Source organism: Oncorhynchus keta, chromosome 12, assembly GCF_023373465.1.
Source record: "Oncorhynchus keta strain PuntledgeMale-10-30-2019 chromosome 12, Oket_V2, whole genome shotgun sequence".
NCBI classification, from domain to species: domain Eukaryota; kingdom Metazoa; phylum Chordata; class Actinopteri; order Salmoniformes; family Salmonidae; genus Oncorhynchus; species Oncorhynchus keta.
The window spans coordinates 35,184,539-35,256,627 of record NC_068432.1 but is presented as its reverse complement, the minus strand read 5'-3'; the positions used below and the strand labels follow the sequence as shown (position 1 = coordinate 35,256,627).

The 72,089-nt window shown below is 42.0% G+C and overlaps 2 protein-coding genes across 50 annotated transcripts; both read right to left on the bottom strand.

The window, feature by feature from the left end:
• Window positions 1–1,153: 1,153 nt before the first annotated feature.
• Window positions 1,154–9,373, bottom strand: LOC127906340 (uncharacterized). 49 transcript variants are annotated; one of them, XR_008060925.1, is made up of 6 exons: window positions 5,033–9,373; window positions 4,745–4,960; window positions 4,531–4,602; window positions 3,961–4,459; window positions 3,243–3,888; window positions 2,095–2,243 (listed from the first exon to the last, which is right to left on the bottom strand). XR_008060925.1 is itself a non-coding variant. In XM_052458099.1 (4 exons), the coding sequence occupies exons 1-4, from the start codon at window positions 3,790–3,792 to the stop codon at window positions 1,863–1,865; spliced, it is 1,149 nt and encodes a 382-aa protein (XP_052314059.1). In that variant the 3' UTR covers window positions 1,154–1,862. The 49 variants fall into 49 exon arrangements, 45 of the variants coding, with proteins under 45 accessions (XP_052314059.1, XP_052314069.1, XP_052314081.1 ...); XR_008060926.1 differs by lacking the exon at window positions 2,095–2,243 and adding an exon at window positions 2,446–2,594; XR_008060923.1 differs by lacking the exon at window positions 2,095–2,243 and adding an exon at window positions 2,446–2,594 and having other exon boundaries at window positions 3,027–3,888; window positions 5,033–9,372.
• A 6,774-nt stretch (window positions 9,374–16,147) lies between these two features.
• LOC118391717 (melanopsin-B-like) lies at window positions 16,148–58,668 on the bottom strand. Its single transcript, XM_035783218.2, has 10 exons — window positions 58,545–58,668; window positions 53,279–53,426; window positions 34,076–34,209; window positions 33,652–33,855; window positions 33,088–33,259; window positions 24,708–24,869; window positions 22,536–22,643; window positions 21,892–22,066; window positions 18,614–18,745; window positions 16,148–17,628 (listed from the first exon to the last, which is right to left on the bottom strand). The coding sequence occupies exons 2-10, from the start codon at window positions 53,422–53,424 to the stop codon at window positions 17,305–17,307; spliced, it is 1,557 nt and encodes a 518-aa protein (XP_035639111.2). The 5' UTR covers window positions 53,425–53,426; window positions 58,545–58,668; the 3' UTR covers window positions 16,148–17,304.
• Window positions 58,669–72,089: the final 13,421 nt, after the last annotated feature.

Here is a 72,089-nt window from a genome sequence, read left to right as displayed (position 1 = left end):
CAAAGCTTGCTCGGGAAAGGCAGCAGACAGGTGTGAGTGCATCTGCATGCACAGTGAGGCGAAGACTTTTGAAAGATGGCCTGGTGTCAAGAGGGAGAGCAAAGAAGCCACTTCTCTCCAGGAAAAACATCAGGGACAGACTGATATTCTGCAAAAGGTACAGGGATCGGACTGCTGAGGACTGGGGAAAAGTCATTTTCTCTGATGAATCCCCTTTCTGATTGTTTGGGGCATCCGGAAAAAAGCTTGCCCGGAGAAGACAAGGTGAACGCAACCATCAGTCCTGTATCGTTCCAACAGTAAACATCCTGAGACCATTCATGTGTGGGGTTGCTTCTCAGCCAAGGGAGTGGGCTCACTCACAATTTTGCCTAAGAACACAGCCATGGATAAAGAATGGACCAACACATCCTCCGAGAGCAACTTCTCCCAACCATCCAGGAACAGTTTTTATATCTGGAGTACTTCTCCTGTCCTATTCGGTGTCCTGTGTGAATCTAAGTGTGCGTTCTCTAATTCTCTCCTTCTCTCTTTCTTTCTCTCTCTCGGAGGACCTGAGCCCTAGGACCATGCCCCAGGACTACCTGACATGATGACTCCTTGCTGTCCCCAGTCCACCTGGCCATGCTGCTGCTCCAGTTTCAACTGGCCTGGGTCCTAGGACCATGTCCCAGGACTACCTGACATGATGACTCCTTGCTGTCCCCAGTCCACCTGGCCATGCTGCTGCTCCAGTTTCAACTGTTCTGCCTTACTATTATTCAACCATGCTGGTCATTTATGAACATTTGAACATCTTGGCCACGTTCTGTTATAATCTCCACCCGGCACAGCCAGAAGAGGACTGGCCACCCCACATATGCTCTCTCTAATTCTCTCTTTCTTTCTCTCTCTCGGAGGACCTGAGCCCTAGGACCGTGCCCCAGGACTACCTGACATGATGACTCCTTGCTGTCCCCAGTCCACCTGACTGTGCTGCTGCTCCAGTTTCAACTGTTCTGCCTTATTATTATTCGACCATGCTGGTCATTTATGAACATTTGAACATCTTGGTCATGTTCTGTTATAATCTCTACCCGGCACAGCCAGAAGAGGACTGGCCACCCCACATAGCCCGGTTCCTCTCTAGGTTTCTTCCTAGGTTTTGGCCTTTCTAGGGAGTTTTTCCTAGCCACCGTGCTTTTACACCTGCATTGTTTGCTGTTTGGGGTTTTAGGCTGGGTTTCTGTACAGCACTTTGAGATATCAGCTGATGTACGAAGGGCTATATAAATACATTTGATTTGATTTGATTTGTGACGAACAATATCTTTTCCAGCATGATGGATCATCTTGCCATAAAGCTAAAGTGATAACTAAGTGGCTCGGGGAACAACACATCAATATTTTGGGTCCATGGCCAGGAAACTCCCCAGACCTTAATCCCATTGAGAACTTGTGGTCAATCCTCAAGAGGCAGGTGGACAAACAAATACCCACACATTCTGACAAACTCCAAGCATTGATTATGCAAGAATGGGCTGCCATCAGTAAGGATGTGGCCTAGAAGTTAATTGACAGCATGCCAGGGCAGATTGCAGAGGTCTTGAAAAAGAAGGGTCAACACTGCAAATAGTGACTCTGCATCAACTTCATGTAATTGTCAATAAAAGCTTTTCACAGTTATGAAATGCTTGTAATTATACTTCAGTATACCATAGTATTCCATCTGACAAAAATATCTATAAAGACACTGAAGCAGCAAACTATGTGGAAATTAATATTTGTGTCATTCTCAAAACTTTTGGCCACGACATATCCATCAACTAGTGAATCCCCAGTGTTAATGCTGACATGTCTTCAGACTTATCTGTCTATAGGGTTTAGAACTGTAGGCTGGTGACGGGGCTGATGCCACTGTGCTTGGTGAGGACAGAGCCAGAGACACACCCTAGAAGACCAGGGACGTGTTGGAACCTTGTGAGGAGAGAGTAGCAGGACCAGGCAGAGCCAGAGACCCACCCTGGAATAGCAGGGACGTGTTGGAACCTTGTGAGGAGAGAGTAGCAGGCCAGGCAGAGACAGAGACACACCCTAGAAGACCAGGGACGCGTTGGAACCTTGTGAGGAGAGAGTAGCAGGGCCAGGCAGAGCCAGAGACACACCCTGGAATAGCAGGTACGCGTTGGAACCTTGTGAGGAGAGAGTAGCAGGACCAGGCAGAGCCAGAGACACACCCTGGAATAGCAGGGACGCGTTGGAACCTTGTGAGGAGAGAGTAGCAGGACCAGGCAGAGCCAGAGACACACCCTAGAAGACCAGGGACAACCTTGTGAGGAGAGAGTAGCAGGACCAGGCAGAGCGAGACACACCCTAGAAGACCAGGGACGTGTTGGAACCTTGTGAGGAGAGAGTAGCAGGACCAGGCAGAGCCAGAGACACACCCTAGAAGACCAGGGACGCGTTGGAACCTTGTGAGGAGAGAGTAGCAGGACCAGGCAGAGCCAGAGACACACCCTGGAATAGCAGGGACGCGTTGGAACCTTGTGAGGAGAGAGTAGCAGGACCAGGCAGAGCCAGAGACACACCCTAGAAGACCAGGGACGTGTTGGAACCTTGTGAGGAGAGAGTAGCAGGACCAGGCAGAGCAAGAGACACACCCTAGAAGACCAGGAACGCGTTGGAACCTTGTGAGGAGAGAGTAGCAGGGTCAGGCAGAGCCAGAGACACACCCTAGAAGACCAGGGACGTGTTGAAACCTTGTGAGGAGAGAGTAGCAGGACCAGGCAGAGCCAGAGACACACCCTAGAAGACCAGGGACGTGTTGGAACCTTGTGAGGAGAGAGTAGCAGGGCCAGGCAGAGCCAGAGACACACCCTGGAATAGCAGGGACGTGTTGGAACCTTGTGAGGAGAGAGTAGCAGGGCCAGGCAGAGCCAGAGACACACCCTGGAATAGCAGGGACGTGTTGGAACCTTGTGAGGAGAGAGTAGCAGGACCAGGCAGAGCCAGAGACACACCCTGGAATAGCAGGGACGCGTTGGAACCTTGTGAGGAGAGAGTAGCAGGACCAGGCAGAGCCAGAGACACACCCTAGAAGACCAGGGACGTGTTGGAACCTTGTGAGGAGAGAGTAGCAGGACCAGGCAGAGCCAGAGACACACCCTGGAATAGCAGGGACGCATTGGAACCTTGTGAGGAGAGAGTAGCAGGGCCAGGCAGAGCCAGAGACACACCATAGAAGACCAGGGACGTGTTGGAACCTTGTGAGGAGAGAGTAGCAGGACCAGGCAGAGCCAGAGACACACCCTAGAAGACCAGGGACGTGTTGGAACCTTGTGAGGAGAGAGTAGCAGGACCAGGCAGAGCCAGAGACACACCCTAGAAGACCAGGGATGTGTTGGAACCTTGTGAGGAGAGAGTAGCAGGCCAGGCAGAGCCAGAGACACACCCTAGAAGACCAGGGACGTGTTGGAACCTTGTGAGGAGAGAGTAGCAGGCCAGGCAGAGCCAGAGACACACCCTAGAAGACCAGGGACGCGTTGGAACCTTGTGAGGAGAGAGTAGCAGGACCAGGCAGAGCCAGAGACACACCCTAGAAGACCAGGGACGTGTTGGAACCTTGTGAGGAGAGAGTAGCAGGACCAGGCAGAGCCAGAGACACACCCTAGAAGACCAGGGACGTGTTGGAACCTTGTGAGGAGAGAGTAGCAGGACCAGGCAGAGCCAGAGACACACCCTGGAATAGCAGGGACGCGTTGGAACCTTGTGAGGAGAGAGTAGCAGGGCCAGGCAGAGCCAGAGACACACCATAGAAGACCAGGGACGTGTTGGAACCTTGTGAGGAGAGAGTAGCAGGACCAGGCAGAGCCAGAGACACACCCTAGAAGACCAGGGACGTGTTGGAACCTTGTGAGGAGAGAGTAGCAGGACCGGGCAGAGCCAGAGACACACCCTAGAAGACCAGGGACGTGTTGGAACCTTGTGAGGAGAGAGTAGCAGGACCAGGCAGAGCCAGAGACACACCCTAGAAGACCAGGGATGTGTTGGAACCTTGTGAGGAGAGAGTAGCAGGCCAGGCAGAGCCAGAGACACACCCTAGAAGACCAGGGACGTGTTGGAACCTTGTGAGGAGAGAGTAGCAGGCCAGGCAGAGCCAGAGACACACCCTAGAAGACCAGGGACGTGTTGGAACCTTGTGAGGAGAGAGTAGCAGGCCAGGCAGAGCCAGAGACACACCCTAGAAGACCAGGGACGCGTTGGAACCTTGTGAGGAGAGAGTAGCAGGACCAGGCAGAGCCAGAGACACACCCTAGAAGACCAGGGACGTGTTGGAACCTTGTGAGGAGAGAGTAGCAGGCCAGGCAGAGCCAGAGACACACCCTAGAAGACCAGGGACGTGTTGGAACCTTGTGAGGAGAGAGTAGCAGGCCAGGCAGAGCCAGAGACACACCCTAGAAGACCAGGGACGCGTTGGAACCTTGTGAGGAGAGAGTAGCAGGCCAGGCAGAGCCAGAGACACACCCTAGAAGACCAGGGACGTGTTGGAACCTTGTGAGGAGAGAGTAGCAGGACCAGGCAGAGCCAGAGACACACCCTAGAAGACCAGGGACGTGTTGGAACCTTGTGAGGAGAGAGTAGCAGGCCAGGCAGAGCCAGAGACACACCCTAGAAGACCAGGGACGTGTTGGAACCTTGTGAGGAGAGAGTAGCAGGCCAGGCAGAGCCAGAGACACACCCTAGAAGACCAGGGACTTGTTGGAACCTTGTGAGGAGAGAGTAGCAGGACCAGGCAGAGCCAGAGACACACCCTAGAAGACCAGGGACGTGTTGGAACCTTGTGAGGAGAGAGTAGCAGGACCAGGCAGAGCCAGAGACACACCCTAGAAGACCAGGGACGTGTTGGAACCTTGTGAGGAGAGAGTAGCAGGACCAGGCAGAGCCAGAGACACACCCTAGAAGACCAGGGACGTGTTGGAACCTTGTGAGGAGAGAGTAGCAGGACCAGGCAGAGCCAGAGACACACCCTAGAAGACCAGGGACATGTTGGAACCTTGTGAGGAGAGAGTAGCAGGCCAGGCAGAGCCAGAGACACACCCTAGAAGACCAGGGACGTGTTGGAACCTTGTGAGGAGAGAGTAGCAGGCCAGGCAGAGCCAGAGACACACCCTAGAAGACCAGGGACGTGTTGGAACCTTGTGAGGAGAGAGTAGCAGGCCAGGCAGAGCCAGAGACACACCCTAGAAGACCAGGGACGTGTTGGAACCTTGTGAGGAGAGAGTAGCAGGCCAGGCAGAGCCAGAGACACACCCTGGAATAGCAGGGATGCGTTGGAACTAAACCCAACACCAATGCGAATCACTGGACGCCCAGAGGGCTTGACTGACACATTTCTCAACCACCTGGCAAGAAAGTGCCATACTGTAGGGCAGGGATGGGCTACTTTGATTTTTTTTTAAAATCTTAACTCAACATGAGGGGCCGCGGTGTTACAGCTAATTTCCTGCAATTCTACACATTTTGCAATAGGGTGGAGAGAAATGTTTGCAGCGATTAAGTGACTAACAAAATCAATGGTGTCGGTGATTCAACCATGATTAGGCCTACTACAGGTTTAGATAGCTGGCCGCTTGACTTATCAAAGTAAGTTAGTCTGTGGCATGTGACCCCTCTTTTGAAGGCCCTTGGATACATTTTCCAAAAATTATAATGATATATTTATATATTTTTATTGGGGAGGAGCCCGTTGAGGTCTCAACATACTGTTGTAAGTCAGAATAGTAGCATACACAGGTTGCAATTTTGAAATGTGGTTGTGCATCAGCAGTTTTTCTCATGTTATGTCACTCACTTATAGTCGCTCAATTAGCCCGTGTCAGCTAACCTTTTTTATACTGGTAAGTTAGTGGCAAACAAGAGTTTTTTCCCCCAATGACTGTGGGCTTTGGAGGGGGGGGGTCCTACTGACGCCAATGTTGCTTTATCTGAACTGACTATACCAACAGTCACAGACATACAGTATAGCATGCATGGTGCAGTCAAGCCTTTCATGCTCTGTTGAAATTCATTAGTTTAACATTAGTATTTTTACTAGAGGTCGTCCAATTCACTTTTTTTTTTAATGCCGATACCGATACCGATTATTGGAGGACCAAAAAAGCCCGATGCCGATTAATCGGCCGATTTTTATATATATATATTTGTAATAATGACAATTACAGCAATACTGAATGAACAATGAACACTTTTATTTTAACTTAATATAATATATTAATAAAATCTATTTAGTCTCAAATAAATAATGAAACATGCTCAATTTGGTTTAAATAATGCAAGAACACAGTGTTGGAGAAGAAAGTAAAAGTGCAATATTTGCCATGTAAAAAAGCTAACATTTAAGTTCCTTGCTCAGAACATATGAAAGCTGGTGGTTCAATATTCTCAGTTCTTCAATATTACCAGTTAAGAAGTTTTAGGTTGTAGTTATTATAGGAATTATGACATGTCGATTATTTCTCTCTATACCATTTGTATTTGATATACCTTTGACTATTGGATGTTCTTATAGGCACTTTAGTATTGCCAGCCTAATCTCGGGAGTTGATAGGTTTGAAGTCATAAACCGCGCTGTGCCTCAATGTAATCGGCCATAATCGTCCAAAAATGCCGATTACCGATTGTTATGAAAATTCGAAATCGGCCCTGATTAGTCGGACATGACGATTAATATGTCGACCTCTAATTTTTACATTCCTTTTCCATTGAAATGAGCAGAATTGTTAGTACAGAACAACTAAATCATTGTTAGTTAAGTTATGACACAGGAGTGAGTGAGCAGAAGTCCAGACTCAAACTGAGTTTTCATGTCCAGGAAGTACTACATAGAGGAAGGAGTTAGCCAAAACTCTGTCTGGAGAAGAGAGAGCTCAAGTACATCTCAACACACACACCTCTGCAGGGGTAAACATGCTTTCAAATGGTTGGACTAAGGGGGTCATTCTCACGAAATTGACATTTGGCTAACAAATTCTCAAGTGTAATTTTTCCAAAAGTGTCCTCATGGATCACTGAGATTAGGATCTGAAGTTATCTATTTAATTTTACCACAATTTGCATAAAATCCCAAAAAGTTACAAACAATGACTAATATTTTGCAACATTGCTCTCCTAATTAAAAGGCCTGAATTAAACATAACAGATCAAATTAAAACATTTTAGACAAAATTTAACGATTTTTTTCCCAATTTGACCTTTTTAGCCTTTTGATAATGAGCCAGCCATGTGGGGAAAGGGGTGTTTGAGAATAACAACCTCATTCTGAAGGCATATAAGCAAATAAATGAACTTAACTTCAACTACCCCTCTAGATGATGCATCATGGGTGAATAAATCTTTATTTCAAAACTGATTGGAGTTTTTACAGGAACTTGAAAAAGTGTTACGTTAATGAAACACGTCCACACACACTGTGTTTGTACGTAATAAATATTATAGTTTATAGTTTATATTACAGTTTTGGAATGTGCGTAGATGTTAGCTTTGTTAGCATAGCCGCCTGGGACATCAGTAAACACCATAAAAGATAACAGGCCGATGGTGACGTGGACCACAATGATTCAGCTACTAAAACAGACATTGCCAATACTTTTTTTCTGACAGGGCCTCTTATTTCAGTTTAAAAAGGAGAAAACAAATATTCTGACTGTGGGGTGTATTTCATGAGTAAGGGAGGGGGATAGAGGCAGAGGGTCATACTCCTGGAGGACAACAGGACACAAGACCCATTACTCCCCCACCTCAGACACACACACACATGTACACATGGCATGAGGTATTCATATAAGGCACCCTTCTCTCCTCTCCAGTGTGACCCAGGGCTGAAGTGAGCTAAATACATCTAGGGTTCAGGGGTAATTACAAGCCCAACAGCACCAACCTAGAGTTCACCAAGAGGATAACATGGCACTAACCATCTGATAATCAACATGTTTTCAGAGTATATCCAATCGGATGGATAGTGGATACTAATTATATGGGACTTATATATGGGAAGAAAAAACCCTGCAAAGATGGGGACAACCTTTAACTTTGACTTCCTTCCTAACCTCTCCAAATGTGCAAATCACCTTATCAATAACAGTGAGTCAAGGATCAAATCTTTCACACTGCATATCTGAGTATAGGTAAAGGTCTGCAGGCTCAGATCAGTTTGCACAGCTGATGCATGGATTATTTTCTAAGCACGCCACACATGAACACGATGAACTGTTGTTATAACTACAAACGGTCCTGTGGTCATTTCTATGGCTTCAGGACGTTTTCCTCAGATGTTGAAAAACAAGCCATTATCTGGTCAGAAATGCCGGTCGCCACTGAACAGAAGTACATCAATAGAAAGTCCAAGACAAATGTCAGCTTCACAAGACACAGATTCCCTCTATTATACTGTATACTATCTCCACAGCAGCTTCATGTCTGAGTCCACCATAAGACTGCATATGACTGCTTATGACCAAAGGACATACAGGTCGACTGTAAGAACACCAATCACCTGAGCTTTAAAAGTTCTCTCTGACCTTCACTGAATAGACATTTGATAAAAGCTCCTGTAATTACATATATTATTATGTGAACAGAACCCTCACCCAAAATGGACTAGAGACACATGACAACGTTTTAGGAAGGGAGCCTTGGCAATATCCAAGATACACTATGTTCAGTTTAATATTGAACAAAGCATTACTTCATGCCCATGCATGCATGTCTTACACACCCTATTATGGTACAACGCACAGGGCAGGAAAGACCTTTCACAATTTTCACACAGATCTCAACACGTTCCCTTTCCTTGCCAAGTATAAGGCTACACTGCAATACTAACTCGGCTCCTGCCCATAAAATACATTAGAACAATACAAAAATAAGTACACAAGTAGTAGCCGACATTAATTCCAATTTCAAATGCTCTCTCTCTCTCTGTAGTAGTTAGTTATTGAGTCACTGGTGGCATACAAACACCATAACAAGTTATATCAACCTGTAAACTGTCTATAAATGACATATGACTTCAAACACAATGACTATATGACAAACTTGGCTACAATGGAGTATCAGCCACACTTGGCGTGTTGTAGGTAGGTGAGTGTGGTGTGACTACAAATTGTTGCTTATTCTTGCCTCGCGCACTTGCTCGTATCTCCTTTAAACTAAAATAAAAGTAGCCTAACAATACCTATCCATTTAATCTCGAATAGTTTTTCTATTCAATTTGTGTCTGTCCCCTGTGTACCAATTGTACTCACCTTTTTATGGATGAGGCACAGACGGTTCAGTCGAGGTGTTGCGATGTGAAAGCGTGTGACTGTTCTACCGCTACCACAAATTTCAGACTAAACGGAATCAACTGAAGTTAACGGAACTATGACTTCCGCATCGCCCTATATGTCGTCTGACTGGGACATGGTAGGCGGGGAATACCGGTTACTTCTGTCAACTCGACAATGTTGCAAAATGTAAAAGTAAAATGTATCAATTTTACTTTCAAGATGGTTACATTTGTACCCACTTGCTAAGAATATTGGTCCAATTTTAAATGAAGAAAAACTTACAGATGCACAGCCTATGCCTAGCCTTTATGCTTTACAAATCAAAGTGATACTAAATAAAGGTTGACGTAAAAGGCCATTGATCAAAGGTCATTGGATCAAAATATCGTACAGAAGTTTAGAGTAAAGTGTATTGTTATCATGTAGCATATTACACATAGCATTTCCAGTTGTATTAATTTCAATCTGGTTTAATTTCAATGTGTCTGGATGAGTCTTGATAAACAGAATGAACAGGCTTTTTCCTCAAGTGGACGAGATTGAAAGGGAACAGGGAAGTGAAAGGGGAGGGAAGTGAACGGGGATCAAGAAGACACAATTAAGTCAAGGGAAGAGGGCTTGAAAAGGGAGAGGAAAAGAGGAGGGGAATAATTGGTGGGATTGCAATGTCTCTGTCAGAGATGGATTTATTTATTGTAATTATGGTGGTTATTTGGCTGGTCTGGTCTAGATAGGAGTGTGTGTTAAAGTTGACTGCTGGCCCACTGTCCTGTACTATCATTATTCAAATGAGGTTTTACTCAACTGAGCACCTGTCAACTTTAGTAATTATCTCAGAGTTGTCTTGATCTTTTTTATTTAATGTTCATTTGATTTTTGTTTTGTTTTTGTGCCTATCCACCACATTCAGAGGACAAAAATAACTTTGTTTGTACACCTTTTTCTTTTCTGTTACATGTACATTCTACATAAACAGCACTTTTTTTACACAGTAGTTACATAGCAAAATATAGTTTGAAATATATAGGAGCGATGTGCCAGTAACCCAAAGGTTTCTGGATCGAATCCCAGAGCTGACAAGGTACAAATCTGCCGCTATGCCCCTGAGCAAGGCAGTTAACCCACTGTTCCCCGGGCACCGAAGACGTGGATGTCGATTAAGGCAGCCCTCCGTACCTCTCTGTTTCCTCTCTGAAATGCGGAAGACACATTTCAGTTGAATGCATTCTGTTGTACAACTGGCTAGGCATTGCCCTTACCCTTTCCCATCTGGATAGATAGTACTTAAACACATCCAGCACACATGAGTGTTTTCAGTATTATAGATCAAACTTGAATTTGATTGTTAATTGGTGCTCATTAGTTTGAGTGCTCATAATGATGAATCATTGAGAATTTAGTTGTCTCCAGTTGAAAGTGTCCAAAAGCTAAGGTACAGTAGGTTTTGAGGGTGTACAGAAACACAGCATGAGAGAATCAACTGGTTGATTTACATCAGTGGGTGCTGATGTCATTCTTTCCTTTGCAGGCCTCTGGCTTACAGGGGAGCGAGAGGCTCATGCCAGCAGATAGCTAGAGGTTTATTTGAACCACAATGGAAATAATAGCATCTGTGAAGGTCTTGTCTGATGAAGTAAAAATAGACCAGGATTGATGTTTAAAGCAGGATTGGTCTGTGTTTTGCATGTGAGGTACCCTTGCCCTGTTTAGTACAGCTAAGATTAGTGTTGCATGACAAAATTGTGTTATTTTTGTCAATTGGGCCTCTTCTTTGCAATAATTTTCAGCTGGCAATCAAAGAGTACTCAAGTAACTAAAAATGTTAATTGTCAAATTTTTCCAGTCAGAAATTGACACAGTGTCTAACCAAAATTAGGCCTATCACATTGGCCTGTGTACGTTTCCTCTTGTGAGCGTCTGCTAAATGACTTAAATGTAAATGTAAAATGTCATTTGTTGAGAAAGTAGTTGAGAGCTGTATTATATGCTCAGATTAGGTGTGCCCTCTAGTGGTTAAATAGAAAACTGTAAATGATTCGTCTTTCTTCTTCACAGCCCTGATTGTAGGTCAGGCTCCAATATCAACACTGCAACCAACAAGGATCCCAGTAGTCTTAAAGCCAGAGAAGCCATTGGGTTAGAAGTTTACATACACTAAGTTGACTGTGCCTTTAAACAGCTTGGAAAATTCCAGAAAATGATGTCATTGCTTTAGAAGCTTCTGATAGGCTAATTGACATAATTTGAGTCAATTGGAGGTGTACCTGTGGATGTATTTCAAGGCCTACCTTTAAACTCAGTGCCTCTTTGCTTAACATCATGGGAAAATCAAAAGAAATCAGCCAAGACCTCAGTAAAAAAAATTGTAGACCACCACAAGTCTGGTTCATCCTTGGGAGAAATTTTCAAATGCCTGAAGGTACCATGTTAATTTGTACAAACAATAGTACGCAAGTATAAACACCATGGGACCACGCAGCCGTCATACCTCCCAGGGAGGAGATGCGTTCTGTCTCCTAGAAATGAACGTACTTTGGTGCGAAAAGCGCAAATTAAACCCAGAACAACAGCAAAGGACCTTGTGAAGATGTTGGAGGAAACAGGTACAAAAGTATCTATATCCACAGTAAAACGAGTCCTATATTCAAATCAAATCAAAGTTTATTTGGCAGGTGCCTTACAGTGAAATGCTTACTTACAGGCTCTAACTAATAGCGCAAATAAGCTAGGTAGGTAAAGAAATAAAACAACAGTAAAAAGACAGGCTGTATACAGCAGCGAGGCTATAAAAGTAGCAAGGCTACATACAGACACCGGTTAGTCAGGCTGATTGAGGTAGTATGTACATGTAGATATGGTTAAAGTGACTATGCATATATGATGAACAGAGAGTAGCAGTAGCGTAAAAGAGGGGTTGGTTTGTTGGACACAATGCAGATAGCCCGGTTAGCCAATGTGTGGGGCACTGTATAGTTAAAGTGACTATGTATATAAGATAAACAGAGAGTAGCAGCAGCGTAAAAAGAGGGGTTGGGAGGGGGGACACAATGCAAATAGTCCGGGTAGCCATTTGATTACCTGTTCAGGAGTCTTATGGCTTGGGGGTAAAAACTGTTGAGAAGCCTTTTTGTCCTGGACTTGGCACTCTGGTACCACTTGCCATGCGGTAGTAGAGAGAACAGTCTATAACTGGGGTGGCTGTGGTCTTTGACAATTTTTAGGGCCTTCCTCTGACATCGCCTGGTGTAAAGGTCCTGGATGGCAGGAAGCTTTGCCCCAGTGATGTACTGGGCTGTACACACTACCCTCTGTAGTGCCGTGCGGTCAGAGGCCGAGCAATTGCCTTACCAGGCATTGATGCAACCAGGATGCTCTCGAGGTTGCAGCTGTAGAACCTTTTGAGGAACTCAGGACCCATGCCAAATCTTTTTAGTTTCCTGAGGGGGAATAGGCTTTGTCGTGCCCTCTTCACGACTGTCTTGGTGTGTTTGGACCATTCTAGTTTGTTGTTGATGTGGACACCAAGGGACATGAAGCTCTCAACCTGCTCGGTCCTCCTTTTCCTGTAGTCCACCATAATCTCCTTAGTCTTGGTTACATTGAGGGATAGGTTGTTATTCTGGCACCACCTGACCAGGTCTCTGACTTCCTCCATCTAGGAAGATATAACCTGAAAGGTCGCTCAGCAAGGAAGAAGCCACTGCTCCAAAACCACCATTAAAAAAACAGACTACGGTTTGCAACTGCACATGGGGACAAAGATCGTACTTTATGGAGAAACGTCCTCTGGTCTGATGAAACAAAAATAGAACTGTTTGGCCATAATGACCATCGTTATGTTTGGAGGAAAAAGGGGAGGCTTGCAAGCCGAAGAACACCATCCCAACCGTGAAGCACGGGGGTGGCAGCATCATGTTGTGGGGGTGCTTTTCTGCAGGAGGGACTGGTGCACTTCACAAAATAGATGGCATCAGGATGAAAGAAAAATCTTTGGATATTTTGAAGCAACATCTCAAGACATAAGCCAGGAAGTTCAAGCTTTGTTGCAAATGGGTCTTCAAAATGGACAATGACCCCAAGCATGCTTCCAAATTTTTAGGCAAAATGGCATAAGGACAACAAAGTCAAATTATTGGAGTGGCCATCACAAAGCCCTGACCTCAATCCCATAGAACATTTGTGGGCAGAACTGAAAAAACATGTTCGAGCAAGGAGGCCTACAAACCTGACTCAGTTACACCAGCTCTGTCAGGAGGCCTACAAACCTGACTCAGTTACACCAGCTCTGTCAGGAGGCCTACAAACCTGACTCAGTTACACCAGCTTTGTCAGGAGGCCTACAAACCTGACTCAGTTACACCAGCTCTGTCAGGAGGCCTACAAACCTGACTCAGTTACACCAGCTCTGTCAGGAGGAATGGGCCAAAAGTCACGGAACTTATTGTGGGAGGCTTGTGGAAGGCTACCTGAAACGTTTGACCCAAGTTAAACAATTTAAAGTCAATGCTACAAAATGCTAATTCAGTGTATGTAAACTTCTGACCCACTGGGAATGTGATGAAAGAAATCAAATCTGAAATAAATAATTCTCTCTCCTATTATTCTGATATTTCACATTCTTAAAATAAAGTGGTGATCCTAACTGAACTAAGACAGGGAATTTTTACTAGGATTAAATGTCAGGAATTGAAAAACTGAGTTTAAATGTATTTGGCTAAGGTGTATGCAAACGTCCGACTTCAACGGTAGTTACTCTGATTGATGGGTTATGCAGCAATGCCAGCTGCCTATATAGTTTATCCCCACACAGCAATGCCAACAATACCCTGAACTGTACCAGCTTAAAAGAGGGAGATGCACACACTCTGATCCTGTTAAGTGACAGACTACTTTATATATATCAACTCTTGTTAAAGACCAGAACCATACAACGTGTGTATGGCAAGAACACAAAAATAAGTGTCTTGTGAGGCTCAATAGAGTAGATCTTGTTTTCACCTTATTGTACTTCCATTGCATACGTGCCTTCCTCCTTTGCTTCTTTGCTCAAAATAATGTATTTCTCTGCACCTGTGAAGGGATTTTTTTAAAACGTTGTTACACAAGCAATGAAGCCCACCACCTTCAGATAGTACTTGTTATACCCTTAGAGATACTCAACACCAGTGCTTTGACTGTAGTAGAATAATAACAAATATAGACCCGTTTTGTTGTCTTAAAACGTCATTCAGAAAGTTCTAGGTATTTCAAGAGCTTGCCATCAAGTCAAACTACAAGGCACACCACGAAAGGAAATTGAGATCCAAAATGAAAAATGTATAGGAAGAGCTCCAGGAGGATCTTCAAAGAGGGGAATGGAGTGAAGCTGAGAGCTGGAGATAATCTGGGTGTAACAGAAGGGTAACAGGGGAAATTTTTGGAGGCGATGTACGCTGAATCAAGAGGAGCTGCTGCCCAGGAGTCAGAGGTGGTATACAGGGGGTTATGTACTTTTATGAGTTGATCATTAGCTGGTAAAGTCATGTTTTAACCTCAACGGGTGTCTGACATCAGTTGATAAGGGTAGCATTTTTGTATTTCTCTGCTGGTTGCTCCTACAGCATGTTCTGTTTAAAACTGATCAATGACATTCTGTGGAGAGACAGACGGTTCACTCACCTGGTCCTGGTTCAAAACCTCAACAAGCTACTGTAAATGTTAAGAAAGAGAAATTAGTCACACACAAAAAAATGCAATGGATGGATTTATAGTTCAACCTCATGAAGACATCCAAATGTACAGAGCCGTATACCCTCATAACCATCACGCTGTACCCTCATTAAAGATCTGGACAGAGAGTAGCAACAGGCACACTTACAGTATACATGCCATAACAGTAATACCTGAACTACAGTAATACCAGTAATACCTGAAAATAAAATGCAGAGTAGGTGTTACATCATTTTTATGGTAGAGGGCATTAGCATCACAACTGTTTTAGGTGAAGTGTTACCTAGATTATTGTGCTCAATCCTGGAGATTAGAAATTATCACTGAGCACACAATTTGACATTTAATCAATATTGCTCAGCAGTGATTCACGTTTATCGAATATGATTCATGGAATGGGTGTGTCTATGCCACTGAATGCATGCATGCTTGAATGAACTGAACTAACTAAGCATAACAAAGAGCTCTGCTGTCTTTAAATCTAGTCAATGGTCAATTTCTACCACCACAAAAGCTTATACATTTTCCAAAATCAGCTAATATAACACTCAAACCAATGTGATTATTGAAAATGATTGAAAACATCCAAACCCATTACTGCACAAGATGTTAATCTCATTTAGCTTAGACACCCGTCAGGCTACATAAGGATATGATCAATAAATAGTTGTGTCAGGGGGGAAGGCAGCGTCATGTCGCCAAGCCTTCACACATTCAACACCTTCCACAGACAGACGGACAGTACATACACACACACACACACACACACACAAATAATCATGTGTGAAAAGCATGTTGTATGGTGGGCCTCCCTTAAGCTCTTTGAGTCCACTGAGGTCAGAGAGGGCCTTGCATTCTGCTGCATGACGAGGTTGAGCGTCTCATTCTGATGCCTTTGTGCCTAAGCTGGAGCTATTGGTCTGCAGACGTCGTCCATGGTGGGAAGCTCTCAAACAATTATATAACTGTATAAACTGTAAAGTCCTCTGTATATTCTGGAGCATAAAAGAAGTTCAAAGAACATTTGGGTGAGAAAGGGTGAAGCAATTCCATTACTATAACTGCCTCGTTTTATCATGCCTCAAATTGGTAGGTCTACCTGAAAGAATTTCAAGGAAGCAGACAAGGGTGCAATTTGAGTTTATGCAGTAAAAGTATTTCCTCATCTAAAAGAACACATATCCCACAGGTAAAGACACCTAACCAATATCACACCGGCATCGAGCTCCCTTCCAAAATATGACTTTAGGTTCGATCAGGGTTATTCAGAGTTTGATATAGAAACCCCCACCCTTCTTCTCAAAGCCACACATAGTATAAACCCATAATTTAATAGTAATCTGGTACCTACAGGAAATACTGTACATGTGCACATACAATAGAACATACAGTACTTGTGACAGATAATAAGGAAATGCTCCACAGTCCATGGGGATTACAAACCCAGTAGTAGACGGTTGAAAAACAAGTGGTAATCAAACCTTGTACAGCCACACACAAAATACTCTAAACATTTCAGTAATTATATGATTTAGTTTCCAAAATTCCGAAATTACTACATTTTCTATACTCCTCCTTTACACAAAGTTTCACCCTAAGGAAAGTGTTTCGTATGTATAGTAACAGTGCTTGAGCCTTTCTAACTCTCTCTAGTCTAGATGTTTTATATGTATTTGGATTGGGCTGCATCATTTGGTTTGAATCAACTGGATCTTTTGTCTTATTGATTTCTGGTGAATCAGTTGGTCCTTATATTATGTGGTTCTTGGTTTTAGCACTTTCAGAAAGATCCTTCAACCTGCTGGGTTGATCACCAAAAAACAAGTCCATCCAAGTCTTTACAGTGTCCTTACGTCCTTGTGCGGTGATGGTAGATTCTACTCAGGACTTAAAGCAGGTATAGGACAACTTACTCAGTAGCCTGCAGTAGGAGACCAAAGGATTGTTTGTCATGAGATATTTGTTTGTCATTAAAACATTAAAATAGGCCATACATAAGACAACCACTGGACAGAAGTGTGTGAAGATCATACAGTAGATTACACATACTCTGACAGTTGGGAAAGCATTAGAAGCTGATTGGCTACACACAGAGTGTTGCGACTGAAGAACAGTAGCGATTAAAGGTGATTCTGTTTACAGCTGATTGTATTTAACATAAGTATAACCTTCTTGGACCATGCCAATCCTCACTTGCTCTCTATTGTCTGTATTGTACAATATTGTGACAGTACCACATCCACACATCATGCATACATCAAAGACTTCAGACAGACTCCCCAGGGGGGTTTCAGGACAGGAACTTTTCAACCAACTCCAGCAGTTCATTGGAGCAGTTTAAGCTCTGCAGGCCCAGTACCATGTTCCCCTCACAGGTCTGTGCTCCATGCCCCGTAGAGTGCCCCGTCGTCTCTGACGAGGGGCTGATGATGATGTGTTGAACCTCACAGTCTCTGTGTTTGTTCAGTGTGCTGGGGGACCTGGGGGGTGAGGAGGCTGGTGGTGGGGCGGCAGGGGGGTGGCTCCTCCACCTCCTCCTGAGCTGACTGGGGGGGCTCTCTCCTGGGTCTTCTCCTCCTCCTGCCACCCCTCCACAGCCTCCTCCCTGGTCACAGATTCAGACACTAGGTCGTGGTCACAGCTGCTCAGTGAGCCCCTCTTGAGGACAGCAGCCTGAGGGAGACAAACACTATTAGAGAACCAAATAAATGGGCAGTGAATGACATTTTTACCATCGTCACTTTTAATTAGTTAAAATTTAGAAAGGTTCTAACCACCAACTCACTCCTGGCAATAGAGGGCACGTTAAGAGGGCACGACAACACCTTTCCCCCCTCAGGAGACTGAAAAGATTTGGCATGGGTCCCCAGATCCTCCAAAAGTTCTACAGCTGCACCATCGAGAGCATCCTGACCTGTTGCATCACCGCCTGGTATGGCAACTGCTCGGCATCTGACCGTAAGGCACTACAGAGGGTAGTGTGTACAGCCAAGTACATCACTTGGGCCAAGCTTCCTGCCACCCAGGACCTATATACTAGGCAGTGCCAGAGGAAGGCCCCAACATGTGTCTCCAGTCACCCAATTGACTCCAGTCACCCAAGTCATAGACTGTCTTCTCAGCTACCGCACGGCAAGTGGTACCGGAGCGCCAAGTCTAGGACCAAAAAGCTCATTAACAGCTTCTACCCCCAAGCCATAAGACTGCTGAACAACTAAACTAATCAAATGGCCACCGGACTATTTACTTTGACCCCCCCCACCCCCCATTTGTTTTGTACACTGCTGCTACTCGCTGTTTATTATCTATGCATAGTCACTTCACCCCTACGTACATGTAACAATGACCTCAACTAACCTGTACCCCCGCACATTGACTCAGTACCTGTACCCCCTGTACATAGCCTGGTTATTGTTATTTTATTGTGTTACTTTTTATAATTTTTTACCTTAGTTTATTCTCAATATTTTCTTAACTCTTTCTTGAACTGCACTATTGGTTAAGAGCTTGTAAGTAAGCATTTCACGGTAAGGTCTATACTTGTTGTATTCGGCGCATGTGACAAATAAAGTTTGATTTGATTTGAATTGAACACGTACCTTACCTTTTTCTGCCTGCTGCTGGGCTGACTGTCTGCACTCCTTCACTCTCAGAGCTCCAGAGGAGTGGCTGATTCTCAGAGACTGGCTCTGCTGGTCGTAGGGGTCCAGCTCCACGTCACTCCACACCTGCTGTGAAAGTTACACACAACACAGCTCCAAGTCAGCCAGGTCCAAGTCAGCCAGGTCCAAGTCAGCCAGGTCCAAGTGAGCCAGGTCCAAGTCAGCCAGGTCCAAGTCAGCCAGGTCCAAGTCAGCCAGGTCCAAGTCAGCCAGGTCCAAGTCAGCCAAGTCAGCCAAGTCAGCCAGGTCCAAGTCAGCCAAGTCAGCCATGTCAGCCAGGTCCAAGTCAGCCAGGTCAGCCAGGTCCAAGTCAGCCAAGTCACCCAGGTCCAAGTCAGCCAGGTCCAAGTCAGCCAGGTCCAAGTCAGCCAGGTCCAAGTCAGCCAGATCCACGTCAGCCAGGTCCAAGTCAGCCAGGTCCAAGTCAGCCAGGTCCAAGTGAGCCAGGTCCAAGTCAGCCAGGTCCAAGTCAGCCAAGTCAGCCAAGTCAGCCAGGTCCAAGTCAGCCAAGTCAGCCATGTCAGCCAGGTCCAAGTCAGCCAGGTCAGCCAGGTCCAAGTCAGCCAAGTCACCCAGGTCCAAGTCAGACAGGTCCAAGTCTGCCAAGTCCAAGTCAGCCAAGTCAGCCAGGTCCAAGTCACCCAAGTCAGCCAGGTCCAAGTCACCCAAGTCAGCCAGGTCCAAGTCAGCCAAGTCAGCCAGGTCCAAGTCAGCCAAGTCAGCCAGGTCCAGGTCAGCCAAGTCAGCCAGGTCCAAGTCAGCCAAGTCAGCCAGGTCCAAGTCAGCCAAGTCAGCCAGGTCAGCCAGGTCCAAGTCAGCCAGGTCAGCCAGGTCCAAGTCAGCCAAGTCAGCCAGGTCCAGGTCAGCCAAGTCAGCCAGGTCCAAGTCAGCCAAGTCAGCCAGGTCAGCCAGGTCCAAGTCAGCCAAGTCAGCCAGGTCAGCCAGGTCCAAGTCAGCCAGGTCAGCCAGGTCAGCCAGGTCAGTATATGTAATGTAGCTGTACATTCAGTTTCAATAAAGCATGCCTAGATAACTGAAAACTCTAAAATTGAAAGGGGATTATTGGGTAAATCCTTTGTGTTTGGACACAATTGTAGGATGTCCAGGATATGGACATCCTACTGTTTAGTTGTGTTTGTGTGGACTAAGCACTTGCAGAAGGTATAAAATGGAACCGGCAGCCATACAAGTGCTGAGCCTGCCCATGGCAGGTGGGCCCTGCTACCCCTCCCCAGACCAGTGGACACTGGACACACAGCTCTGAAAGGGCTCAGAGGTAATGTGAAGGGACACCTATTTCCCCTACAGACCTCTCCCCATGGGCCTCCCACATCAAACACACAGAACCTCGATAGAGAGATCATCAGACCAACAGCTCCTGGTGTGCTGCTGTGTGTTAGCCAGTTATCCACTCAGCAGCTGAGCTCTAATCCAGCATGTACACATAGTAAAGTTATTGCTGTGCTGCTGGATGCCTGTGTGTGACAGCCAGTTAGCAAAGAGCCCTGGGATGTGTCAGGGAGTTTTTTGTCTTTGTCCTCACTCAGCAGCTGATCTCCAATCCAGCATGTAAACACATAGTGAAGTTATTGTGTGTTATGCCCATAGGGGCACGTGTCCCCTCAGATTTGTCCTTTTATTTATTTATTTATTTATTTATTTATTAATTAATAATAAATAAATAAATAAAATTGTTTGTTTGTTTTTTCTCTGTAATACTACTAGCCACTTAGCAATTTTGTCTTTAGCTAGCCCAGATAGGTTGCCAATCTCCCAACCTCATAACTAACTACCAAAAGGACATTTCAGGCTATCAATCAAGTTAGAGTAGCTATCTTGTCTAATATCTTAGCTGGCATGTCTGCTGGCAAGGTTGGTACACTTGAGAAAGGCAAGCAACAACTAAATGTACTGAATAAGACTCACGATGTCCTACAATCTTTTACCCAGATTTTAGCAGAGATGCACAGAAGCATATCTATAGGAGGAGTTCCCACATATGCTGTGCACTTGTTGGCTGCTTTTCCTATACTCTGGGGTCCACCTCATCTCAATTGGGTAAAAGGTCAAGTGATTGTGGTGGCCAGATCATTTGATGCAGCACTCCATCACACTCCTTCTTGGTCAAATAGCCCTTACACAACCTGGAGATGTGTTGGGTCATTGTCCTCTTGAAAAACAAATGATAGTCCAACTAAGCACAAACCAGATGGGATGGCGTATTGCTGCAGAATGCTGTGGTAGCCATGCTTGTTAAGTGTGCCTTGAATTCTAAATCAATCACAAACAGTGTTACCAGCAAAGCACCCCCACACCCCCACACCTCCTCGTCCATGCTTCACGGTGGGAACTACACATAAGGAGGTTGGAACCAAAAATCAAAGATTTGGACCCATCAAACCAAAGGACAGATTTCCACCGGTCTAATGTTTATTGGCCCAAGCAAGTCTCTTCTTCTTATTGGTGTCCTCAAGTAGTGGTTTCTTTGCTGCAAACTGACCATGAAGGCTTGATTCACACAGTCTCCTCTGAACAGTTGATGTTGAGATGTGTCTGTTACTTGAACTCTGTGAAGCATTTATTTGGGCTGCAATCTGAGGTACAGTTAACCCTAATGACATCCTCTACAGCAAAGGTATCTCTGGGTCTTCCATTCCTGTGGCGGTCCTCATGAGAAACAGTTTCATCATCATGCTTGATGGTTTTTGCGACTGCAGTTGAGAAAACTTTTAAAGTTATTGAAATGTTCCATATTGACTGACCTTCATGTCTTTAAGTAATGATGGATTGTCATTTCTCCTTGCTTATTTAAGCTGTTCTTGCCATAATATGGACTTGGTCTTTCACCAAATAGGGCTATCTTCTGTCTACCACCTATACCATGTCACAACGCAACTGATTGGCTCAAACGCATTAAGAAGGAAAGAAATTCCACAAATTAACTTTTAACATGGCACACCTGTTAATTTAAATGCATTCCAGGTGACTACCTCATGAAGCTGGTTGAGAGAATGCCAAGAGTGTGCAAAGCTGTCATCAAGTCAAAGGGTGGCTACTTTGAAGAATCTCAAATATATTTTTGGTTACTACATGATTCCATATGTGTTATTTCATAGTTTAGTTTTGATGTCTTGATGTCACTCTTATTCTACAATGTATGAAATAGTAAAAATTAAGAAAAACTTTTGACTGGTACTGTAAGCACAACAACTCACTGTGTCTCCGGTGGACATGGAGGACACTTTATGGAACTTGGTCTTGGAGGTGGAGGACTGTCTGCTGAGCATAGGGTCCCTGAAGGAGGACTCGCTGTTGGACATAGAGATACAGCCCTTCCTGAGGGGTTGGGCCAGGAAGTGCAGACAGGGAACTTTCTCTGCCAGAGTGTCTCTGTATGGGAGAGTCAACAAAGGAGAAAGGAAAGGGGAGTGGCAAGGGGAAGGAGAGATAGAATGTCAAGCATACAGTACACCAAACCCTCCCTACTGTCATCATCACCTAAGTCAGTTGTAAAGTTAACAAGTCAGTTATTACAAGAGTCTCATCTGGTTGGCCAAGCCCAATCACACCAAAAGAGCCCTGGGGACAACTTGCCAAAACAAACATTAGGTTATGACAGGTTTGGACAGTACATAACTAGGGGAGAATCTCAACTGCGTACTCCTTGCATCCTCTCTTCTCGCCTCCTTCTCAAAAACCATTGTATGAGATAGCTAGAGGTCCCTCCCCGCTGACCTTCAAATCGTTTTGTGAAGGAAGCGAGAAGAGAGGAGAAAAGACATGAGGAGCAACTGAGATTCTTCCAAGATGTTTTGAGCTGTGCCCTAATGGAGGGAGACATTGAGATGGCTGTACTCACCTGTACTTAGAGTGGATGATGGCATAGATGAAAGGGTTATAGATGGCTGAGGCTTTGGCAATGACAGCAGGGACGGCCTTGGAGTAGGGGCTGAGGGCACGTCCATAGCTGAAAGGAGAGAGAACATGAATAGGACACTACAAGCCTCACAGGTAGTATTCCATTCTGCTCTGCTTCCACCCTCTAACAATACGATTGGAGTCTTAACTGTATGTGTGTGTACAGTATGTCTGTGGATGGTCAGTCATGCGTTGGTCAGTCCCTGCCCGTCTGTGCCTTGGTCACTCTGTTGGCACTGTCTGCCTAGGTAGCTCCTGTGCAGCCTGTTTGTATGGCTCGGCAGTGGCCCAAAAGTGTTGCGGAATGAGCATGAAGAATCATACTCTTAATTATCCCTTTCTCTCCGACAGACTACACTTCCTCTCTTCACATCCACTCTCCTGGAGGTGTGAGCAAGGCCTTAGCAGTACACTCATGGCCAAGCTACTGCAGTACGTACAAGACGCTCCCCATACACAACTCTCTAAACCATCTGTTTCAAACAGTCTGTTTGAAACAACGTTTTCGAAACTCCCAAAACAGTCTGTCTCAGACTCTCACCTCTTCGACAGACGTGCCTGCTATTCGGAACCAATCCCAGCCTTACTCTGAGGATTTGGAGTGAGATTCGTAGAGAATGTATCACCGATTCTTCGGCATTACCCCAAAGTTCTGCAGTACAAAAATTCTCAGCTTCATTTCTGAATCAACACAGTCAGATAAAACCTCTATTCATGCCTCCAGATCATTCATACCCAGATCACATGCCCTCGAACTATAATCGTTGCCTAAGTGTCTCAACAAGTACACTACATGGCCAAAAGTATATGGTCACCCCTTCAAATTACTGGCTTCGGCTATTTCAGCCACACACGTTGCTGACAGGTGTATAAAATTGAGCACACAGCCATTCAATCTCCATAGACAAACACTGGCAGTAGAATGGCCGGTACTGAAGAGCTCGGTGACTTTCAACAAGACAGTTCATCAAATTTCTGCCCTGTTAGAGCTGCTCCGGTCAACTGTAAGTGCTGTTATTGTGAAGTGGAAATGTCTAGGAGTAACAATGGCTCAGGCGCAAAGTGGTAGGCCGCACAAGCTCACGGAACGGTTCCGGTAAGTGCTGAAGCGCGTAATGCGTAAAAATCATCTGTCCTCTGTTGCAACACTCACTACCAAGTTCCAAACTGCTTCTGGAAGCAATGTCAGCACAATAACTATTCATGAAATTGGTATCTATGGCCAAGCTGCCACACACAAGACTAAGATCACCATACAAAATACCAAGCGTCGGCTGGAATGGTGTAAAGTTCACTGCCATTGGACTCTGGAGCAGTAGAAACGTGTTCTCTGGAGTGATGAATCACGCTTCACCATCTGGCTGTCCGATGGACGAATCTGAGTTTTGCGGATGCCAGGAGAACGCTAGCCTGTCCGAATGCATAGTGCCAACTGTAAAGTTTGGTGGAGTAGGAATAATGGTCTGGGGCTGTTTTTCATGATTAGGGCTAGGCAATTTATTTCCAGTGAAGGGAAATCTTAATGCGAAAGAATAAAATGACATTCTAGACGACGCTGTGCTTCCAACTTTGTGACAACAGTTTGGGGAAGGCCCTGAACAAAGCGAGGTCCAAACAGAAATGGTTTGTTGAGATCGGTATGGAAGAACTTGTCTGGCCTCCACAGAGCCCCATCGAACACCTTTGGGATTAATGGAAACACTGACTGCGAGCCAGGCCTAATCGCCCAACATCAGTGCCCAATCTCACTAATGCTCTTGTGGCCGAATGGAAGCAAGTCTCGCAGCAATGTTCCAACTTCTAATGGAAAGTCTTCCCAGAAGAGTGGAGGCTGTTATAGCAGCGAAGGGGGGACAAACTCCATATTAATGCCCATGACTTTGGAATGAGATGTTCAACAGAAGGCGTCAACATACTTTTGGCCATGTAGTGTAGATCTTTGCGCGTAATTCATAAAGTTTTTCAGAGTACGAGTGCTGATCAAGGATCAGTTCCCCATGTATCCATGTAATCTTATTCAAAATTATCTAAAAACAGGATAAACTTATCCTAGTTCAGCAATTCTACTGAAACGCTTTATGAATATGTGAACTGAACCCCACTCTATATTTACCCAGCCCAGGCGATGAGGGTGACGCAGGCGTAGGGAGACCAGGACATCACATAGACTATGATGACCACAAACGCGATCTTGGCCAGCTTCCACTCTGTCTTTATGGACTGCTGCTGGATGAGGGTGGACTTCCTCACCTGACTGCCCAGTTTCTCCATGTCTCTGTGGGCAATGGAGAGGGGATCGAGAAAATGTCAGAGGAAGACAGACAGTCATAGAGCCCCATCATCTGGATGTGTGTTTGATTGTGTGTGTGTGTGCATATGAGTGTGTGTGTGTTTGATTGTGTGCGTGTGTGTGTGTGTCACTCAAAAGTTTGGACACACCTACTCATTTAAGGTTTTCTTTATTTTTACTATTTTATACATTGTAGAATAATAGTGATGATAAAACTATCAAAACTATGAAATAACACACATTGAATCATGTAATAAGCAAAAAAGTGTGCAAATGCAAATATATTTTATATTTGAGATTCTTCAAAGTCGCCACCCTTTGCCTTGATGATAATGGCCTATTTATTGCCTACCTCCTCACACCATTTGCACACACTGTATACAGATGTTGTTTTTCTCTATTGTGTTATTGACTGTACGCTTGTTTATTCCATGTGTAACTCTGTATTGTTGTTTGTGTCGCACTGCTTTGCTTTATCTTGGCCAGGTCGCAGTTGTAAATGAGAACTTGTTCTCAACTAGCTTACCTGGTTAAATAAAGATTACAATGTTAAAAATGAGTCTCCAGCTTCAGTGAAGCTATTGTGGAGGACTTAATTCTTCCTGCTGTCGCGGATATGGCTGGGACAATGCTGGGAGAAAAGGCCCAAAAGCTATACATACAATGCCTTCATCAAACAACACTGTTTCACGACGCATCAGTGACATGGCAGGAGATGTTTTGAAACAATTACTGCTTCGCATCCAAGCCAGTGAATTCTAAGCGTTACAGCTGGATGAGCCAACAGACGTGACGGGCCTGGCACAGCTCCTGGTATAGGTCCATTACGTTTATGGCGGGTCAATTAAGACATCCTCTCTGCAAACCACTGGAAACAGGAGAGGATATTTTTTTTTAAATACTGGACAGCTTTGTGACATCAAATGGACTTTGGTGGTCAAGATGTGTTGGTATCTGTACTGAAGGTGCAAAAGCCATAACAGGGAGACATAGTGGAGTGGTAACGCGCATGCAAGCAGTTGCTCCCGATGCCACTTGCATACATTGCAGCGTCCACCGAGAGGCTCTGTCAAGGGAATGCCTGACAGCTTGAAAGACGTTTAAAACACTACAGTGAAAATGGTTAACTGTGTTAACTTCTTATGGCTGGGGGCAGTATTGAGTAGCTTGAATGAATAAGGTGCCCAGAGGTGCCAAAGTAAACTGCCTGCTCCTCAGTCCCAGTTGCTAATATATGCATATTATTATTATATTTGGATAGAAAACAATCTGAAGTTTCTAAAACTGTTTGAATGATGTCTGTGAGTATAACAGAACTCATATGGCAGGCAAAAACCTGAGGAAAAATCCAACCAGGAAGTGGGAAATCTGAGGTTGGTCGATTTTCAACTCAGCCCCTATTAAAGATACAGTGGGATATTGGTCATGTTGCACTTCCTACGACTTCCACAAGATGTCAACCGTCTTTAGAAACGTGTTTGAGGCTTCTACTGTGAAGGGGGGCTGAATGAGAGGGGAATGAGTCAGAGGTCTGCTAGCAGCCACGAGCTGGTCACGCACGCATTCACATGAGAGGTAGCTCCCGTTACATTGCTTTGCTGAAGACAAATTCGAATTCTCCAGTTGGAACATTATTGAAGATTTATGTTAAACACGTCCTAAAGATTGATTCTATACATCGTTTGACGTGTTTCTACGGACTGTAACAGAATTTTTGACATGTCGTCTGCAACTAGTGAATGCGCTTCGTGAGTTTTGATTTGTATTTCAAACGCGATAACAAAAGTAGCTATTTGGACATAAATGATGGACATTATCAAACAAATCAAACATTTATTGGGGAACTGGGATTCCTGGGAGTGCATTCTGATGAAGATCATCAAAGGTAAGTGAATATTTATAATGTTATTTCTGACTTCTGTTGACTGCAAAATATGGCGGATATCTTTTTGGCTTGTTGGGTCTCTGAGCGCCGTACTCAGATTATTGCATGGTTTGCTTTTTCCGTAAATATTTTTTGAAATCTGACACAGCGGTTGCATTAAGGAGAAGTTTATATATGTATAACACTTGTATTTTCATCAACATTTATAATGAGTATTTCTGTAAATTGATGTGGCTCTCTGCAAAATCACCGGATGTTTTTGGAACTACTGAACAACACGCCAACGTATACTGAGATTTTTTTTACATAAATATGCACTTTATCGAACAAAACATACATGTATTGTGTAACATGAAGTCCTATGAGTGTCATCTGATGAAGATCATCAAAGGTTAGAGATTAATTCTCTCTCTATTTCTGATTTTTGTGACTCCACTCTTTGGCTGGAAAAATGACTGTTTTTCTGTGACTTGGCTCTGACCTAACATAATCGTTTGTTGTGCTTTCGCTGTAAAGCCTATTTGAAATCGGACACTGTGGTGGGATTAACAACAAGATTACCTTTGAAATGGTATAAGATATATGTATGTTTGAGGAATTTTAATTATGAGATTTCTGTTGTTTTGAATTTGGCGCCCTGCACTTTCACTGGCTTCTGTCATATTGATCCCGTTAACAGGATCTCAGCCCTAAATAAAGCAATGTCCCTGAACTCTCATGTATTTTCTGCATTATGCAATGATATGGGCATTATGAAATGATATGGACATACAGAAGTGTGCTGGTTATCAAGGGACAAAGTATTAAGTATAACTAAGTTTTTTCTTTACTGACCATCATTTTCACTTCTCTGACCGCTTGTATGATGACGAGTTTCTCACACGACTGGCCTATCTGGGAGATGTTTTTCTCGCCTGAATGATCTGAATCCAGGATTACAGGGACTCTCCGCAACTACAGTCAATGTGACCGAACAAAATTGAGGCAAAGATTTAGAAATTGGAGCTCTTCTCTGTCTGCATTAACAAGGACAACACACAGGTCTTTCCATCATTGTAAAAATGTTTGTGTGCAAATGACCTCAAGCTCACGCCCCTGTGACTAGGGTGGGCATTCTAGTTTCTTTATTTCTATGTTTTCTGGTTATATGTTTTGGCCGGGTATGGTTCTCAATCAGGGACAGTTGTCTCTGATTGGGAATCATACTTAGGCAGCCTGTTTTTCCACCTTAGTTGTGGGTAGTTGACTTTGTTAGTGGCCTGTATAGCCCTAGTAAGCTTCACGTTTGTTTTGTTGTTTCTTGTTTTTGTTGGCGACATTCTTAATAAAAATAAATGTACGCTCACCACTCTGCACCTTGGTCAGGTCATTTCCCTGACGACGTTTCGTGACAGAACTACCCACCACAAACGGACCAAGCGGCGTGGCCGGGAGGAGCAGCGTTTTCTGGAGGAATGGACATGGGAGGAGATCTTGGAAGGCAAGGGACACTGGGCAAAGGCTGGAGAGTATCGGCGTCAAAGGGAGGAGATAGAGGCGGCGAAAGCAGATACGAGGAGTTGGCACAGCGGAGCTAGTACGAGAGGCAGCCCCCCCCCAAAAAAAAAATTGGGTGGGGGAACACGAGGAGATTGGCTGAGTCAGGTTGGAGACCTCAGTCAACTCCCCGTGCTTACCGTGGGGAGCGTGTGACTGGTCAGGCACCGTGTTATGCAATGATGCGCACGATGTCTCCAATGCACACGCTATCTTCCAGCTCCCCGCATCGGCCGGGCTAGAGTGGGCATCCAGCCAGGACGGATGGTGCCGGCTCAGCGCATCTGGCCTCCAGTGCGTCTCTTCGGCCCAGGATATCCTGCGCTGGCTCTGTGCACTGTGTCGCCGGTGCGTCTGCACAGCCCAGTGCGTCCTGTGCTAGCGCCCTGCTATTGCCGGGCGAAGGTAACCATCCAGCTAGGACGGGTTGTGCAGAATCTACGCTCGAGACCTCCAGTGTGCCTCCACGGCCCAGTGTATCCGGTGCCTGCTCCAAGAACTACGCCTCCAGTATGTCTCCCCTGCCTGGTGAGTCCTGTGCCTGCTCCCAGAACCAGGCCTCCTGTAGGTCTCCCCAGCCTGGTGAGTCCTCTGCCTGCTCCCAGAACCAGGCCTACTGTATGTCTCCCCAGCCTGGTAAGCCCTGTGGAAGCTCCACACACCAGGCTGCCTATACGTCTCCTCCCTCCAGTGATGACCCATGCACGAAGCCTCCAGTGATGATCCATGGCCCGGAGCCTGCAGTGACGGTCCGGAGCCTCCAGCGACTGCCTCCAGTCCGGTGCCTCCAGCGACTGCCTCCAGTCCGGAGCCTCCAGCGACTGCCTCCAGCTTCACGTTCGTTTTGTTGTTTCTTGTTTTTGTTGGCGACATTCTTAATAAAAGGAAATGTACCCTCACCACACTGCACCTTGGTCCGGTCCCTGACCCTGATTTAATAAAATTTGGGCCCATATTGAACTTTTCTAAGACTGAAAACAGAAAGATCCACTCCATCCTGTCAAACGGCTTCTCAGCATCCAGTGAGGCCAGCAGGACAGGGGTCTTCTGTACGTTTACTTGATCAAAAATATCAAAAAGACTAGGAATGTTATCAGAAGAGTATCTGTTTCTAATAAATCCAGTTTGGTCGGCTTTTATTATTTTTGGAAGAAGAGTGTTTAGTCTTTTGGCGAGCAATTTGGTAATTATTTTATAGTCGAAATCCAACAAGCTTATGGGCCGGAAGGACGAGCAGGATAGGGGGTCCTTGTCATTTTTGAGCAAAACTGTAATGCGAGCTGTGTGCATTGAGTCTGGGAGAACTCAGTTTTTGTAAAAATCCTCCAGCATTGTAGAACTCTCTGGGGAATCCATCTGGGCCTGGGGACTTATTAGGTGGCGTGGAGCTAATTGCCTACAGGATCTCCTCAGGAGTGAAGGGGGAGTTGAGATCTTCTTTGTCGGTCTCTGATAGTTTAGGTAGTGAGATTCCCTCTAGGAAAGATTGGAGTTCTGCCTCCGTGTGTAGTGCCTTGCGGTCGGAGGCCGAGCAGTTGCCATACCAGGCAGTGATGCAACCAGTGCAGCTGTAGAACCTTTTGAGGATCTGAGGACCCAAGCCAAATCTTTTCAGTCTCCTGAGAGGGAATAGGTTTTGTCATACCCTCTTCACGACTGTCTTGGTGTGCTTGGACCATGTTAGTTTGTTGGTGATGTGGACACCAAGAATCTTGAAGCTCTCAACCTGCTCCACTGCAACCCCGTCAATGAGAATGGGGGCATGCTCGGTCCTCCTTTTAATGGAGTCCACAATCATCTCCTTTGTCTTGATCACGTTGAGGAAGAGGTTGTTACCCTGGCACCACATGGCCAGGTCTCTGACCACCTCCCTATAGGCTGTCTCATTGTTGTCGGTGATCAGGCCTACCACTGTTGTGTCATCTGCAAACTTAATGAGGGTGTTGGAGTCGTGCCTGTAGTCAATAAATAGCATTCTCACAGAGGTGTTCCTTTTGTCCAGGTGGGAAAGGGCAGTGTGGAGTGCAATAGAGATTGCATCATCTGTGGATCTGTTGGGACGGTATGCACATTGGAGTGGATCTAGCGTTTCTAGGATAATGGTATTGATGTGAGCCATGACCAGCCTTTTAAAGCACTTCGTGGCTACAGACGTGAGTGCTACGGGTCGGTAGTCATTTAGGCATGTTACCTTAGTGTTCTTGGGCACAGGCACAATGGTGGTCTGCTTAAAACATGTTTTATTACAGACTCAGACAGAGAGAGGTTGAAAATGTCAGTGAAGACTGCATCTCAGTGCAAGACGCGTCACTACAATCTAGAGGTTGACAGATTAATCGGAATGGCCGATTAATTAGGGCCGATTTCAAGTTTTCATAACAATCGGAAATCTGTGTTTTTGGGCGCCGATTTGCCGATTTAAAAAAATATATATATTTTTAAATTTATTATTATTATTTTTTTAGACATTTATATAACTAGGCACGTTAGTTAAGAACACATTCTTATTTTCAATGACGGCCTAGGAACGGTGGGTAAACTGCCTCGTTCAGGGGCAGAACGACAGATTTTCACCCTGTCAGCTCGGGGGATCCAATCTTGCAACCTTACAGTTAACTAGTGCAACGCAATAATGACCTGCCTCTCTCTCGTTGCACTCCACAAGGAGACTGCCTGTTACGCAAATACAGTAAGCCAAGGTAAGTTGCTAGCTAGCTTTAAACTTATCTTATAAAAAACAATCATAATCACTAGTTAACTACACATGGTTGATGATATTACTAGATATTATCTAGCGTGTCCTGCGTTGCATATAATCTGACTGAGCATCCAACATCTAAGTATCTGACTGAGCGGTGGTAGGCAGAAGCAGGCGCGTAAACATTAATTCAAACTGCACTTTCGGGCGTTTTGCCAGCAGCTCTTCGTTGTGTGTCAAGCATTGTGCTGTTTATGACTTCAAGCCTATCAACTCCCGAGATGAGGCTGGTGTAACCAAAATAAAGTGGCTAGCTAGTTAGCGCGCGCTAATAGCGTTTCAAACGTCACTCGCTCTGAGCCTCCTAGTCGTTGTTCCCCTTGCTCTGCATTTGTAACGCTGCTTCAATGGTGGCTGTTGTCGTTGTGTTGTTGGTTCGAGCCCAGGGAGGAGCAAGGAGACGTTAGCTTTCTTACATAGCACATATTGCACTTTTACTTTCTTCTCCAACACTTTGTTTTTGCATTATTTAAACCAAATTGAACATGTTTCATTATTTACTGGAGGGTAACTTGATTTTATTGATGTATTATATTAAATTAAAATAAGTGTTAATTCAGTATTGTTGTAATTGTCATTACAAATACATTTTTAAAAATTGTCCGATTAATCAGTATCGGCTTTTTTTGGTCCTCCAATAATCAATATAGTTTTTTTCGGTCCTCCAATAATCGGTATCGGTATCGGCGTTGAAGAATCATAATCGGTCGACCTCTACTACAGTCCCTGGTTGAATCCAGGCTGTATCACATCCGGACGTGATTGGGAGTCCCATAAGGCGGCGCACAATTGGCCCAGCGTCGTCCGGCTTTGGCCGAGGTAGGCCTGGTGCTAGAGGGCGTACTACAGCTGGAGGTTGAATTTTTGGGACCATAAAAAGTTTGGGAACCACAGCTCTACAGAATCGGCGGGTCCCCCACGGGATGGCTGAGCTAATATAGGCTAATGCGATTAGCATGAGGTTGGAAGTAACAAGAACATTTTCCAGGACAAAGACATACAGTTGAAGTAGGAAGTTTACATACACCTTAGCCAAATACATTTAAACTCAGTTTTTCACAATTCCTGACATTTAATCTTAGTTCAAATTCCCTGTCTTAGTTCAGTTAGGATCACCACTTTATTTTAAGAATGTGAAATGTCAGAATAATAGCCTATCAGAAGCTTCTATAGCCATGACATAATTTTCTGGTAATTTTCCAAGCTATTTAAAGACACAGTCAACTTAGTGTATGTAAACTTCTGAACCACTGGAATTGTAATACAGTGAATAATAAGTGAAATTATCTGTCTGTGAACAATTGTTGGAAAAATGACTTGTGTCATGCACAAAAATTGCCAAAACTATAGTTTGTTAACAATAAATTTGTGGAGTGGTTGAAAAACGAGTTTTAATGACTCCAACCTAAGTGTATGTAAACTTCAGACTGGAACTGTATCTGATATTGGCAGAAAAATTAACAAGAATTTAAGCTAACTGTACTGTCCAATTTACATTAGCTATTACAGTGAAAGAATACCATGCTATTGTTTGAGGAAAGCGCACAGTCATGAACTTGAAAAGTTATTAATAAACCAATTAAGCACATTTGGGCAGTCTTGATACAACGTTTTGAACAGAAATGCAATGTTTCATTGGATCAGTCTAAGATGTTGCACATACACTGCTGCCAACCAGTGGCCAAAATCTAAATTGCGCCTGGGCTGTATTAATACATTATGGACTTTCTCTTGCATTTCAAAGATTATGGTACAAAAAAAATACAAAAAAGCACATTTTTTTTTGTATTATCTTTTACCAGATCTAATGTGTTATATTATACTACATTCATTTTACATTTCTACAAACTTCAAAGTGTTAAGCATATGCTTGCTTCAAGTCCTGAGCTACAGGCAATTGTAGGCGAAAATTGAAAAAAGGGGCAGATCCTTAAGAGGTTTTTAAGGTATCTTTACTTTTACTCAAGCTTGACAAGTGAGTACTTTTTCCACCACTGCATGGTTGTGTGAATGTATCAGCTTACCTACTGGCAGTGCGTATGGCCAGGAACATGCAGAGGTAGCAGTAGGAGATGATGCCCAGTGGGATGAAGAACACAAAGATGCATAGCATGAGAGTGTAACTCCTATTGGCTGGTGTGGAGGTCACATAATCCCACGTACAGGAGGTCATCAGGCCCTCAGGGATATACGAACCTGGTGAGGGGCAATGGGTTAAGATTAGTGTTGGGGTTGGGGTTAAGGTTAGGGTTCCGGTTGGGGTTAGGGTTAGGGTTGGGATTAAGGCTACGGTCAGGGTAAGTGTCAGGGTTGGAGATCAGGTGTTTGAGAAAGAGAGAGGAGATTATTGTATCTGCAGAGAAACAAAGACAAGTGATGGGAAGTGAGAGCGTTGTAGAGATAAGATAAAAGGATGGTAGTCTGGTCCGAGATCTGTTTGGACTCTCGCCAACTCTATTAGTGTCATTGTCTAGCAAATGTGTGATTGTCTAGCACATGGAATGACTATTCCCTAACACATTGGCAAGAGAGCAGAAACAGTCAGAAAACTGGCACCCAAAAGGATGGCGCTAGTGGAGGGAACTCACTCCAGCCAAAGAGAGGCGCCAGGCTCCAGGCCAGCGAGTAGAGCCAGACTATGACGATGACGACGGAGGTGCGGCGTTTAGAGGTCCAGTGGAGGGCCTGTAGGGGCTTGGTGATGACGATGTAGCGGTCAATGGAGATAGCCAGCAGGTTGATCATGGAGGTGATCCCGAATAAGGCCCCACAGAAGGCGTACATCTTACAGCCTGTACAGAAATCATTTAGAGATCTTACAATCTGAGTAATCTCACAGGATAGAACATTTGTGATGCAAAGAGATGGAATTTCCACATAATTCATTTGCATTTTTTGTTCAGCATGGATAGCGTAATTCAGCTCCAAATACCAAAGTAGCTGAAGCTTTCCATTAAGACCACTGATTTGATGCGTTATTTTACCAAAGTTATGGGATGAAGGTAAAAGTACCTGTTTCTCCAAAAACCCACTCCTTGTAGAGACAGTTGACAAAGAAGATAGGGGACTGTGTGATGGCCATGAGGAAGTCACTCACTGCCAGATTCATGATGAAATAGTTGGGAGGAGTCCGGAGCTTCTTGTTACTGAAATACAGAAGAAATATACAGTGTTTATGTTTTAAAAAAATAGATTCATTGTTATTAGCTTACTACTCACTTAAGATTTGACCTTGATCTTTATCTCTAAAGCTTTAGCATTATAACAGAATAGCTTCTATCCAGATAATGAAGTAAAGATTAGGTCAGAAGGCAAGGATGCGATGCTGTACTTTCACATTAGTCAAAAAGTGAAACCACTGGAACACTCAGTTTGCTAACTACCTCGTGACCACACTCCCCTCTGTGATTTGAATTCCTTAAAGTGAATACATCTCACTCTCTGCCAACCATTCTAATTTAGGATGTAGAGTCTGAGTGGGTGAATTATCATTACATGAATCCATGACTGTTATTACAGTTCAGTTGTCCATTAATCCCACCACAAACCAACATATTACCAAGTAATGCTCAGTGATCCGCCATCACCTGATGACAACCAGCCACCTCCCCAGCCTCCTCCTCCTCCTCCTCCTCCTCCTCCTCCTCCTCCTCCTCCTCCTCCTCCTCCTCCTCCTCCTCCTCCTCACCATACCAATCACTTGCTCTCGCCTCGCCCTGAGTCAATACACTCACCATTATCCCTCCTAGCAGCAGAGGTCATCCCCTACCTAGAAATACCTCCTGTTTTCCAAGAAACTAGACTGGCTCACAGCATCAGGGGAAATCAGACCGGCCCAATACAATTACAAAGAGTCAATTCAAGTTGGTATTTCAAGTCATTTCCAATGGCATGAAAATATCCCCTGATTTTGCTTGTGAGTGAGTGAATGGGTGAGTGGGCGGCAGGGTAGCCTAGTGGTTAGAGCGTTGGACTAGTAACTGGAAGGTTGCAAGTTCAAACCCCCAAGCTGACAAGGTACAAATCTGGCAGGCAGTTAACCCACTGTTCCTAGGCAGTCATTGAAAGTAAGAATTTGTTCTTAACTGACTTGCCTAGTTAAATAAAGGTAAAATAAAAATACAAATACAATAAAAGTGAGTGCCCTCTGCCCTCCCCACTGTGAACATGGCCTGATTTCTGTTCTGAGTGTTTTGTGCTAAATAATGTTGGATTAGTGGAGAGTGGCGCATTGTTGCCAGCTTCAGTAGGAGGAAGCAATGTCACCATGCTCTCAGGTGGATTTGATTTGCACAAATCAAATAGGAGATGTGATTCAATGGTCTCCAGGCGTCTCTCTGAGATCCTTAAGTAAACACGAAAGACTCCACGGCCTGTGGAGCTCTCACGCATTACTAACAGAGAGGAGAGGATGAGGAGGAGAGGGTGGTAAATGAAGAAAATGATTAAGAAGAGAGGACGGAGAAAGTAAGGGAGTGGGAAAGATAATGAGAAGAAGAAGGACTTTAGAAGGTGTTTTGTGTTTAGTGACAGAACACCTGAGCAGGTTTAATCTGTGTCCAGGAAACCAGCCCACAGTGCTCCTCACATTGAACCATCTAGTAAATGTACAGTAACAGAATGTGTCTCCACATCACCAGCACTCTAACCACTGACCCAGATGGGAACCATTAGGGGAAATCACAGAATGTGCTGAGCCAACATAGGGACCCAGGATGAGCCAATCTATGGTCAGATTGGTAGTCAATCTGCACGCTACTCCCATGCTGGGTCTGTTTATGGTGGTGGAGGTCAGAGCTCATGCCTGATTCCGCCAAGCTGAGTAAACGTAGTTGGAAATCAGACTTTTGTAGAAAATCACTTCCTATTATGCTACTTCTCTGAATGCCATTTTGTGACTAATTTATAGACATGCCAGCTAGGGAGGGAAAGGAACATATATATTAAGTGTACACAAACTCATTTTTTCATGCCTGGAGTTGATGTTATTGCAAACCATAATAAGTATCTGGACCCTTTTCACTTAATCTTTAACAACAACTATAGCAACGATGACCGCAAAATGATTCCCCTTTGAAATGACAAAAACGTATTCTTTAATGGATACTTTGGGACTTTCTCCAGAGTCAGATGTTTCTGTGTCCATCCAGTATGAAGGAAGTTAAAGGTAGTTTCACAAGCCAATGCTAACTAGCGTTAGCACAATGACTGAAGGTCTATGGGTATCTACTAGCATGCTAAAATCCTGAAGTATCCCTTTAAACACAGAGGCCTTTTAAATGTGTAAGTTAAAAAGAAACATACAGGACTGTATATGGAGTTAAACACCCTGTTCACACAGAGCTGTCTTTGATGGCTGTCATACATAACGTGTGCAATTCTTCCTGCGCACTGGACAAATCTGTGTCAGTGAGCATTAAAAAGCTGATGCCTCCCACGCTTTCTGCTTTGATGTGAAATGTCAAACAATTGCCTTTGCACATGCACACACATCATCACAGGGTAGCATATGGTCCAAGTTAATTAAGCTCAAATATTCACTGAGTTTGGAATTTGTTATGTAATGATAGCACTGGTACTGAAGCATTTTATTACTTTTATCATGACGATTAGATAATATTATCATAAAACAAACATTACTAAAACAGGTGTAAGGTGATATAATTTAAATCAGCACCATTTGCATTTAGGCTTAAAAGACATCCTTGTGTTTCTATAGTAAAGTTATAACACAGTGTGTGGATTGTGTTTCTATAGTATAGTTATAACACAGTGTGTGGATTGTGTTTCTATAGTATAGTTATAACACAGTGTGTGGATTGTGTTTCTATAGTATAGTTATAACACAGTGTGTGGATTGTGTTTCTATAGTATAGTTATAACACAGTGTGTGGATTGTGTTTCTATAGTATAGTTATAACACAGTGTGTGGATTGTGTTTCTATAGTATAGTTATAACACAGTGTGTGGATTGTGTTTCTATAGTATAGTTATAACACAGTGTGTTTGGATTGTGTTTCTATAGTATAGTTATAACACAGTGTGTGGATTGTGTTTCTATAGTATAGTTATAACACAGTGTGTGGATTGTGTTTCTATAGTATAGTTATAACACAGTGTGTGGATTGTGTTTCTATAGTATAGTTATAACACAGTGTGTGGATTGTGTTTCTATAGTATAGTTATAACACAGTGTGTGGATTGTGTTTCTATAGTATAGTTATAACACAGTGTGTGTTTGGATTGTGTTTCTATAGTATAGTTATAACACAGTGTGTTTGGATTGTGTTTCTATAGTATAGTTATAACACAGTGTGTGGATTGTGTTTCTATAGTATAGTTATAACACAGTGTGTGGATTGTGTTTCTATAGTATAGTTATAACACAGTGTGTGGATTGTGTTTCTATAGTATAGTTATAACACAGTGTGTTTGGATTGTGTTTCTATAGTATAGTTATAACACAGTGTGTGGATTGTGTTTCTATAGTAAAGTTATAACACAGTGTGTGGATTGTGTTTCTATAGTAAAGTTATAACACAGTGTGTGGATTGTGTTTCTATAGTATAGTTATAACACAGTGTGTGGATTGTGTTTCTATAGTAAAGTTATAACACAGTGTGTGGATTGTGTTTCTATAGTAAAGTTATAACACAGTGTGTGGATTGTGTTTCTATAGTATAGTTATAACACAGTGTGTTTGGATTGTGTTTCTATAGTATAGTTATAACACAGTGTGTGGATTGTGTTTCTATAGTAAAGTTATAACACAGTGTGTGGATTGTGCTTCTATAGTATAGTTATAACACAGTGTGTGGATTGTGTTTCTATAGTATAGTTATAACACAGTGTGTGGATTGTGTTTCTATAGTATAGTTATAACACAGTGTGTGGATTGTGTTTCTATAGTATAGTTATAACACAGTGTGTGGATTGTGTTTCTATAGTAAAGTTATAACACAGTGTGTGGATTGTGTTTCTATAGTATAGTTATAACACAGTGTGTGGATTGTGTTTCTATAGTAAAGTTATAACACAGTGTGTGGATTGTGTTTCTATAGTAAAGTTATAACACAGTGTGTGGATTGTGTTTCTATAGTATAGTTATAACACAGTGTGTGGATTGTGTTTCTATAGTATAGTTATAACACAGTGTGTGGATTGTGTTTCTATAGTATAGTTATAACACAGTGTGTGGATTGTGTTTCTATAGTATAGTTATAACACAGTGTGTTTGGATTGTGTTTCTATAGTATAGTTATAACACAGTGTGTGGATTGTGTTTCTATAGTATAGTTATAACACAGTGTGTTTGGATTGTGTTTCTATAGTATAGTTATAACACAGTGTGTGGATTGTGTTTCTATAGTATAGTTATAACACAGTGTGTGGATTGTGTTTCTATAGTATAGTTATAACACAGTGTGTGGATTGTGTTTCTATAGTATAGTTATAACACAGTGTGTGGATTGTGTTTCTATAGTATAGTTATAACACAGTGTGTGGATTGTGTTTCTATAGTATAGTTATAACACAGTGTGTGGATTGTGTTTCTATAGTATAGTTATAACACAGTGTGTTTGGATTGTGTTTCTATAGTATAGTTATAACACAGTGTGTGGATTGTGTTTCTATAGTATAGTTATAACACAGTGTGTGGATTGTGTTTCTATAGTAAAGTTATAACACAGTGTGTTTGGATTGTGTTTCTATAGTATAGTTATAACACAGTGTGTGGATTGTGTTTCTATAGTATAGTTATAACACAGTGTGTGGATTGTGTTTCTATAGTAAAGTTATAACACAGTGTGTGGATTGTGTTTCTATAGTATAGTTATAACACAGTGTGTGGATTGTGTTTCTATAGTATAGTTATAACACAGTGTGTGGATTGTGTTTCTATAGTATAGTTATAACACAGTGTGTTTGGATTGTGTTTCTATAGTAAAACACAGTGTGTGGATTGTGTTTCTATAGTATAGTTATAACACAGTGTGTGGATTGTGTTTCTATAGTATAGTTATAACACAGTGTGTGGATTGTGTTTCTATAGTATAGTTATAACACAGTGTGTTTGGATTGTGTTTCTATAGTAAAGTTATAACACAGTGTGTGGATTGTGTTTCTATAGTATAGTTATAACACAGTGTGTGGATTGTGTTTCTATAGTATAGTTATAACACAGTGTGTGGATTGTGTTTCTATAGTAAAGTTATAACACAGTGTGTGGATTGTGTTTCTATAGTATAGTTATAACACAGTGTGTGGATTGTGTTTCTATAGTAAAGTTATAACACAGTGTGTGGATTGTGTTTCTATAGTATAGTTATAACACAGTGTGTAGATTGTGTTTCTATAGTATAGTTATAACACAGTGTGTGGATTGTGTTTCTATAGTATAGTTATAACACAGTGTGTTTGGATTGTGCTTCTATAGTATAGTTATAACACAGTGTGTGGATTGTGTTTCTATAGTATAGTTATAACACAGTGTGTGGATTGTGTTTCTATAGTATAGTTATAACACAGTGTGTGGATTGTGTTTCTATAGTATAGTTATAACACAGTGTGTGGATTGTGTTTCTATAGTATAGTTATAACACAGTGTGTGGATTGTGTTTCTATAGTATAGTTATAACACAGTGTGTGGATTGTGTTTCTATAGTATAGTTATAACACAGTGTGTGGATTGTGTTTCTATAGTAAAGTTATAACACAGTGTGTGGATTGTGTTTCTATAGTATAGTTATAACACAGTGTGTGGATTGTGTTTCTATAGTATAGTTATAACACAGTGTGTGGATTGTGTTTCTATAGTATAGTTATAACACAGTGTGTGGATGGTGTTTCTATAGTATAGTTATAACACAGTGTGTGGATGGTGTTTATATAGTATAGTTATAACACAGTGTGTTTGGATTGTGTTTATATAGTATAGTTATAACACAGTGTGTGGATTGTGTTTCTATAGTATAGTTATAACACAGTGTGTGGATTGTGTTTCTATAGTATAGTTATAACACAGTGTGTGGATTGTGTTTCTATAGTATAATTATAACACAGTGTGTGGATTGTGTTTCTATAGTATAGTTATAACACAGTGTGTGGATTGTGTTTCTATAGTATAGTTATAACACAGTGTGTGGATTGTGTTTCTATAGTATAGTTATAACACAGTGTGTTTGGATTGTGTTTCTATAGTATAGTTATAACACAGTGTGTGGATTGTGTTTCTATAGTATAGTTATAACACAGTGTGTGGATTGTGTTTCTATAGTATAGTTATAACACAGTGTGTGGATTGTGTTTCTATAGTATAGTTATAACACAGTGTGTGGATTGTGTTTCTATAGTATAGTTATAACAGTGTGTGGATTGTGTTTCTATAGTATAGTTATAACACAGTGTGTGGATTGTGTTTCTATAGTATAGTTATAACACAGTGTGTGGATTGTGTTTCTATAGTATAGTTATAACACAGTGTGTTTGGATTGTATAGTTATAACACAGTGTGTTTGGATTGTGTTTCTATAGTATAGTTATAACACAGTGTGTGGATTGTGTTTCTATAGTATAGTTATAACAGTGTGTGGATTGTGTTTCTATAGTATAGTTATAACACAGTGTGTGGATTGTGTTTCTATAGTATAGTTATAACACAGTGTGTGGATTGTGTTTCTATAGTATAGTTATAACACAGTGTGTTTGGATTGTATAGTTATAACACAGTGTGTTTGGATTGTGTTTCTATAGTATAGTTATAACACAGTGTGTGGATTGTGTTTCTATAGTATAGTTATAACACAGTGTGTGGATTGTGTTTCTATAGTATAGTTATAACACAGTGTGTGGATTGTGTTTCTATAGTAAGTTATAACACAGTGTGTGGATTGTGTTTCTATAGTATAGTTATAACACAGTGTGTGGTTGGTGTTTCTATAGTATAGTTATAACAGTGTGTGGATTGTGTTTCTATAGTAAAGTTATAACACAGTGTGTGGATTGTGTTTCTATAGTATAGTTATAACACAGTGTGTGGATTGTGTTTCTATAGTATAGTTATAACACAGTGTGTGGATGGTGTTTCTATAGTAAAGTTATAACACAGTGTGTGGATTGTGTTTCTATAGTATAGTTATAACACAGTGTGTTTGGATTGTGTTTCTATAGTATAGTTATAACACAGTGTGTGGATTGTGTTTCTATAGTATAGTTATAACACAGTGTGTGGATTGTGTTTCTATAGTATAGTTATAACACAGTGTGTTTGGATTGTGTTTCTATAGTATAGTTATAACACAGTGTGTGGATTGTGTTTCTATAGTATAGTTATAACACAGTGTGTGGATTGTGTTTCTATAGTATAGTTATAACACAGTGTGTGGATTGTGTTTCTATAGTATAGTTATAACACAGTGTGTGGATTGTGTTTCTATAGTATAGTTATAACACAGTGTGTTTGGATTGTGTTTCTATAGTATAGTTATAACACAGTGTGTGGATTGTGTTTCTATAGTATAGTTATAACACAGTGTGTGGATTGTGTTTCTATAGTATAGTTATAACACAGTGTGTTTGGATTGTGTTTCTATAGTATAGTTATAACACAGTGTGTGGATTGTGTTTCTATAGTATAGTTATAACACAGTGTGTTTGGATTGTATAGTTATAACACAGTGTGTGGATTGTGTTTCTATAGTATAGTTATAACACAGTGTGTGGATTGTGTTTCTATAGTATAGTTATAACACAGTGTGTGGATTGTGTTTCTATAGTATAGTTATAACAGTGTGTGGATTGTGTTTCTATAGTATACTTATAACACAGTGTGTGTGGATTGTATAGTTATAACACAGTGTGTTTGGATTGTGTTTCTATAGTATAGTTATAACACAGTGTGTGGATTGTGTTTCTATAGTATAGTTATAACACAGTGTGTTTGGATTGTATAGTTATAACACAGTGTGTTTGGATTGTGTTTCTATAGTATAGTTATAACACAGTGTGTGGATTGTGTTTCTATAGTATAGTTATAACACAGTGTGTGGATTGTGTTTCTATAGTATAGTTATAACACAGTGTGTGGATTGTGTTTCTATAGTATAGTTATAACACAGTGTGTGGATTGTGTTTCTATAGTATAGTTATAACACAGTGTGTTTGGATTGTATAGTTATAACACAGTGTGTTTGGATTGTGTTTCTATAGTATAGTTATAACACAGTGTGTGGATTGTGTTTCTATAGTATAGTTATAACACAGTGTGTGGATTGTGTTTCTATAGTATAGTTATAACACAGTGTGTGGATTGTGTTTCTATAGTAAAGTTATAACACAGTGTGTGGATTGTGTTTCTATAGTATAGTTATAACACAGTGTGTGGATGGTGTTTCTATAGTATAGTTATAACAGTGTGTGGATTGTGTTTCTATAGTAAAGTTATAACACAGTGTGTGGATTGTGTTTCTATAGTATAGTTATAACACAGTGTGTGGATTGTGTTTCTATAGTATAGTTATAACACAGTGTGTGGATGGTGTTTCTATAGTAAAGTTATAACACAGTGTGTGGATTGTGTTTCTATAGTATAGTTATAACACAGTGTGTTTGGATTGTGTTTCTATAGTATAGTTATAACACAGTGTGTGGATTGTGTTTCTATAGTATAGTTATAACACAGTGTGTGGATTGTGTTTCTATAGTATAGTTATAACACAGTGTGTTTGGATTGTGTTTCTATAGTATAGTTATAACACAGTGTGTGGATTGTGTTTCTATAGTATAGTTATAACACAGTGTGTGGATTGTGTTTCTATAGTATAGTTATAACACAGTGTGTGGATTGTGTTTCTATAGTATAGTTATAACACAGTGTGTGGATTGTGTTTCTATAGTATAGTTATAACACAGTGTGTTTGGATTGTGTTTCTATAGTATAGTTATAACACAGTGTGTGGATTGTGTTTCTATAGTATACTTATAACACAGTGTGTGGATTGTGTTTCTATAGTATAGTTATAACACAGTGTGTTTGGATTGTGTTTCTATAGTATAGTTATAACACAGTGTGTGGATTGTGTTTCTATAGTATAGTTATAACACAGTGTGTTTGGATTGTATAGTTATAACACAGTGTGTTTGGATTGTGTTTCTATAGTATAGTTATAACACAGTGTGTGGATTGTGTTTCTATAGTATAGTTATAACACAGTGTGTGGATTGTGTTTCTATAGTATAGTTATAACACAGTGTGTGGATTGTGTTTCTATAGTATACTTATAACACAGTGTGTGTGGATTGTATAGTTATAACACAGTGTGTTTGGATTGTGTTTCTATAGTATAGTTATAACACAGTGTGTGGATTGTGTTTCTATAGTATAGTTATAACACAGTGTGTTTGGATTGTATAGTTATAACACAGTGTGTTTGGATTGTGTTTCTATAGTATAGTTATAACACAGTGTGTGGATTGTGTTTCTATAGTATAGTTATAACACAGTGTGTGGATTGTGTTTCTATAGTATAGTTATAACACAGTGTGTGGATTGTGTTTCTATAGTATACTTATAACACAGTGTGTGGATTGTGTTTCTATAGTATAGTTATAACACAGTGTGTTTGGATTGTATAGTTATAACACAGTGTGTTTGGATTGTGTTTCTATAGTATAGTTATAACACAGTGTGTGGATTGTGTTTCTATAGTATAGTTATAACACAGTGTGTGGATTGTGTTTCTATAGTATAGTTATAACACAGTGTGTGGATTGTGTTTCTATAGTAAAGTTATAACACAGTGTGTGGATTGTGTTTCTATAGTATAGTTATAACACAGTGTGTGGATGGTGTTTCTATAGTATAGTTATAACAGTGTGTGGATTGTGTTTCTATAGTAAAGTTATAACACAGTGTGTGGATTGTGTTTCTATAGTATAGTTATAACACAGTGTGTGGATTGTGTTTCTATAGTATAGTTATAACACAGTGTGTGGATGGTGTTTCTATAGTAAAGTTATAACACAGTGTGTGGATTGTGTTTCTATAGTATAGTTATAACACAGTGTGTTTGGATTGTGTTTCTATAGTATAGTTATAACACAGTGTGTGGATTGTGTTTCTATAGTATAGTTATAACACAGTGTGTGGATTGTGTTTCTATAGTATAGTTATAACACAGTGTGTTTGGATTGTGTTTCTATAGTATAGTTATAACACAGTGTGTGAATTGTGTTTCTATAGTATAGTTATAACACAGTGTGTGGATTGTGTTTCTATAGTATAGTTATAACACAGTGTGTGGATTGTGTTTCTATAGTATAGTTATAACACAGTGTGTGGATTGTGTTTCTATAGTATAGTTATAACACAGTGTGTTTGGATTGTGTTTCTATAGTATAGTTATAACACAGTGTGTGGATTGTGTTTCTATAGTATAGTTATAACACAGTGTGTTTGGATTGTATAGTTATAACACAGTGTGTTTGGATTGTGTTTCTATAGTATAGTTATAACACAGTGTGTGGATTGTGTTTCTATAGTATAGTTATAACACAGTGTGTGGATTGTGTTTCTATAGTATAGTTATAACACAGTGTGTGGATTGTGTTTCTATAGTATAGTTATAACACAGTGTGTTTGGATTGTGTTTCTATAGTATAGTTATAACACAGTGTGTTTGGATTGTGTTTCTATAGTATAGTTATAACACAGTGTGTGGATTGTGTTTCTATAGTATAGTTATAACACAGTGTGTGGATTGTGTTTCTATAGTATAGTTATAACACAGTGTGTTTGGATTGTGTTTCTATAGTGTAGTTATAACACAGTGTGTGGATTGTGTTTCTATAGTATAGTTATAACACAGTGTGTGGATTGTGTTTCTATAGTATAGTTATAACACAGTGTGTGGATTGTGTTTCTATAGTATAGTTATAACACAGTGTGTGGATTGTGTTTCTATAGTATAGTTATAACACAGTGTGTTTGGATTGTGTTTCTATAGTATAGTTATAACACAGTGTGTGGATTGTGTTTCTATAGTATACTTATAACACAGTGTGTGGATTGTGTTTCTATAGTATAGTTATAACACAGTGTGTTTGGATTGTGTTTCTATAGTATAGTTATAACACAGTGTGTGGATTGTGTTTCTATAGTATAGTTATAACACAGTGTGTTTGGATTGTATAGTTATAACACAGTGTGTTTGGATTGTGTTTCTATAGTATAGTTATAACACAGTGTGTGGATTGTGTTTCTATAGTATAGTTATAACACAGTGTGTGGATTGTGTTTCTATAGTATAGTTATAACACAGTGTGTGGATTGTGTTTCTATAGTATACTTATAACACAGTGTGTGTGGATTGTATAGTTATAACACAGTGTGTTTGGATTGTGTTTCTATAGTATAGTTATAACACAGTGTGTGGATTGTGTTTCTATAGTATAGTTATAACACAGTGTTTGGATTGTATAGTTATAACACAGTGTGTTTGGATTGTGTTTCTATAGTATAGTTATAACACAGTGTGTGGATTGTGTTTCTATAGTATAGTTATAACACAGTGTGTGGATTGTGTTTCTATAGTATAGTTATAACACAGTGTGTGGATTGTGTTTCTATAGTATAGTTATAACACAGTGTGTGGATTGTGTTTCTATAGTATAGTTATAACACAGTGTGTTTGGATTGTATAGTTATAACACAGTGTGTTTGGATTGTGTTTCTATAGTATAGTTATAACACAGTGTGTGGATTGTGTTTCTATAGTATAGTTATAACACAGTGTGTGGATTGTGTTTCTATAGTATAGTTATAACACAGTGTGTGGATTGTGTTTCTATAGTAAAGTTATAACACAGTGTGTGGATTGTGTTTCTATAGTATAGTTATAACACAGTGTGTGGATGGTGTTTCTATAGTATAGTTATAACAGTGTGTGGATTGTGTTTCTATAGTAAAGTTATAACACAGTGTGTGGATTGTGTTTCTATAGTATAGTTATAACACAGTGTGTGGATTGTGTTTCTATAGTATAGTTATAACACAGTGTGTGGATGGTGTTTCTATAGTAAAGTTATAACACAGTGTGTGGATTGTGTTTCTATAGTATAGTTATAACACAGTGTGTTTGGATTGTGTTTCTATAGTATAGTTATAACACAGTGTGTGGATTGTGTTTCTATAGTATAGTTATAACACAGTGTGTGGATTGTGTTTCTATAGTATAGTTATAACACAGTGTGTTTGGATTGTGTTTCTATAGTATAGTTATAACACAGTGTGTGGATTGTGTTTCTATAGTATAGTTATAACACAGTGTGTGGATTGTGTTTCTATAGTATAGTTATAACACAGTGTGTGGATTGTGTTTCTATAGTATAGTTATAACACAGTGTGTGGATTGTGTTTCTATAGTATAGTTATAACACAGTGTGTTTGGATTGTGTTTCTATAGTATAGTTATAACACAGTGTGTGGATTGTGTTTCTATAGTATAGTTATAACACAGTGTTTGGATTGTATAGTTATAACACAGTGTGTTTGGATTGTGTTTCTATAGTATAGTTATAACACAGTGTGTGGATTGTGTTTCTATAGTATAGTTATAACACAGTGTGTGGATTGTGTTTCTATAGTATAGTTATAACACAGTGTGTGGATTGTGTTTCTATAGTATACTTATAACACAGTGTGTGTGGATTGTATAGTTATAACACAGTGTGTTTGGATTGTATAGTTATAACACAGTGTGTTTGGATTGTATAGTTATAACACAGTGTGTTTGGATTGTATAGTTATAACACAGTGTGTTTGGATTGTATAGTTATAACACAGTGTGTTTGGATTGTGTTTCTATAGTATAGTTATAACACAGTGTGTTTGGATTGTGTTTCTATAGTATAGTTATAACACAGTGTGTGGATTGTGTTTCTATAGTATACTTATAACACAGTGTGTGTGGATTGTGTTTCTATAGTATAGTTATAACACAGTGTGTTTGGATTGTATAGTTATAACACAGTGTGTGGATTGTGTTTCTATAGTATAGTTATAACACAGTGTGTGGATTGTGTTTCTATAGTATACTTATAACACAGTGTGTGTGGATTGTATTTCTATACAATGTTTGGGGGAGGTGAAGGGTAAATATACATGTGTGGCTACAGCAGAGATTGAATGGTTGCAGGGGAGTACCGTGTCGCAGCATCAGTCAAGGATCTTCTTAATGCACAAAGCATGTCAGCAGCACACCCAGGGAAACATCTCTACTGCCGTCTCCACTGCGGTGTGGAGTGAGCCACTGACAGCTAGCGGAATAAAGCCCCTAGCTTGGAGTCATTCTTCTACCAGACAACCTAAACTGTAGCTATGTGTATAACCTTGTGAGCTCTTCCAGCTCACATAGCGAAAGGGAACAGCAAACCTGATTTCAGAAAACAAATAAAGCAACACCTCACGGCACAACGCCTCTCCCCCATGTGACCTACTATTTATGTGTATGCACTGACGTGTATGTTAAGTGATAGATGGACGCACACACACTCTAACACACACTGTAAACACAGAAATTATTATTCTTTGGTTATATTGTTTTTGTGTTTCTTTCTAAAAGAAACACATTTTTGTGTCTTGTCGTCTTTGTTTCTGTACTGTGTACACTGAGTGTACAAAATATAAGGAACACCCTCCTACTTTTGCTCTTAGAATAGCCTCAATTCGTCATGCATAGACTCCACAAGGTGTCGAAAGCTTTCCACGGGTATGCTGGCCCATGTTGAAGCCAATGCTTACACAGGTGTGTAAAGTTGGCTGGATGTCCTTTGGGTGGTGGATCATTCTTGATACACAAGCAAAACAGTTGAGCATGAAAAACCCAGCAGCGTTGCAGCTCTTGACACATACCAGTGTGCCGGGCACCTACTACCATTCCCCGTTCAAAGGCACTTACATCTTTTGTCTTGCCCACTCACCCTGTAAATGGCACACATGCACAATCCATGTCTCAATTGTGTCAAGGCCTAAAAATCCTTCTTTAACCTGTCTCCTCCCCTTATTCTACACTGATTGAAGTGGATTTAACAAATGGGGTCAATAACGGATTATAGCTTTCACCTGGATTCACCTGGAAATGTGAATGGAAAGAGCAGGTATTCTTGATGTTTTATATACACTGAATATACCAAACATTAGGAATGCCTTCCTAATATTGAGTTGCACTAAAGATAGGGCTGACTACTGCCCCCTTTGGAGGAATTGCGTGCCCATAGTAAACAGAAAATCTGTCCAAAATTGCTAATATATGCATATAATAATTATAATTGAATAGAAAACACTCTAAAGCTTCTAAACCAGTTCAAATTATGTCTGTATGTAAAGCAGAACTCTCAGGGCAGCCATTCTCCCAAACTCTCTCTTGTCATCATGAAAGTTGGGCCAACTTTGACGTCATCGCCCCCACCCTTCCCAATCAGCTACAGATCTGGGAACAGTTTCATTCTCTTCAGCACGATGTCTGCTTTCAATGGGGCTTGTCATTGTGAGAATCACGTGCCCCCTCCACTTTTGCCGGGCTGAAACCTTCAGGGTCACGCGAAAATACATGCACTTTCATGCGCGCGTCAGGCCCAGAGCTCTCTTTCTTCCAGGATTGACCAAACGATGTCAGTTTGTCTGTTCGAGCTAAGGATTGGTTTGCACGTTCAGAACATGCTAAAGCTTGATTCTGCACTTAGTTTGACCAGTTTCGTCGACATATAATATGTCATTTTGAAGTTTTGATGCGCATCCACTAGAATTTTGGCTGCATTTCAGACGGAATTTGTCGTGTTTGATAGCCCAAAGACACCGACTTGAAAACCAAACGCAGTTTTTGGTAAGTATGACTACTTCCACGGCTTATGATCGAAGAACATCAAAGGTAAGGGAATATTTATGTGGTTATTTTTGTGTTTCTGTGGAGTCCAACATAGAGGAGACATAATGCTAATGTGTGAGCGACGTCTCATATTATAGCCTAGTGAACAAATTCTGTAACGTTAAAAATAAATGTAACACAGCGGTTGCATTAAGAAGAAGTGTATCTTTCTATCTATATGTAGAACATGTATATTTAGTCAAAGTTTATGATGTGTATTGCTTGTTATCTGACGTTATCTGGTGGAGCTATCATCATTTCTCCGGACATTTGAGTAGCATTTTTTTCAACATGGCCGTCATTGTAAACAGAGATTTATGGATATAAATTGCATATTATTGAAAAAAACATAAATGTACTGTGTAACATGTCCTATTACTGTCATCTGATGAAGATTTTCAAAAGGTTAGTGAATTATTTTTCTTTTAATCCTGCGTTTGTTGATTGCATTTTTTGGCTATTCAAATGAGCTGTGTCTTTGGTGGTGGTTTGACATAAATATGTGCTATGTTTTCGCCGTAAAACATTTTAGAAATCTGATTTCTTACTGGCTGGATGAACAAGGTGTTTATCTTTCATTTGAGCTATTGGACTTGTTAATGTGTGGAGGTAAAATATTTCGAAGAATATTTTTGCATTCCATGCGCCACCGTTCCAGCTGAACGTGGGAGGGGTCGTTCCCAAAAGGGAACCCTACCCCGTCAACAGGTTAATGTTTTATATACACTGAATATACCAAACATTAGGATTGCCTTCCTAATATTGAGTTGCACCCCGCCCCAACCCCCCTTCTTCCCTCAGACCAGCCTCAATTTATCGGGGCATGGACTCTACAAGGTGTCAGAAGCGTTCCATGTCTCAAGGCTTAAAAATGCTTCTTTAACTTGTCTTCTCCCCTTCAACTACACTGATTGAAGTGGATTTAACAAGTGACATCAAAAAGGGATCATAGCTTTCACCAGGATTCACCTAGTCAGTCTATCATGGAGCATTTAGAGCAGTGTTCTAAATGTTTTATGACTTGTGCTGAGGACAATTTTGTCACAATTCCACAGATGAAGTTTTGAGGGAGCGTGCAGGTGGCATGCTGACTGCAGAGCTGTTGCAAGAAAATTTAATGTTCATTTCTCTACCATAAGCTGCCTCCAATGTCGTTTTAGAGAATTTGGCAGTACGTCCAACCAGCCTCTCAAACGCAGACCACGTGTAACCATGCCAGCCAAGGACCGCTATAATCCGTTATTGACGGCATTAGTTAAATACACTACCTTCGGAAAGTATTCAGACCCCTTGACCTTTTCCAAATGTTGTTACGTTACAGCCTTATTCTAAAATAGATTTAAACATCTCAGCAATCTACACACAATACCCCATAATGACAAAGCGAAAACAGATTTTTAGACATTTTTGCAAATGTATTTTTAAAAAATCTGTCTGTTACCCAGCATGAGCAAGCCTCGCTCTGCTGCTTCGAGCACCATCGAAAATATGCTTTTTTAAATGTCAAATTAGCAAACATTTCTAAAAAGCTGTTTTTGCTTTGTCATTATGGGGTATTGTGTGTAGATTGATGAGGGGGAAAAATGTTTTAATCAATTTCAGAATAAGGCTGTAACATAACAAAACGTGGAAAAAGTCAAGGGGTCAGAATACTTTCCGAAGGCCCTGTATATACAGTACTCTCGGAACCTATTCAGACCCCTCCCATTTTCCACATTTTGTTACGTTACAGCCTTATTCTAAAATGGATTAAATGAACAAATTCCCCATCAATCTACATGCAATACCCCATAATGACAAAGCGAGAACAGGTTATATAAAAATAAAAACAGAAATACCTTATTTACATAATTATTCAGACCTTAGGCAATGAGACTCGAAACTGAGCTCAGAGGCATCCGGCTTCCATTAATCACCCTTGAGATGTTTCTGCAACTTGGAGTCCACCTGTGGTAAACACAATCGATTGGACATGATTTGGAAAGACACACACCTGTCTATCTAATGTCCGACAGTTGACAGTGCATGTCAGAGCAAATAACCAAGCCATGAGGTCATAGGAATTGTCCGTAGAGCTCCGAGACAGGATTGTGTCGAGGCACAGATCAGGTTACCCAAAAATGTCTGTAGTGTTGAAGGTCCCCAAGAACACAGTGTCCTCCATCATTCTTAAAATGGAAGAAGTTTGGAACCACCAAGACTCTTCCTAGAGCTGGCTGCCTGGCCAAACTGAGCAATCAGTGGAGAAGGGCCTTGCTCAGGGAAGTGACCAAGAACTCGATGTTCACTCTGACAGAGCTCCAGCATTCCTCTTTGGAGATGAGAGAACCTTCCAGACGTTCTACCATCTCTGCAGCACTCCATCAATCAGGTCTTTATGGTAGAGTGGCCAGACGGAAGCCACTCCTCAGTAAAAGGCACATGACAGCCAACTTGGAGTTTGCCAAAAGGCACCTAACGTACTTTAAGACTGAGAAACAAGATTCTCTGGTCTGATGAAATCAAGATTGAACTCTTTGGCCCGAATGCCAAGCGTCACGTCTGGAGGAAACCTGGCACCATCCCTATGTTGAAGCATGGTGGTGACAGCATCATGCTGTTCGGATGTTTTTCAGCGGCAGGGACTGGGGGGCTAGTCAGGATCGAGGCAAAGCTAAACAGGGCAAAGTACAGAGATATTATATGGAAACCTGCTTTGTCATTATGGGGTATTGTGTGTAGATTGATGAGGTGAAAAAAACATGTAATTCATTTTAGAGGCTGTGGTGTAATAAAATGTGGATAAAGTCAAGGGGTCTGAATACTTTCCAAATGCATTGTATACAGTATACATTTGTAATGTCTACAATTTACATACATTTAAAAAATATTAACATTTAAAGCATTTTTTCAGCATGTGTCAGATCCCAGAAAGACTAGCTGTCGCCAATGGTGCTAATGGGGATACTAAATTAAATGAAATCAAAGCTCTCGGCTCAGGTAGAAATCAATCACATGCAAGAATGGGATATTGCTGTAGAACTGTGAACAAAACAAATTGGATCACACATGTTTAACCAATCAGATGTGTGTAGCCTGTGCATATGATAATACCTAATTAAATATCATAGCTTAGTGGAAGAGAAAATGTCTCTGTGCTCTTAGATCGAATACAGATATCAGTAATTGAGTGTGCATTGTTTTCGATCAAAGCAGTAATAGACCTAGCTACTATGTTAGCTCTGTCAAAGGTCTGCTATGACCGAAAGCTAAGCACATGAAATGACTGGAATTAGCATTTTATCTAAGAGTGCAGAGACTTTCTTCACTGTGGTCTCTAGTCTTCCTGCACCTTAGCTACTTTTACTGAATGGTCCAATACGTACAGCAGATTTCACTGCCTTCCATGAAGGGGGTCTATGAAGGGTCACAGTGTCTAGGGGAATGTCCTCTCTCCAACTATGAAACACTTCATGATTTGAGAGTAGGGATAACAACCAAAATACACGGTGGCCCTCGAGATCTCAACAGTTGAAAAACCCAGCCACCTAACTCCTGTAATTAGTTTTTGTTCTTGTTGTGAATTACATGTAAAATAGACATTCATTATTTCTCTATCTGAGAGCTCCAGTTTGTTGTTCAACGTGTGTCACCACAATCAGTTGTGTGTCACCACCACACCAGACCAGCCAGCCGGACAATGTGTGACTTCTTTCTGTCACCCAGCATTAGCAAGCCTCGCTCTGTCGCTTCGAGCACCGTCGAAAATAAGTCTTAGTGTCAGAACAGTACCATGTCAAAACACATGACGCTCAAGATCACATTGTTAAATTAAACACATCATCCTGCTGCAACCTTTGAGGTTTTTTTCTCTCAGCTGGCCTATGATGAACCAGGGATAATGATTTATGAATAGTGACTACTCCATTACCGAAGACCTGAACATGAACAGTTTTTAGGAATTTTAAAGGATCAAATTCTGACAAATCCCAGAGCTTAAACCAAAGGGTGTGAAAATCCAGGAAAGATTAAATAGAAGATGTAGTTGAAATGTGAGGCATGCCTGTTCTCAAATCTCTCAAAGACTTCAGAAATCCAAATGTCCTCTTTAAATACCCTGCATGGAAAAATCTCTTCTGCAAACACCTAGAAATTACTTCGGTGAATCAAACAATATCAGGTTTTCAGGGGAAAAAACAGAAACACATCAACCTCAGTGCCATTCTGCAAGAGAGAATAAGCAGACTGGCACCCACCCTAGAAACACTTGCCCTCTCTTCTCCAAATCCTTCTTCCCTTAGGTACTGTGGCCTACCTGAAGAAGGCGTACATCACCAGGGCATTCCCACCGACCCCCACTGCTCCGATCACCACAACGAAGCAGGCCACGATGTAATGAGCTTGGTCTGGCACGTCTACCTTCCGGAAGAAACCTCGGTCCATGTTGTCCATGCCTGACATGTCTGGGACAGAGGGAGAAGCTCACTCCATATGAACAATCTAATGCATCATACAACACTTTCACTAAAGGACTTTAACCATAGATCTCTCTCTTTCACATCTCTCGTGACGCTTTCTCTCTCTCTCTCTCTCTCTCTCTCTCTCTCTCTCTCTCTCTCTCTCTCTCTCTCTCTCTCTCTCTCTCTCTCACAACATGTCTCTCGTGATGCTTTCTCTCTCTCCCTCTTTCACAACATCTCTCTCGTGATGCTTTCTCTCTCTCTCTCTCTCTCTCTCTCTCTCTCTCTCTCTCTCTCTCTCTCTCTCTCTCTCTCTCTCTCTCTCTCCATTTATATTTCTCTGTTTTCTCTCACTTCTCATTATATAAGACTGTGTACCATAAGCATCCATTCAAATATCTGGGGGCTATAAATCAAACAAACCACCCAGTCCCCCTCTGCATATTCACTCATGTAAACATTTGATGCTTTTCTTCAGTTCCTTCAGTCCAGAAACAGTTTCTCCCATTTCCTAATGTAAAGTACTGTCATCTATTCAAACAGGCTGGCTTGCCTTCTCAACCTCTGTTTAGCTGAAATGTCACACCCTATGTCTCATCATAGCAGTGGAACAATGCACAGAGTCTTTCAACATATTCAGAAGGCATGTATACTAGGTGCTTCCTACTAGCGAGGACTGTGAAGAGACACACATATGCATACACTGTAATATTGTTGTATGGTGATATTTTTACATTGTACATTTTGTATTGTATATTTGTAGTGATGGAACAATGTTATATGATGTACTGTTTGATCTTTTGTTTTACATGTAATGTAAGGGTTTTAATATGTTTGGACCCCAGGAAGAGTAGATGTTGCCTTGGCAGCATCTAATGGGGATCTCTAATAAATACAAATACAAATACACTATAGGAATGTGAATTGAAGGGATGAGTGAAATAAATTGTGCATACAAACTGCTGTGATGTATTAGTTTTATCAGACATACACTTACTGCTGAAGAATAATAGTTTTTTTACAACAAGTTGCTGTCATGAGTTATTTGTTTCTATCAGACAAAGTTTCAATAGGTTTGACATGATTACAGCAGATGCCGAGTGTATGAGCAAATCTTTCCTCATAACGGTCTTCCATGGCATTTGTCTCGGCTCTATGATATCAGTAGTGAACATTGACTGATTTCCATCCCACACAGAATGGAACACGGTAGTAAGACAAATGCTCTCATAACTAATCCAAACGTATTATCTGACCTCCCATCATCCCACAGGTGAAATGTGTCCTGTGGTTCAGATATTGATCACTTCCAGGTAGAGCCTCGAGGTTGAGCTGCTGAGGTGTAGTCAACATGGCTTTACATAACTCTGTCCAGACAGGACACTGCACAGCGATAACATTTAGGAACCTCGAAAGTCCTACTCCAGTCTGTTTTTTAGCTAATTTGCCTCAGGGGAGCAGGTAGCCTAGCAGTTAGCGTGTTGAGTTAGTAACCTGCACCTATCCAGTGCATGTGACAATAAAACGTTTTTTTTTAAAATGTATTTATCATCTGATTTACTAGACAAAAGGCACATCTCAATAGGTGGTCCTGGTATCTTCATGACATACAGCAGCACATGTTGGGGTGGGGGCTTTCCTGATTTGCTCCTTAAATGTTTTATTTTACCTTTATTTAACTAGGCAAGTCAGTTAAGAACAAATTCTTACTTACAATGACGGCCTACCCCAGCCAAACCAGGACCTACCCCAGCCAAACCCGGACCTACCCCAGCCAAACCCGGACGACGCTGGGCCAAGTGTGCGCCACCCTATGGGACCCCCAATCATGGCCGGTTGTGATACAGCCTGGATCCGAACCAGGTTGTCTGTAGTGACGCCTCTAGCACCGAGATGCAGTGCCTTTGACCGCTCCTATATTGATCCTCAAGCAGGGGGAGTGCACCTTCAGTCCAACTCCTTGAATGGCCTACTCCTTGAAACACTATTTTGCTCAAAACTGTAAATTTTTTTCAACAGGAAAAGGTTGTAAATAGTGCATCTTTAATAATATAATAATAATAATAATATATGCCATTTAGCTGACGCTTTTATCCAAAGTGACTTACAGTCATGTGTGCATACATTCTACGTATGGGTGGTCCCGGGAATCGAACCCACTACCCTGGCGTTACAAGCGCCATGCTCTACCAACTGAGCCACAGAAGGACCACAAGGGAGGGTTAGTGCTATCCGGGATCCTTGAGACATCATAACCTAAACCCTACCCTATAACCATAAACCCCAACCCCTACCCTAACCCTGAAACCCTAACCCCTAACCATTTTAAATTTCAACTTGAATGGGGTGACATCAGAGTTTGGTCGGACCTTGGGACTTTTCCACTCAAGGATGGGGCATGGAGGGGCATGGCTTCACATTGCGTGACTCTATGGGCACTTTTGATTCGATTACATTAACAAAAGAAAGAAATCCTCTTATAATCAGCACCTCAATGGGACTGCGGTCACACAGAGCCAAGCCAACACACTGAAGGATGTGCATGGCTTTTTTCATCATCACAAATGCCTAGGCTTAATCACTTCCTTTAATCATTAGAGTTATGGACATTTCCCAGTGATTAATATTATAATTTATTAACACTGACACAAATGCTGTTTGAGTCCAATGTCTCCATTAAAGTATACTGAACAAAAATATAAATGCAACATGTAAAGTGTTTCATGAGCTGAAATAAAATGTTCCATTCTAAAACAGCATTCTAAAATGTGCAGTTTTGTCACAAAGCACAATGCCACAGATGTTTTGAGGGAGTGTGCAATTGGCACGCTGACTGCAGGAATGTCCACCAGAGCTGTTGCCAGAGAATTGAATGTTAATTTCTCTACCATAAGCTGCCTCCAATGTAGTTTTAGAGAATTTGGCAGTACGTCCAACTGGCCACAAAACCACAGGCCACGTGTAACCACATCAGCCCAGGACCTCCACATCTGGCTTCTTCACCAGCGGGATCATCTGAGAACAGCCACCCGGACAGCTGATGAAACTGTGAGTTTGCACAACCAAAGGATTTTGCACAAACTGTCAGAAACCGTCTCAGGGAAGCTCATCTGCGTGCTCATCGTCCTCACCAGGGTCTTGACCTGACTGCAGTTCGGCGTCGTAACCGACTTCAGTGGGCAAATATTCACCTTCGATGGCCACTGGCACACTGGAGAAGTGTGCTCTTCAGGGATGAATCCTGATTTCATCTGTAACGGGCAGGTGGCAGACAATGTTTATTGCGTCATGTGGACGTGCGGTTTGCTAATGTCAACGTTGCGAACAGCGTGCCCCATGGTGGCGGTGGGGTTATGGTATGGGCAGGCGTAAGCTGCGGACAATGAACACAATTGCATTTTATCGATGGCAATTTGACGAGATCCTGAGGCCCCTTGTCCTGGCATTCATCCGCCGCCATCACCTCATGTTAAGCATGATAATTCACAGCCCCATGTCACAAGGATCTGTACACAATTCCTGAGGCTGAAAATGTCCCATTTCTTCCATGGCCTGCATACAAACCAGACATGTCACCTATTGAGCATGTTTGGGATGCTCTGGATTGACGTGTACGACACCGTGTTCCAGTTCCCGCCAATATCCAGCAACTTCACACAGCCATTGAAAAGGAGTGGGACAATACTCAACAGGCCACCATCAACAGCCTGATCAACTCTATGCGAAGGAGATGTGTCGTGCTGCATGAGGCAAATGGTGGTCACACCAGATACTGACTGGTTTTATGATCTACCCCACTGCTTTTAAAAAAAGGTATCTGTGACCAATAGATACCTCTGTATTCCCAGTCATGTGAAATCCATTAGGGCCTCATTCATTTATTTCAATTGACTGATTTCCTTATTTGAACTGTAACTCAATCATATCTTTGTTGCATGTTGCATTTATATTTTTGTGCAGTGTAAATAGTCTGTGACTTCATGAGTCTATGATGCCACATATTGAATAATTGTGTCACCACCCAAAAGCAGCATAAACATCAATATGACAGAAATGCCCATACATGCAGTTTTGTTCATAGTATGAGCAGTCTCTCCTAAGTTCTCTTTCCAAATGCTGCTTGTCACAGTCACTCCGATCCATGAAACTTAATGTAAAGCCATTCATCTTTTATCTGTGACCTACATCAGGGTAGAGCAGAGGGGGCACCATTCAACTGCGGTTTATTTGACGGACCCCCCACCCCCATCAGTGTGGCTGACCAAGAATGATTCACAGAAATCTCAAGAGGCAAAGTTTATTTGACTGATACTGGAATAAAGTGGTGAGGAGGGGACAGAGTTCCCTTCTTGTCTGGAACTCATTTAGCCATTCATTGTAGCCAGTGGTGCTCTTTAGAGTTGCTATTTTCTCTAGTTTTCTCTTGTGTCAATTAAATCGTGACATTTCTGTATTACTCATTATACTAATAAAGTCAGATTTAATAAAGAAATACGATATGTTAGTTTCAAAACGGTTGAGGGTACAAGACTGTGCACATATCTGGCTGTGTTGGCAAAATCACTACATATCCCTTCGAGCCAAGCGGGGAGAGGCTGCCCATTGTCACAGTTCCAAGACCAGTCAGAAACATCCAACCCTATGCCAATGATGCCTGTGGATCTCAAAACTGAACCTGGATCCGCGTTAAGTAGCAATGATATCCTTTGCCACCGTTGTCTTACGACATGACAGATAGCTGGAACCAGTCATGACTATTCAACAAAACAATACATCATCTTCAAGTTTCTTTCCAATATTACAAATCAATCATGTGAGCTTTTTAATGTCCAGAGAAATACCAGGAATAACAGTCTAATTCAAACATTCCAGACTTATTCAATGTCTTAAGAAGGGATGCCGTGCAGTGTAGTGAATCAAAGAACGTTTTACAGAATTAGTATAGCTTTCAACTCCCAATACTGCGAACAATCTGAAGACAGATTTGGTGCAGTACTAAAAATCTAAACAAGCTCCATCATCAAATCACAAAAGCCATCAATCAATCTATGTTAGCAGAGAAACAATGACTGTCAACAAATAATAAATAAATAATAATAATAACAATTCAATTCCACATACCTGTTGCTCCAGTGGTGCCCTCCTCCTCCTGTTGACTCTGTGTTAGTATGGACTGGTGGAGATTGACTTTGGCTGTGCAGCATGTATAGGAAGTGTTGGAAAACGGACCCCAGCCTCTCTCTCTCTCTCTCTCTCTCTCTCTCTCTCTCTCTCTCTCTCTCTCTCTCTCTCTCTCTCTCTCTCTCTCTCTCTCTCTCTCTCTCTCTCTCTCTCTCTCTCTCTCTCTCTCTCTCTCTCTCTCTCTCTCTCTCTCTCTCTCTCTCTCTCTCTCTCTCTCTCTCTCTCTCTCTCTCTCTCTCTCTCTCTCTCTCTCTCTCTCTCTCTCTCTCTCTCTCTCTCTCTCTCTCTCTCTCTCTCTCTCTAATCCCTGGGTTAGGAGGAGCCTGACGTTTGTTCAAATGCTCTGATGATAATCACCCAAAGCTACAGGAATCAACTGCCCTGCTTTTCCTCTCACCTCAGCCTCAGTCTGCGTCCTCACAGCCAGCCAGCAGGGAGCAACACTAGTGAGAGAGCAGAAGAGCAGCCTCCCCACACCCCCTGCCTTCCCCTGCTTCCCTACCTCCCATCTGTTCTCATATTGGTCATGCGTTACATTGATTCACAATGTGCTTTTGGCACAACTTGTCATTGTTGCATGTAACATTTAAATCTAAATTAGTAGGACTGTGCATGGCATTCATTTACCATGTAGACATTGACTGAATTCCACGATAAGGACATGTCTGTGTTTTAGGAGGATTGGGGGGTGGTAGGACTTGGTCGTGCTGCAGTGTTAAGGTTTCGGGAGTCTGATCATGTTAGGCACGGGGACTAGAGGGAGCAGCAAGAACTGTAAGTGGGGAAATGACTCACTCATGTAAATCATGTCTGAAACCTCTTACTGTACTCTAGATATTCCCACGTAGAAATGTACTAATGCTGAAGAGTCTCATAAGATATAGGCCTACTGGTGTTGAGAAACACACAAGAGCAGTGCGGTAGCTAGGCCCGGTCTGTCCGAATCTGCACCAGTTGCGCTCATCAATTCGTTGCTGCTCACCAAATGTTTCAGAGATATAAAGTTATGATATTGCGTGCATTTCATCAAATGCTCTCAGTCTAACAATCTATAAGCCCAAAACAGCTTGCCTCTCTCTGGTTCTTCTCCTGTGTTTGGTCCAGACTGCATTGCACCTGCAGTGAACCACAACACAGTAGAAAAAGATGAGGGGGCATCGGGCAACCTGAAGATATAATGAGCAACTAATTCTATAAAACTGAGAAATATTGACATTTCATTCATTACACATTACATAACCCTCCCCTGGACTAATTTTTTTTTTTTAAAGTAAACCCTCACCCAGACTGACATTGAAAATGCATGACCCTTCCCCAAATTCCTCCATATACACCGGTCCCTAAGGCTGTCTGGCCCTCAGTATAGATAGTACGACCTTCATAAGCTCCGTCATTTTTACTCTTCAAACATATGGATGTACTGCATGCATCAAAATGGCTTAATCTACAAGCAGCAAATAACTGTCAAAATCATATTACTTACAAAATACAAATTGCGTTATTGTATTATTTAAAATCTACAGCATATCATTCTTAGACTCCATTCTTCATCCATTATATAACTAATGTACATGCTGAACACCACAGAGAATTCACTACTAAAAAGTTCTGTTCTCTCTAACCTTGCATGCCGTAATCAGATCTGCGTGTACACGGAGCTCCAGGGCCCAGGGTACCTGAGCGGTAAGAGCAGAGTGTGGCCCAGTCCTGCTCCCTACGGAGGGGAGGAGAGACTGAAGAGATACTGCATGGGGATCCAGGGCCCAGGGTACCTGAGCGGTAAGAGCAGAGTGTGGCCCAGTCCTGCTCCCTACGGAGGGGAGGAGAGACTGAAGAGATACTGCATGGGGATCCAGGGCCCAGGGTACCTGAGCGGTAAGAGCAGAGTGTGGCCCAGTCCTGCTCCCTACGGAGGGGAGGAGAGACTGAAGAGATACTGCATGGGGATCCAGGGCCCAGGGTACCTGAGCGGTAAGAGCAGAGTGTGGCCCAGTCCTGCTCCCTACGGAGGGGAGGAGAGACTGAAGAGATACTGCATGGGGATCCAGGGACAATCAGACCTTTTAGACCAGCATCAGGCCTCTTAAATGAGCAGCCATGTGTGAGTCCTGGGAGAGGGACAGATAAAAGCCTCCCGACTTTAATCATCTCATGCCAAAGTGAGCAAGCAGCTGCTCCTCCACCCCACTCCCCAAGACACTATTCAGACCTCTTTGTTCAAAAACCAAAACACTAGGCACACTTTGCCTGGGTTCACCGTAGGGCAGAACACTCTAAAAATAAAGATTCCACTACTTGTAAAAGATATAGCAGGTTTACTCTGTACCGGTTCAGGTTCACATGGTACCATTCTATCCCTTAAAATGTATTCATATATAGTATTCATTCATTATTACTGTGTCCATCTTGTCTGTGAGTTTCTAATAGATTGACCTAATGGCTCAAGAGAAAATAGCCTAATTAATGAAAAAGCATCTAATGGCATTATTTTCAATTATACACTGGCACTCTTCCAATATTAACTTTTTTTCACAACTGCCAACAGTTTGACATCGAAACATTGACAACAAGTACATATTGGAAGTAAAATAAAAAATGTTTGATTCTGAAACCCTCATATTAAACACCAAGGGTAGTATCGAAAAGTACCCAAAGGGGTCTTGTAATAGATCACATACAATCCTTGAAAGATAACAACATTCTGTTAGTTTACTGGTAAACTTAGAACGTTTTCAGTAATATAACCCCCTTTGCAACACTAGTCAGGATACAAGAAAAAAAGGCATTATTCCAACTCCAAAACTGAGATCAGTAAAAACTGTTGAATTCCTTCCATTTTCTAGGGAATTAGACTTGTTGCAAATAGAATACTAATCTCCAACTTCAAAGCATTAGGATTTTCCATTCACGAAAATACCTTTCCACACTTTTTCCATACATTTTTTTTTTTTTTTTACCTGGTGACAAATAACTGACATTAACTGACTGGTTGATTTTTCTTAAATGTGAGTATATTGTCATCCGCAGCTCTGTTGATGTGTTGATGTGTTGATGTTTTCAGTTAACTTGTTGTTCTGTGGACTGGTTTATTTGAGGCCAAACACAGCCAGTCCATCGACAAGTCCATTGTTGAGATTACCAGCTGATTCAGAAGCAGAGGTTTATCACTGCTGAAACAAAACCAACTAGTGTTCCTGCACATAGCAGAGACAATAAGCCCTCAGAATTATGCACCATGAAAGGAGCATCTCCAGGCATCTGACATACAAGCATTTGCCCCTGCTGCTACAGCACCGTGAGTGTCTGGGTCTGATAGGCCAAAAAAGGACCTGTGGGCCCTGGTCAAAAGTAGTGCACTATATAGGGAATAGAGTGCCATTTTGGACGCAGATATACACTATCAGACATCTTGACAAATGAACGGCCATCCAGTCTCAAGGACACAGCCAGAGGAGAGTCACATTAGACTGTATGGCCTCAGCATTAGGTTATGTCATCTTAGTGGTGTGTACTAGTGGTGTGTACTGGTGGTGTGTACTAGTGGTGTGTACTGGTGGTGTGTACTAGTGGTGTGTACTAGTGGTGTGTACTAGTGGTGTGTACTAGTGGTGTGTACGAGCATCTCAGATAGAGCTTTGTGATATTTGTTATATTATCATAACCTCATAACAGCTCAGCCTGTATTGCTGCTGTTACCACCTATTTTAGGCCCACGATTACACACTCGATAACGTGTCCATTTTACTGCCCCCCCCAGGCACCATTTACTCTAACGCTTTATATGACATTGTCTAATGTCATTCACTCATGCTCCCTGACTATTTCAGGAGTGAAATGACTGTGCTCTGAAATGCCCCTCATCTGGGCTAGTGACATATGCCATTGAAGCCTGCCTGGGGCTAGTCTCCAATCTGTACTGTGGGTAAACAGGCCCTCTGATTGGTCTGTCAATCTCTGCTTGTGTGCATGCGTGTGCGTGTGCGTGTGCGTGTGTAAGTAAGTGTGTGTAAGCACAGGCTAGCGCCAGGCAATGGACCAGAGCAGAGCGAGAGAAAACACAGGTTATTGATTGGGTCTGTGATGAACACATACTTAGACAGACCAGGCTTTCTCTGACAGACACCGAATAGCCTTTAAAGAGGCACTGAAGACGTTGATTGGCATGTGTTTTTTTGATGCTCAATAGAAAAACGAGATTTCAGTCAGTTTCCTCACCGGTTCCGCATTTGGTTAATGATGTTAGTCTCCCATGAGACACTGTAGTCGCGGAAGCCTATTTCACATCCTCAAATCCCTAGAATGAATCTAAGATAACTCACAAAGTCTGTAATTAAAAAAAAAAGGTTTTGCCAAGGATGTTTGGTGCAGTATTTCTCAAGTAAAAAAATATGCAACGTGTTGTCTTATGTAAACAGTCGGAGCTGCTGAGCAGGTCTGTCTCACTGTCTATGCTATAGAGAGCAATCACCGCAGCTGTTCACCCCATGTTAGTGGCAAATGGACATTGTCAAATCAAAACCCAACCTTCAATTACCCATGGATGTTCCAAACTCCATTTTAGACCAGACTGACTTTATGACCCAAATTATCCAACTTACACTTTGTAGTCAATTTTGACACTACAATAACTGTTTCTGACTCATATCGATGCCACATAGGCTGTGTTCAAAGGGGTTCAGTATTTTTACAGGCAGTCAGTCTGTAGAGCAGAGATGAGAGGGTAATCTCAGAAACTACAATGGCTGTGGGACCACAACTCAGGGAATTCAGTCCACCACGATCAGGGACATGTGATTTACTTGACTTAGTCACTCTGATCATTCAATCACGGCACTCAGAAAGGTATGGTGGGGTGGAGAAACCAGTTGAAAAATGTGATGTGGTTTGACAGGTAGGTATTACAGGAGGTATTACAGGAGGTATTACAAAAAAAAAACAATTACAAAAGCAAACAGCACACCATTATTCAATAAGTTCTTGTTACATCTGTCATTATAATGAATTAAAAGGCTAAAGTAAATAGCGAGATACAATATGGTGATTTTCACACTAAAGATGTCAGGAAAAGCACTTGGCAGCAACCTTAAGTGGACAGCTTTTATTCAGCAAGCATCAATAGTGTTCTAGCCAGCAGGCTGTCCTGGCAGAGCCAGACGGTCACTGCTACACCCGCTGGAATGCAGGTTTGTCATTAAGTGAAACGTGTTATCTAATAGCAGTGGGGATCAGGCCGCCATTTATGTTAGGGATGAGTCTCCCCTATAAATGAGTCTCCCCTATAAATGAGTCCCACCTGTTAATGAGCCTCCCCTATAAATGAGTCCCACCTGTTAATGAGTCCCACATGTTACTGAGTCTCCACTATAAATGAGTCTCACCTGTTACTGTCTCCCCTATAAATGAGTCCCACCTGTTAATGAGTCTCCCCTATAAATGAGTCTCCCCTATAAATGAGTCCCACCTGTTACTGAGTCTCCCCTATAAATGAGTCCCACCTGTTACTGAGTCTCCCCTATAAATGAGACCCACCTGTTACTGAGTCTCCCCTATAAATGAGTCCCACCTGTTACTGAGTCTCCCCTATAAATGAGTCCCACCTGTTACTGAGTCTCCCCTATAAATGAGTCCCACCTGTTACTGAGTCTCCCCTATAAATGAGTCCCACCTGTTACTGAGTCTCCCCTATAAATGAGTCCCACCTGTTACTGAGTCTCCCCTATAAATGAGTCCCACCTGTTACTGAGTCTCCCCTATAAAAGAGTCCCACCTGTTAATGAGTCTCCCCTATAAATGAGTCCCACCTGTTACTGAGTCTCCCCTATAAATGAGTCCCACCTGTTACTGAGTCTCCCCTATAAATGAGTCCCACCTGTTACTGAGTCTCCCCTATAAATGAGTCCCACCTGTTACTGAGTCTCCCCTATAAATGAGTCCCACCTGTTACTGAGTCTCCCCTATAAATGAGTCTCCCCTATAAATGAGTCTCCCCTATAAATGAGTCTCCCCTATAAATGAGTCCCACCTGTTGATGAGTCTCCCCTATAAATGAGTCCCACCTGTTAATGAGTCTCCCCTATAAATGAGTCCCACCTGTTGATGAGTCTCCCCTATAAATGAGTCCCACCAGTTAATGAGTCTCCCCTATAAATGAGTCCCACCTGTTAATGAGTCTACCCTATAAATGAGTCCCACCTGTTAATGAGTCTCCCCTATAAATGAGTCCCACCTGTTACTCAGTCTCCCCTATAAATGAGCCCCACCTGTTAATGAGTCTCCCCTATAAATGAGTCCCACCTGTTAATGAGTCTCCCCTATAAATGAGTCCCACCTGTTACAGTGTCTCCCCTATAAATGAGTCCCACCTGTTAATGAGTCTCCCCTATAAATGAGTCCCACCTGTTACTGCGTCTCCCCTATAAATGAGTCCCACCTGTTAATGAGTCTCCCCTATAAATGAGTCCCACCTGTTACTGAGTCTCCCCTATAAATGAGTCCCACCTGTTACTGAGTCTCCCATATAAATGAGTCCCAACTGTTACCGAGTCTCCCCTATAAAAGAGTCCCACCTGTTAATGAGTCTCTCCTATAAATGAGTCCTACCTGTTACTGAGTCTCCCCTATAAATGAGTCCCACCTGTTACTGAGTCTCCCCTATAAATGAGTCCCACCTGTTACTGACTCTCCCCTATAAATGAGTCCCACCTGTTACTGAGTCTCCCCTATAAATGAGTCCCACCAGTTAATGAGTCTCCCCTATAAATGAGTCCCACCTGTTAATGAGTCTACCCTATAAATGAGTCCCACCTGTTAATGAGTCTCCCCTATAAATGAGTCCCACCTGTTAATGAGTCTCCCCTATAAATGAGTCCCACCTGTTACTCAGTCTCCCCTATAAATGAGCCCCACCTGTTAATGAGTCTCCCCTATAAATGAGTCCCACCTGTTAATGAGTCTCCCCTATAAATGAGTCCCACCTGTTACTGCGTCTCCCCTATAAATGAGTCCCACCTGTTAATGAGTCTCCCCTATAAATGAGTCCCACCTGTTACTGAGTCTCCCCTATAAATGAGTCCCACCTGTTACTGAGTCTCCCCTATAAATGAGTCCCACCTGTTACTGAGTCTCCCCTATAAAAGAGTCCCACCTGTTAATGAGTCTCTCCTATAAATGAGTCCTACCTGTTACTGAGTCTCCCCTATAAATGAGTCCCACCTGTTACTGAGTCTCCCCTATAAATGAGTCCCACCTGTTACTGACTCTCCCTATAAATGAGTCCCACCTGTTACTGAGTCTCCCTATAAATGAGTCCCACCTGTTACTGAGTCTCCCTATAAATGAGTCCCACCTGTTAATGAGTCTCCCTATAAATGAGTCCCACCTGTTACTGAGTCTCCCCTATAAATGAGTCCCACCTGTTACTGAGTCTCCCCCCATAAATGAGTCCCACCTGTTACTGAGTCTCCCTATAAATGAGACCCACCTGTTACTGAGTCTCCCTATAAATGAGTCCCACCTGTTACTGAGTCTCCCTATAAATGAGTCCCACCTGTTACTGAGTCTCCCTATAAATGAGTCCCACCTGTTACTGAGTCTCCCTATAAATGAGTCCCACCTGTTACTGAGTCTCCCCTATAAATGAGTCCCACCTGTTACTGAGTCTCCCCTATAAATGAGTCCCACCTGTTACTGAGTCTCCCCTATAAAAGAGTCCCACCTGTTAATGAGTCTCCCCTATAAATGAGTCCCACCTGTTACTGAGTCTCCCCTATAAATGAGTCCCACCTGTTACTGAGTCTCCCCTATAAATGAGTCCCACCTGTTACTGAGTCTCCCCTATAAATGAGTCCCACCTGTTACTGAGTCTCCCCTATAAATGAGTCTCCCCTATAAATGAGTCTCCCCTATAAATGAGTCCCACCTGTTAATGAGTCTCCCCTATAAATGAGTCCCACCTGTTACTGAGTCTCCCCTATAAATTAGTCCCACCTGTTACTGAGTCTCCCCTATAAATGAGTCCCACCTGTTACTGAGTCTCCCCTATAAATGAGACCCACCTGTTACTGAGTCTCCCCTATAAATGAGTCCCACCTGTTACTGAGTCTCCCCTATAAATGAGTCCCACCTGTTAATGAGTGCCCTAGGAAACGAGGTCAGCAGCTGTCAGGGCCTGCGTAAATGTTCTTGCTAGCGGCTGCGTCCTCCACCAGCGACAGGTGGTAATCTGTAGAGAGGGTGAGCTGAGAGTCCCCACAGGTACTGACCATATACAAGCCAACCTCCTTCATCCCACTTGCAGGGAACCATGGCATCATCATCTTACTCATCATCACCATTATTATCCACATCAACATCACCATATCTTTCCCAACACCACCAGTACGCCGACTATGTTCATCAACACCTCTCCTGATCCAGGTACAACAGGTCACGGCTAGATGGGATACAGCGTATGTCTAACAGACATCATAATATATATATATTAACCGAATTATCCTAATCTGCTATGTTAACATGCTGCCTAAGTTCTCCTAACCTGTCAATTCTGATTCCTGGAGCCTGACATCCTCAATTTGGGGCGACAGTTAGCTTTGTGGTTAGAGCGTTGGACTAGTAACCAAAAAGTTGCTAGACCGAATCCCCAAGCTGACAAAGTAAAAATCTGTCGTTCTACCTGAACAAGGCAGTTAACCCACTGTTCCTAGGCCATCATAGTAATTAAGAATTTGTTTTTAACTGACTTGCCTAGTTAAATAAAGGTTCAATAAAATAACAAAAACACCCTGATACAGAGATAGTAGAGGAGCTAAGACTTATTTGGATCTACTGATAAGGCTTGTTGATTCATAATGAAATAGGAAAATCAAAGGGGCATACCTCTTAAAAGTGTCCTTGTTGTAAGTGAGTCACCTTCGTCCAATAAACTGCAATTTCAGTGGTCTATATCACAAGAGGATATAAAGGGGAAGTTGCCCTTACCTACAATGTCCACTAGACGACACTACAGCTTTTACAATGGACAAATTCATTCAGTTGTAGGCAACTAGGCAACAGAAAACAATCAATAGAATGCTTCCAATTACCAGTAAATGCCACATGCTTTCACATGCTGTTATCAATTCGTGCATGCTTATTCTTATAATATGATATTGTAGAATTATGCATCTGAACAACATGCACACAGTGAGATTTACAGTACATGCAGTAAGTCCCACATTCTGTTCAGCAATACCATGGGCCAAGAAGAGAGGGAGGAGCGAGAGGGAGAGAGAGAGAGAGAGGGTGAGTGGTTGGTAGACTAGAGATGAGTGCATGCAGCATACACACCAGAGGAGGCTGGTGGAAGAAGCTATAGGAGGACAAACTCATTGCAATGGCTGGAATGGAATAAATGGAACGTTATCAAACGTCAAAATATATGGAAACCACATTACTGATCTATTCGATTAATTCCATTCCAGCCATTATAATTAGCCTGTCCTGTTATAGGTCCTCCCACCAGCCTCCTTTGATACTCATGCATTATAAAGTATAAGTGTGTGTCACACCCTGACCTTAGAGATTGGGTGGGCATTCTATGTTCTGATTTCTATGTTTTGTGTTTCTATGTTTTGGCCGGGTATTGTTCTCAATCAGGGACAGCTGTCTATCATTGTCTCTGATTGGGAATCATACTTAGGCAGCCTTTTTCCCTTTTGTTATTGTGGTAAGTTATCTTTGTTAGTGGCACTATAGACCTTGTAAGCTTCACGGTCGTTTCTTTGTTTCTTGTTTTGTTGGCGTCATTTAAATAAATAAAGTAATGTACGCTCACCACGCTGCGCTTTGGACCACTTCTTCTTCAGACGGTCGTGACAGCGTGAGAAGTCTCACCTTGCAGGCAGTGTTTGTCAGTGTACCCCAGGGGGCAGTCAAGTTCAAGTTGTATTTGTCATGCACAAGTACAATGAAATGCTTTACTTGCAAGCCCTAATAGTCACACAAATATGTTTGGGGCGGCAGATGCCCATGTTGGCACAGGGGGTGTCTACACAGGGGTGCAGGGAATCCTCTACGTTCTCCCCTTGAGAGAAGTGCTGGGGCAGATGGATGGTAAGCTCATTCAGAGTCAACTGATAGCCAGAAGAATATGGAACAGTCAATAGGATACAGGAGGGTGGAGAGAAATAGTTAAGGCATAAATGTAACGTTTCCCCAGCAATCATGATGTACAATACTGTTATGAAACCACATAACTTCAGTAAAGGTCACCAAGTGTATCTGAGAGCAATGAGATTAGATTAGAAACTTCTACTTTCCCTCTGGGGGACATAGTGTCATATCTATCAACCAAACACTCTGGGCTGTTGAATGCTGCCAGTGGTGGAGCAAGGCAGCACCAGTGTGGCTCTTAGTCCTGGGGTTGGTGTGGTCTTGAACTGCGACGACTGCTGCACCTGACCTTAGTGAACTCTCCCTGAGCAACAGGAAGATGGCACCGAAAGAACATGGCCGACGTTTAACATTCTCCCAACCATTTGAACATTTTTGTTATTTTATTTGAGATTTGTGTAACTTATTTTTTAACTAATTGTGTACATAATGTTGCTGCTACCGTCTCTTATGGCTGAAAATAACTTCTGGACATCAGAAAAGTGATTACTCACCACGGACTGGAAGAAACTTTTTCCTTTAACGAGTCCGACGAGAAGGATGTCCTGCATTCACTGGACAGGCCCAGATCCACCACTTTTGCGTGAAGAGAATTCGCCGGAAAAGGGGAAGCATATCGGGGATCCTTCTGAGAAGCCGAAGGTGAGTAAACTCCCAATGCCTTCCATTCTTCTTGCTAATGTGCAATCCTTATAAAATAAAATTGATGACCTATTATTAAGATTATCCTACCAACGGGACATTAAAAACTGTAACATATTATGTTTCACCGAGACGTGGCTGAACTAAGAAACGGACAAAATAGAGCTGGCTGGATTTTACATGCACCGGTAGAACAGAGACGCTACCTCTGGTAAGACGACGGGTGGGGGGTATGTCTTTTTGTCAATAACAGCTGGTGCGCAACGTCCAATATTAAAGAAGTCTCGAGGTATTGATCGCCTGATGTAGAGTACCTTATGATAAGCTGTAGACCACACTATCTACCAAAAGAGTTCTCCTCTGTATTATTCGTAGCCGTCTATTTACCACCACAAAGCAAAGCTGGCACTAAGACCGCTCTCAACCAACTCTATTAGGCCATAAGCAAAGAAGAACATGCTCACCCAGAAGTGGCGCTCCTAGTGGCCATGGACTTTAATGCAGGCAAATTTAAAGTATACACTTGTTGTATTCGGCGCATGTGGCAAATAAAGTTTGATTTGATTTGAAAGAGGAAGCCAAACTAAATGTACTTAAAAGGCAGAGGCTGCTGATCCGAATTCTCTGGAACCCTCTTCCCGACAGCTAAAGGTGCGAAGCATCTGCATCTTGTTCGGCTGCCCAGAGAACAGGCTATTCTGTTGAATGGGGCTTGTTTAATAAAGTTAGCTGAATCAATGTCTGCAAGATCACATAATGATAGTATTCTACATAGCAGAACCAAATATATTATAATATAACATAAATAATGTTTACATACTGTTTTACCCACTTCATGTAATTTAGTGAAGGCCATCCTATTTAACTATTGCTGTACATATACCATTCTCTCCACACACACTACCGACCGTTGAAAAGTTTGGGGTCTATTAGAAATGTCCTTGTTTTTGAAAGAAAAGCTATTTTTTTGTCCATTAAAATAACATAAAATTGATCAGAAATACAGTGTAGATATTGTCAATGTTGTAAATTTATTTATGGAATATCTACATAGGTGTACAGAAGCCCTTTATCAGCAACCATCACTCCTGTGTTCCAATGGCACGTTGTGTCAGCTAATCCAAGTTTTTATAATTTTAAAATGCTAATTGATCATTAGAAAACCCTTTGGCAATTATGTTAGCACAGCTGAAAACTGCTGTTCTGATTAAAGAAGCAATAAAACTGGCCTTGTTTAGACCAGTTGAGTATCTGGAGCATCAGCATTTGTGGGTTCGATTACAGGCTCAAAATGGCCAGAAACAAAGAACTTTCTTCTGAAACTCGTCAGTCTATTCTTGTTCTGAGAAATGAGGGCTATGCCATATGAGAAATTGCCAAGAAACTGAAGATCTTATGCAACGCTGTGTACTACTCCCTTCACAGAACAGGGCAAACTGTCCCTAACCAAAATAGAAAGAGGAATGTGAGGCCCCGGTGCACAACTGAGGAAGAGGACAAGTACATTAGAGTGTCTAGTTTAAGAAACAGATGCCTCACAAGTCCTCAGCTTCATTAAATAGTACCCGCAAAACACCAGTCTCAATGTCAACAGTGAAGAGGTGACTCCGGGATGTTGGCCTTCAGGTGGAAAGCGAGGGGTCATGTTTCGGAGGAAATTGGGGAGACCCTTTGCTATGAGACTCGAAATTGAGCTCAGGTGCATCCTGTTTCCATTGATCATCCTTAATATATTTCTACAACTTGATTGGAGTTAACCTGTGGTAAATTCAATTGATTGGACATGATTGGGAAAGGCACACACCTGACTATATAATGTCAGAGCAAAAACCAAGCCATGAGGTGGAAGGAATTGTCCATAGAGCTCCGAGACAGGAGCATTGAAGATCCCCAAGAACACAGTGGCCTCCATCATTATTAAATGAGCTGGCCGCCCGACCAAACTGAGCAGTCGGGGGAGAAGGGCCTTGGTCATGGAAGTAACCAAGAACCCGATGGTCACTCTTACAGAGCTCTAGAGTTCCTTAGCAGCCCGCTTGGAGCTTGCCAAAAGGCACCTAAAGCCTATCAAACCATGAGAAACAAGAGTCTCTGGTCTGGTCAAGGTTAGTATTGGCCCACTAGAGACACGTATTTACAACTTAACTCGATATGTTCATTCAAACAATCAACTCTGAATGCAATATGAGAAGGGCGTCGTCTATTGGAACATTCCTTAGGTCTATCAATAAAGGTTTTTATTATCACGGTTAGAAAGGGTCAACTTGGCAGAGTGTATTTGTGTAAGATTAGTTGGTCGGTGTTTACATATTATACAGTCCAACATGTTCATGGAAATGGAATAAGAGATGGTGTTCTCATACTGCATGCTCAGTTTTTTCTATTTTCAGTATTTGAATGACAAATGTAGGATCTGGAAGCCATAGCACTATAGGAAGCTAAAGCACATTCCATCTCTGTTACTCACACACTGACCCTAGCCTTAACTCCCTCCAAACCTTGAACAAGAAACCCAAAGGTTATGGACCCTTTTCAAGTAAAGGCCAAGTTATGTACACACACAGACACACATACGCGAGCACGCACACACACGCATACACACACACACACACACACCTGAGTAGCATTGTTTACAGTATAACATATAACCAGGGCATTGTTCTTGGCTGTTTGGCATAAACAAGAGCAAACTGC

Excerpts from the sequence above, each read along its gene's own strand:
- LOC127906340 (XM_052458083.1), bottom strand. The coding sequence starts at position 3,792 with ATGGTGTGTCTCTGGCTCTGCCTGGCCCTGCTACTCTCTCCTCACAAG. Across the intron at positions 3,387-3,457 it reads TGCTACTCTCTCCTCACAAG|GTTCCAACACATCCCTGGTC; the intron begins GTTCCAACACGT and ends TCTCCTCACAAG. Across the intron at positions 2,244-2,738 it reads TGCTACTCTCTCCTCACAAG|GTTCCAACGCGTCCCTGCTA; the intron begins GTTTCAACACGT and ends TCTCCTCACAAG.
- LOC118391717 (XM_035783218.2), bottom strand. The coding sequence starts at position 53,424 with ATGTCAGGCATGGACAACATGGACCGAGGTTTCTTCCGGAAGGTAGAC. Across the intron at positions 34,210-53,278 it reads GTGATGTACGCCTTCTTCAG|TAACAAGAAGCTCCGGACTC; the intron begins GTAGGCCACAGT and ends TCTGTATTTCAG. Across the intron at positions 33,260-33,651 it reads GGCGCCTCTCTTTGGCTGGA|GTTCGTATATCCCTGAGGGC; the intron begins GTGAGTTCCCTC and ends GCCCCTCACCAG.